General features: G+C 55.0%; 1 protein-coding gene across 1 annotated transcript; it reads right to left on the reverse strand.

Moving 5' to 3' along the window:
- Positions 1 to 27,012: 27,012 nt before the first annotated feature.
- Positions 27,013 to 60,578, reverse strand: ADAM33 (ADAM metallopeptidase domain 33). Its single transcript, XM_061992226.1, has 24 exons — positions 60,381 to 60,578; positions 57,448 to 57,530; positions 49,801 to 49,877; positions 46,831 to 46,906; positions 45,618 to 45,694; positions 44,996 to 45,182; positions 44,061 to 44,126; positions 43,878 to 43,949; positions 42,797 to 42,963; positions 42,356 to 42,440; positions 41,556 to 41,698; positions 39,411 to 39,588; positions 38,564 to 38,653; positions 37,881 to 38,076; positions 37,156 to 37,264; positions 36,485 to 36,689; positions 35,417 to 35,494; positions 33,064 to 33,172; positions 32,617 to 32,767; positions 32,007 to 32,097; positions 30,891 to 31,136; positions 29,076 to 29,239; positions 28,400 to 28,417; positions 27,013 to 27,224 (listed from the first exon to the last, which is right to left on the reverse strand). The coding sequence occupies exons 1-24, from the start codon at positions 60,511 to 60,513 to the stop codon at positions 27,176 to 27,178; spliced, it is 2,850 nt and encodes a 949-aa protein (XP_061848210.1). The 5' UTR covers positions 60,514 to 60,578; the 3' UTR covers positions 27,013 to 27,175.
- Positions 60,579 to 60,948: the final 370 nt, after the last annotated feature.

The raw sequence follows: 60,948 nt of genomic DNA on the forward strand, positions 1-60,948 counted from the left end.
GCCAGACTCAACGGCTCCAATCACCTATAGCCTGCTGTGTGTGTCTAAGTGTCAAGTTCCCCCTCGACATTGGAGTTAGAGAAGGTTCCCCATAGCAGGAGATCAAAGGAGAAGACAAATGATAGAGAAAATGATGTGGGGAATAGCCCATGCTCCCCTTTCCCATCCTGGATCTACCTGGGCTAGCTGTGTGGAAGGACCAGACATGCAAACTGCCCCAAGCACTGAGGCAGGGGATGCACTGTCACCTGGCTAGCCCATGAACATGACTCTATTTGCATTTAGATGAGAACAGTTATGAACTCAAATGGCCTTTTGTCACCACACAGCTGCTGCACACAGCTGCTCCCTGCTGCAATAAGGTCCCTGATGGTTGTTACACATCAGGGCTCTGCAGTCCTTTGGTATCTTATCTGAATAGAAGTGATGGGTGGAAATGCCAGAGAGAAGTGAGATCTCCCTGCAGAGTCCTCTCATCACTTTGTGTGTTGGAGGGAGAGGCTCTGCACACAGACTCAGACACTCAAGAGTTTCTGTGTGCTCTGGGTGCTTGATTTAAGTTACCTACAAGTAACATGACATGAAAAGTGCTGTAGGTTATCCATAGGGTCACCAGGCTACAAAGGTGCAAGTCTTCCACGGTCTACAATCTTCTTGCAACTGACCTCTTGGCTCTCAGACACTCCTGAACATCTCAAACACTACTAGACAGCTGTCTTGAAGAAGCCAGGTCCCTAATGAATATACACTTGAGCTTGGAGAGTGATTCAGTTGAGCCTCACAGGCAGCAGAACTCCTCTCCTAACTCCCTGGAGTTACTACTTCTACCAGATTAAAACATGAGGTCCCATGCCTTGCTCCTGGGAGTCATCCAGCTAAAGCCAGGGTGTGCAGCTGGAGGGCTTCTGGTATTAAAAAACCCAAATAATCAGAGATCAATGGTTTAAAAACATACCTTTTGTATGGTATAGCAACAGAAACAGTCTTTTCTGTTGTGCTCTGGGAAACTGGGGTGACACTGTGCAAAGAGAAAGCCCCACGAAGTGTAGATCTGAAGTCACTCCCTTGATGTCAGCAGCCATGATTTCACACTTGCCCACTGCAGTGTCCAGAGGTTTCCAACAAGCTCTGGCACTCAATAGAACTGCAGGATTATTGCCCTCACCAAAAAGGAAAGGAAGAACTGGTTCACTGCAATGTTTGGCTGGAACACAGTGGTTTGGGGGATGTCAATGACTCACAGGCACGTGGGACCTCACACTGTCCTCTCTTGGAGCTGGGATAAAAGCTAAGCATCACCACAGGACTCTATTAAGGCCAATGAACCCTGTGATTCTCCAGTGGCTGTACAAACACTAATCCTTCACCTTGTGAATGCAGGAGCTTTGCATTTCCAACTGGGAAGCAGTCAGGAGGTGAGCTAGGCTCGGTAGATCTGATATTCAAGGTGGCTGGACTTTGGGTGCTGAAAAGCAGGGGTTAGTTCCAAAACTGCAAGGAAGATCCCATCTGAATATGGAGGGTTTTAGCAGCTGAAATCCTTCTGAATCTGGATGCTTTTCCTTTCTGGAAACTCAGACATTTATAATGGAAGATTTCCCCCCTCTAGGAAGTAAACCCCTGTCCCTTGCAGACACACTGCCTGTTTGCCATCCTTCTTTGGAACAGCCCAGTTGTATTGAGGCAAGCAAACTCCTGCCTAGAGAATGATTGGGTATTGAGATGCTCAGATTTGCAGGAGAGAAATTGTGTTTCTTGGCTCCTCTGTCCTTTCATCATTAAGTAAAAGCTGGAAGAGATACCTGCCTTCCTAAGGAAGAAGGTAGTGACACCTAGATGGAAAGGACATACCTCCTGGAGGCTGACTCAACATTTGAGACCATCTCAGAACAGTTGGTTGCTTGTGTTAAGCCATGGCACTGGTGCAGCCATCAGAGCTGACCTTCCCTGACTCAGAGCCCACCAAAAGAGGCTGATTTGTGCCCCTCCAATCTAGTAAATTGTCATTAGAACTGGGATTGGGAGATGCCAGTCCTGGTTTAGCCACATGTCTGTAGTGTGACCACAAATCCTGGCCTCAACCTGTAGAGTCATGAACATGACACAGCAAATACACCAAGAAAGCAAATTAAGCTTCATGCAAAGGGCATTTACATCTCACATTTTATCCCCAGCTGCTTAGCACACCCACCAAAAACTCCACATGCATGAAGGAACAACTCACTGCTTCATCTCTCACATCCTTGGGTTCTCATGGGTGGAAGAAGGGATGATGCAGGCCAGCCCAGCCCTGTCACCTGCTAATGTGCTGTACACCATAGCTCCTGTTGTTTCTTGCTGTTTCTGGAGAGTGTGCAGCTCCCCTTGTCCCTGATGACACACCTGAGGACATATCCATGGAAGAAAACCCCATCAGGTAAACATCAAGGACACATTCTGGTGCAGAAGGCTCTTGAGCTACAGCCTGCTGGTGACTGGAGACTTACTGAAGCCTTTGGAGAAAGCATCACTGTGTGCTTCTGCTGTCCTTTACCTTTGACATCTGCCACCAACCACTCTCAGAGGAAAAGATATGCTGCCATGGACAGTCTTTCTTGTGCTGAGGTGCAAAGAAAGGAGGACTGGTTTGTCCTGAGTTGACAAGCATGAAGTGTTGCCTTCATCTGGAAGCAGAGCCAGCACAGATGAAGGAGAGGTCCAATCTCCCTCAAAGCCTCTTTGCCCCCACAAGAAAAATAGGCTGTTGTGCAAAGGTCTCACCAGTTGTCTTGGACTCAAAATACTTCCAAGAGCTGGATGGGGGCATTGCAGAAGCCCACAGACCCCCCTCAGTACATTGCAAACCACTTCAATGCACAGGCACTTCCATGGGGCTGGACAGGGGAGGATGGAAGGGTTGTTGCTCCTGTGGGTTGAGGTGGATCTGCTTGTTTCTCAAGCAGGTGGTAACAGAGTCACTGCCCATGGGCAAGATGGGGTAAAGCAAGGAAGGAACTGTGAGAAATCCCCTGTGAAGAAAACATCCAGCCTGAGGAGGGATCTGAAGGTCCCAGCAGAACCACAGCCTAGAGAAGACAATGAGATGAGGAGGTAGAAGTCCCCTGCCCAGTCTCTCTGTCACCACTGCCAGACCTGCAGGTTTTATTTCCCAAGCCAAAGCTGAGCTCATTGTGTCCCATATCCAGCACAGCTGCCCAAGCAAGCTCTGACCACAACCATAGCTGAGTTTGAGCACTGCTGAGCTTTAATAACCTGAGAAAGACATTGTGCTTGCCAAATCTATTTCTGCCTCAGAGCTGTCTTGCAGTTGGCTCCAGTGCTGAGCAGAGCTGAATCCACGCTGCCACATAACCCCTGTCTCTCTCAGGGCAGCAAGTTTGCCACAACTTGGATCTTCCCAGTGGCACTTTTGTCAATGCTTTCCAAATGGACAATGTGCTGTTTGAATGAAGGACTCCATATTCAACCAGTCACATCAGGAGTGTGGGAGAAGGATGATGCATTCAACCCTCTGAACACTTTGTCATTACATGCCTGAGGTCTCTCAGGACTTGCCAGCCCCATCCCTGGTCTAAAACACCACCAGCTATATGTCTTTGTAAAAATGAAACAGCCCAGAAAGCCCAGGGCAATCCCTAGAAATGCAAAGTCCCAAATGGGAGGAGATTGGGCAAATTCTGCCCACTCTGGAAGCAGAAAGGCAGGGAGTGATTGAAGAGCAGTTGGGGAGAAAGCAATCAAGAGAACAACAACAACAACTAAAACAGATGAGTAGATGTGATGGGGGGGGTAAAAAACCCCAACAAACCTTGGTGTGATGGGAACAGCAGTGGTTGAGCTGGAAAGAGACCCAGAGAGCAAACAGATGATGTCTGAGGGGAGGAGAGTGGAAGAAGCAGCATCAAAGAACAAAAATACAGCAAAGAGTCTGAGCTAAGGAGGGTGAGGGCTGCAAAACAGGCAGAGAGAACACAAAGCAGTCATTAATTAGAGGAGGAAAAAGAAATAATGTGCAACAAATTGCAGAGAGCCTTGGCAATTAGCACCAAGGAATCAAGGAATCCATTCCCTTCTGCACACAAAAGAGGCCAGGTAAGAACCTTTTGGGATGTTGTGCTCAAGCATTGCTGGAGGGGTCAGTAGCTGTAGCAGTGGGGGCTTTAGTGCTGGCACTGCCTCTGCAAAGGGAGGGCAGGTTGGCCAGGAGAGGGGGCAGCTGGCTGTGGGGAGGGAATGCAAAGACTTTGGGAAAGTGTGTGTGGCAAAGGGTTTGAGAGGAGCTTTTCCATTTGATAACACTCTGAAGTATGTGTTTAAAACCCAGCAACGTGGAGCACTTGGTTCCTCAATGGGGATTGTGCTTGGAGCTGATGCTACGTGTCCCTAAACCCGTCCTTGAGATGTACAGCAGGGACACTCACTGCCTGGGATGACTTGGGGCCATGCAGGGGCAGCAGCCTGTGTTCCCTCTGGCCTCAAGTGCTCCTTAAACAACTGAAGTGCTTTGTGCTGGAAAGTTCTACACAGGTTGAAAGAACCAATTCATCACTTCAATGGCTCTTGAACTAATCCAAGGTACTTTCCATGGATGCAGAGATCTGCCCAGGTCCATGACTCAGCTGAAACCACCCCAAATTAACATGTGCAGGATCAGTTACCATTGGGTGATAGCTCTTTAAAGCACAATAGCTCTATTGCTTTTGAGCATGTTGCAAGGGCTTGCATCTTGCTTCTGTTGCTTACCTTACAGATAAGACTCCCAGCTATGTTAGTCATCATGGCCTGAAATGAAGATGTCTTCAAGACCCACCTGGACACGTTCCTGTGTGACCTGATCTAGGTGAACCTGCTTCTGCAGGGGGGTTGGACTGGATGATCTCTAAAGGTCCCTTCCAACCCCACCATTCTGTGATTCTGTGAAAGGTGGAAATGATGGGGAGAATGTTTCTTGCCTTCCTGCCCAGCAAAGGGATTGCCAAGTTACAGCTCAGGATTCCAGTGTGGAGGATAAAGTGCAGCTCACCTCCCACTCACTGCAAGTGGGAATTCACTGAATCATAGAAAAGGCTTTTGGCAGGAGGGGACAAAGCACTTCCAAAGGCATAGAAATGGCTTCAGGAGCCTAAATGTCTTTGCAAAATGCATATATAGGCACCTATGATGGCTTTTCCTTCTGATTTTAGAGCCATGCCACAGCACAACCTTCAGCTCTTGCAGTGCTGAAGGAAAACAAACTGAACAAATAAAACAGCCCCTCTGAAACTCATTAGTTTGGGATGTAACTGATCAAAATCTCCATCCTCCAAATGAGGAGAGGAGGGAAATATGAACTGAAGCAAGGGGGAAAGGAGCAGACAAGAGATCTGGCTGTTTGGTAGAGCCAAAGATGATTTCAGATCCAAAGACATTGCTGTTTGAATGTCTCACTGGAGTTTTGTTCTCTAGTGAGAGGTCTCCTGTTTTGAGCACAGGAACAGGCTGCCCAGGGAGGGTGTGGAGGCTCCTTCCTTGGAGCTCTTCAAGACCCACCTGGACACGTTCCTGTGTGACCTGATCTAGGTGGGAGCTGCTTCTGCAGGGGGTAGGACTGGATGATCTCTAAAGGTCCCTTCCAACCTCACCATTCTGTGACTATATGGTTTCATCTTTTCTCAGCCTTATGCTAGGAATTAAGGAAGCATCCATGGTACTTTTGTATCAGTGTTACTCTGGGGAGTGTTTAGAAACCCCAGTTTGGCCAAGCAGTCCGTGCTACTGGGGAGTTATTCCTTCTGCACAGCTGGAGCAGCATCTGACACCGAGGAAATGTCCTACATGAGGTATTAGAACACGAAGCTCGTGCATGTGCTTGGTATCTGCTTACCATGCATCATTTGACCTCTTTTCAACTCCTCTATCAGAGATGCCATTCACTTCTCAGGTAAATATTTCATTCAGGTGCAAGGGAGTCTTTTTTTTTGGATGAGTGTCTGTCACTGCCTCCTGGCAGCAGTGATTAGAGTGGTATGATGCAGCTCTCAACGTCACAGGTGACGAGCAGTTCGTGGTTGTTGTTGATGGGTAACAAATTCTTTTGTGGAAGGAGCTGACAGTCACTGTACTGACAGAAACCACCAGCAGCTCCTGCATCTTCCCAGGACACAGAGAGAGAGCACTGGGACCAACATCATGCTGTCCCTGGGGTGCAGAGACTCATTTGCTGCAGCTGGAGACATTGATGCTGGAGCTGGCAATGCAACTGGGCTTACTAAGGTCACCCTCAGAGCACTCATTTACTGGGCTCAGCTTCCTTCACTTAGCACTGAGTCCAGACAAGCTCTGGTTTCCCTTGTTCAAAGGTCTTTTGACCTTCCAGATTCATCTCACTGACCTCCTACACTGGCTACCTCTTGCATCTCCATCCAACTCACCTCTGCCCAGGTTGCTTACCCCACCACTCTGGCTCTGTGTTGCTCAGATGTAAACAGTCATCTGGCACAGAATCTTAAGGGTTGGAAGGGACCTTGCTGTTCCTTGTAGAATGAACTCCTTGCAGAAGCCACTTTCCAGAAGAGAAGGTTGGCTATGACACCCAGCCATTTCACCACACCTCAGCTCACTTCTTCCCTCTGCCAGTCCCCAAAACACCCTGTGCCAGGGATTACCAAAAGGACAATTAAACCTCTAAAACTCCCAGCTTGCCAGTGGAAGGAAAACCTGGATGCAGCTCAGAAATGCTGGTAACTTGCTCCATCACTGATTGTTGTTTTCCCATCTCCTTCCTCCTGCAGCACCCAGGAATGGATAAACCTTATCATCATTTATATCCTACTCCTGTTTGCAGCACAGACCTGCCTTAGCTGTATCCTCAGGTCATGGTGAGGAGGTGGAGAGGCTCTGTCAAAGCATGGGAGACTCCATGAGGGGAGGAGACAATCCAAGGTCACCCTACAAACAGTGAGTGTTAAAGCACAGACAAGGAGATAGACTGGAAGGTTATTCCCCCCATTCCCTTCAGCCTGCACCATACATCCATACACCATCACATATACCACTCACCCTTCCACCCTCCAGACAGGCAGGCACAAGAATCACAGCACAACCTGCACGTGCACTCCTGCTCTCTGTCCCCAGCACTGGCAAAGACCCCAGCTCAAACACGAGCCAGAGCATGGAGGCCAAGCAAGCAGAGGTGGTGGTTCTCATTTTCCTTCCAGTTCAGTTCATCATCCTCAAGAAGCAAAGCCCCACACAGGCACTGATAGTGGATTTCACACCAAATCATCCGAACACAGGAGCATTCTCCCCAGTAAGCATCCTGGCAATAGCCTGGGAGATTGTTGACATTAATTGCATCTCTGTTGTTCTGGAGGAGTAGAGCAATGGTGTTGCTGTGTTCTGACTAAATAGATGAAGAGAGATGCTTTGTTGCTTCCTTCAGTGTGGACAGATTAAGCCCAGTTACACATTCACTCACACTGATGCCACCTTTGCTGCAATTGCAGAACTGCCCTGTGAGTGACTCAAGGTGGATGTTAACAGAGAGCAAGGAGCATCTGCATGAGACAAAGAGGGATGCCACCACCAAGGGGGTTACCATGATCTTGGAGGTTCACACCATGCCAGGAGGCCCCACAGTCCCAGAAAGGTTCAGCCTGCCAGTGTTAGCACATCCAGGCTGAGGGCAGCCTGGTAAAGTGAGCCCAAAGGCCTTGTTGCATCCCATTTGCACTGCTGGAGAAGAGAAGACAGCCTCTTGTCCCCAGGCTGCAGGAGCAACCCAAGCAGGGCCCTCAGGGCTCCATGAACCACCTCCCCACAAGATCACACTTGGAGCTACAGCACAGCTACATCTGGCAGCATCTCCAGAGAGGTCATGGCAAAAACAGGGGCAATACTGATCACCCAAAGACGAGCATCCATCACCAAATCTGCTGCCTTCCAGCCCAGAGTGAAGCACAATCCAGCACACCCCTTGCACAGACCAAAGTCCTCCTTCCAAAATGGCTGTGGGCTTTACAAAGCAGATCTCATCCTTCCTTCCCCCCTTTATTGCTCTGTGTGTGTGTCCTCAGACCACCCAGACCTCTGCAGTTCCCTTGCCAAGGAGGAAATTGCAATGTCACTTGGTCTGTCAGGCTTCTGGCTTGGCATCAGCAAACAGCCAGAGGAGGAGGAGGAGGAAGGGCAAGGGGAGCAGGGAGGGGAAGAAGGGGAAAGAGACAAAAGGTGTGTGGGATAAGGAGAGCAACAGCTGCTGCAGCAAAATATGAATGGCAAGAGGCCAGCAGGAAGGATGGATTTTGCTTTCTGGCCTTCTCTGGAGAGAAGAAGAAGAAGGTTGAGGGTGTGGAAGAGAAAATGAAAGTCCAGGTGGTGAGGCTGCCTGAAGGCAGCACACATTAACCAGGCAAAGGTGGCATCTGGCCTTCCCCACCTTCTGAAGGAAACTAGCCATCCTTTGCCATCTTTCAATCTGATTCTGGGGTTGCTGGGCAGGGAATCTACACCCAGCCTAAAGCTGAGGTTACAAGGGAGCAGGACAGATGGACTTAGTAGGATGATCCTGGGCTCAGGAAACTAATTACCAACCTGCAGGATACCTCTTCCCCTTTCCCTGCCCTTCCAGGTTGGGCATCTGTGAACAAACAGGTCATGATTCCAGCCAGCACTGCTCAAGAGCACAACCTTCCCATGCACACAGAAAACAAAGGCTGGTGCAAGTTGAGTTGATGACTCTTCACCTTACCTTTGCAAGGGCTGTGTGCCAATGCACAGAACCTCCCTCAATAGCCTCTTAATCCCCTGCTGATACTCTCCCCAAGGGCCTTTTAAGCTTCCCCTCACCAGCTGCACTTCCCCAGCCTGGGTGGATGGAGATTGCCCAACCCACAGTGTAAATAGCACTCACCTGCCCACACATCATGAATCTCTCTTGCTCTGAGCGAGGCAGAGCACAGTTTCACGTCTTCCCAGCCTTCCAGGTGATTTATCTCAGCTCCTGCCACCCCACTGGAAAAAAAAAAAGGCCTTTGCTGAAGCTTAATGCGTGGCAACAACTGCTCAGCTTTCCACATCTAGTCTTCTGCTTCCATGAATTGCCCTGCAAGGTTCTCTCCATCCCTCTCTTTGTGTCTTCCAGAGATTTCCTCTGCAGATTTCCCCAGACACCTGTGGTTTTTCTAGGGATGTGGTTGAGATGCTCATGAAGAGCAGCTTCCCTTTTTATTGTAGCTTGCTGGGGATTCACAAAGGCAAGGGTTGGAAACTGCAGGTGTAGACAATGTCTTGTTCCACATACCTCAAACAAGGCCAGGTTTTCAGTGAAGCCTTCTTCACTGCACCCATTCATCCCCAGAGAGGTTCACCTTGTCCTCATCCCTCAGGTATCAGCTCAGCTTTTCTCCCTTCTTCTGCCACTGAGGTAGGAGCTGGAAGGAAATTCATGTATATTCCCCACCATCCTTCTTCCAGAGCTTGGTCCTGTCTGACTTGCATCCCACCATTTTTCAAACACCCTGCAAAACAACAAGCAGCTCTGTTTTGTCTCAGGGTCAGAGCTGTCTTTATCTGCTGTGTCCACTCTTTGCTCCACGCTCACAAGTCAAAGAGAATCAAGGGTAGCTAATGGCTCTCTGGGCAGTGTGGCCACACGCTGCCAGGCTTACTTCATTTCTCACTCTCCACCCTGGAGGAACTGAGCTGTGACCAGTTAATGCTCCTTTCTCACATTCCCCCCAGTTTTAGAAAGGGCAGGAGCAGCTACTGTTAGTTTTGTTTGTCCTCTTCAAACAGAGAGTCTGTTAAACTCTCCCAATTGCAGCTACGTCCCCAGCTGAGGAATCGACCCAATTCCCCAACAAATGCAACAGGAAGATGCCTCAAAGTGCAACCAGGAGCTCGCTGTCACTTAGGAAGGAAGCACAGAGGCAAGGATCAGCTTTAGCTCCCCATTGTATCAGCTTCTTCTCAATAGAAGGATAAATAACACCAGGGTGATGTTTGTGGGATGGCTTCGAGTCCTCCAAGGACTTTGTCAAGCAAAGTGTTGCCATGAGGAGGAACACAGCACTAAATATGAAGCTGGTGTGGAACCTGGAAGTGTTGGTGATGACTTGATACAGTCCAGTTTGGGGATAAGGGTAAATAAATCCCTATGTTTCAATGGAACTGTTTGTGCTCCAGCTTTTGTCCATCACCCCTTGTCCTGTCACTGGATACAACAGAAAACAGTGATGCCCCAACCTCCTGACATAAATCCCCCCACAGCAAAGCCAGGAGAGGCTTTCACTGCCCTGTAATAACTCAGCCTGCAGGACAGAAGCACTTTAAAAACAGATGGGTGGTGAGAAATCCAGTTTGTCTGAGCAGGGAGCAAATGGGAATCACTGCAGGGATGGCTCTGGGGTGATGGCTTTGGCCATGGGGTGCAGCATCTGTAGGGTTAATAGCATCTGGAAGGTTTTTCCTCCCCCAGGGTAATCCCTGAAGAATATTGGCTGACTTCTGTAGACAAAACACCAGCCCTAAACAACCAGCACTGCATTTTCTGCTCCCACCACCTCCTCCCAGGAGTTGGGAAGGCTTTCAAACAGCCCATTTTCATCATTAGCCACCGAAACAGAAAGGTTAGTTGCTTCTCTCCCTGGGTTGCCTCTGCTCAAAGGCTGTGCACAGAGGCAGCAGGCACAAAGCCACCAGCAGCAGCAGCTGCTTTCAAGTGCCACCAAAGCTCAGAGCAAAATGGGGAATGAGACTCAGTAATGAGACAGATAACTTCAAGCCTCACCACAATCTTCCTTTGCCAGGATGCTGTTGTTGCTCTCCTCAGGCAAAGCTCACCCCAGGTGTAAGAGCCTGTGTCAGGTCTGTGCACAGTTTCCAGCTGAACTTGAAAACATAAGGAGCCCACCAGCCCCACACAGGTGTGGGTTTCCCTCTCTTACCTCCCAGTGCCCTTTCCACCTCAGCAGCACCTCTTGCCCAACCATTGCACCCCATCCAACATCCCAAGGGAGAGACAGGGATGTTGTTGAGTGTCCTCCTTCTCTGGGCTGGGAGTTTTGTGCTTGCAAATCTTAATCCTGCTAATACTTGGTTGTCACACTGTGTTCAGCACTTTGAGCTTCTCAGAGAGGAGCCCCATACATTCCACATGAGCAATGGGGAGTGATCCCAGCAGCAAGTCCAAAGCTAGGGTTGGGTCACACATGCTTACCTGTTTAGAATGGAATGGAATGGAATGGAATGGAATAGAATAGAATAGAATAGAATAGAATAGAATAGAATAGAATAGAATAGAATAGAATAGAATAGAATAGAATAGAATAGAATAGAATGGTGGGGTTGGAAGGGACCTTTAGAGCTCATCCAGTCCAACCCCCCTGCAGAAGCAGGGTCACCTAGATCAGGTCACACAGGAACATGTCCAGGTGAGTCTTGAAGAGCTCCAAGGAAGGAGCCTCCACACCCTCCCTGGGCAGCCTGTTCCACTAAGAAGAGTGTTTACAATGGTTTTCCAGCTCCAAATACTTGGTTTTGGAGGTGCATTTGGATTCATACTTGGTGAGTTTGGGTCTTCTCCTTTTTGAAGCATTTCTTATCAGTAGCAACAACATCAAGGAGAACAAGATCCTGTGGTCCCAGTGACCCAGCATGGCCAGATCCCAGCCTAATCAGTAACCTTGGCTGGTGTGACATCTCCTATGGGATGCAGCACAGATGTCTACCCAACCACCCACCTGCTGGGGAGGGTTACAGCCTTGCAACACCCTATGTTTTAGGCTACTGGCTTCACACAGTCACTGCTACATCTACTGGAAAACCAGAACAACCTTCACTACTTAAGTATCTGGACCATCCACATCTTCCCTGGGCAGTCTGGACTTCTGGAGTCATCACTGGTGATCTCTCATCATGGTTTACAGAATCATAGACTGGGGGGGGCTGGGAGGGATTTCTAAAGCTCCTCCAGCCCCAGCCCCTGCTCAAGCAGCTTCCCCTGGCTCAGGGGGCACAGGAACGTGTCCAGGTGGGGTTGGAAACCTCCTGAGAAGGAGCCTCCACACCCTCCCAGGGCTCCCTCCCCTCAGCACCAAAGGACTTTCTCCACTGGTGCCAGGGGCACTGCCTGTGTCCCAGCTTGTGCCCAGTACCCCTTGTCCTGGCACTGGCCACCACACACCAAACACTGGCCCCATGCTCTTAACATCTACCCTTTAGCATTGATAACAGCTACCTCAGCAACACTGATAAGGTTCCCTCTCAGGTTTCTCTTCTCCAGGCTGAACAGCCCCAGGTCCCACAGCCTTTCCTCATCAGGAAGATGCTCCCGTCCCCTCAGCATCTTGGTGTCCCTGCACTGGCCTCTCTCCAGCACTTCCCTGTCCCTCCTGAGCTGGAGAGCCCAGAACTGGACACAGGACTCCAGATGAGGCCTCAGCAGGGCAGAGAGAGAGGGAGGAACCCTCAATCTGCTGCCCACCCTCTTCTTAATGCAGTTTAGCTCATGCTTTGGTGGGCTCAAATGAAGCAAGCACAGACATTCCTGTTTCTCCTCATGATAAATGGGTTCATGACCTGCTGGAGACAGCAAAAGCAACTTCCCAGCCATGATCCTGGTGGAAGACATCCTAGAAGAAAGCCCTCTCCTTGCATCCCAGCTCATCTCTTCCTGGTGTCCAGAGAGACATGGCAATAGGAGAACCCACATGGCTTTAACCCCATCAGCTTGTGGCACCACCACATCTGTGCCCACCAGGCACATCTGTATCTCAGTGGGAACTAATGGGGTCTAGATGCATTAGGAAAACCTCATCCTTTCTCTTTCTATCCAAAGCTGGGAGCTTTACACAAGATTTCCTTCTAATTGGCTTTCAATATAACATCCTCCAAAATCCACGGGGCACCCTGGGAACAGGATCTTGAAAGGAGGAGCTTGTGGCAGAATTTCAGCACCAAGCAGTGTCCTCAGGGGACTGACCCTGCTCAGGTCTCCAAGACACAGGCTTAGTTAACCCCAAAAAGGATTAGAAAACCCTTCCCTGCTGGAACAGAGCTGAAGAGGCAACACTCCCACACAGCTCAGTGAGGGCAGGGATGGGGATTGTGGGTTCCCCTCTCCCTCATCCCAGGGGTGAGGAAAGCTCTATGATTAAGTGATTGAATGGAAGGAAAACATTGTTTTGGAGCCATCTGAAAGGTCCATTTCTCACTTTTTTCCACTGGCAAATCATTTGAGCACAACAAGCCCTTTTTGTTTACCTGGGAACCTGGTTTCCTCTACAATAAACACTCCCGTGCTTTAAGTTGAAGGGAAGGAAGTGAAATACTGACTCAAACAGAGATATCAAACTGTTTGGGGGGAGGGGGGAGGAAAAGAACCAAGTAAATGGAAGCTTTTCTGTTTCAAAACCATCTGGTTTGGTTATTTCAACCCAACCAACCAACCAGGATTGATATAAAGCCACAGCATGGGGCAGGTGGCTTGAAAGTGTCTCTTTCAGCCTAAAAAGTTCCAGGTGAAAATGTTTTCCTGGCTCCAGCAACAGCTGATTGATCAGCAGAATTAGGATTTCAAGCTTGGGCCAAGCAGTTTAATCCACTCCCCCTCCCCAAACCCAGTCAAATCCTCTTTGAACACCACCGAGGTGGAGGAGAAGGTGAGCGGCAGAGGAAAGTGAAGGGAAAGGCTCTGGTATCCACTTAACCTGCAAATGAGACAGAAGGCAGTGTGAGACTGGGACAATTAGATCCTGAGCAACACAGACCTTTCCAAAAATGAAAGCCAGCAGGGGGAATTAATGGGCATAAAATGCAACCCAGTAATTAATTGATAAATGGCAGTAGAGGGATTTCTAACGAGGATGACTCCAACGTGACTTATCTTCCCAAAGGCAGGGGACAAGTTGTCCCTCCTTTCACCTTGCAGATAAGGACAGACAAGGAGGATCTTTCCGTCTTGGAGCTTAAGAGGTTGAAGACAAGAATAGGAGAAAGCCCCACAGGGTAAGAGGGAACGACACAGGGTGCTGCTGTTACTGACTGAGCTGCCAAGGCCAGAGGAGAGCAGCCTGCAACTGTTCACCACCCAGCAATTGCAAAGGTGGGAGCAAAGGGAGTCCTGCCACAAAGGTGATGAGATTCCACCTTGTGAGGAAGAGGAGGAGCTAGGGGCTGGCCCACAGCTTTCTGCATCAACCCTTCCACCTTCCCCGTTAGGCAATGGGGCAGGTCTGCAGGGTGAGACTGCTTCTGTTTGCTGCAGCTTCAACATCCCAGCCAGTCCCCCAAGCATGTGCATTGCTCATCTTATGCAAGACAAAGCCCAGCTGTGAGCTCTCCATCTCCTCCCCTTGCTGCCCCAGTGCCAGCTGTAAAGTCTCATCTATGCTTCACTCCAGCCACGATGCTCGAGCCAACGCTCCCCAGAACTAAGCTGCAGGGTCCACCATCTCCCTGGACATTCTGACAGCAGCTCCATCACCTCAGTGCAGCAATGATTTATTCAAGGCTCAACAAGCCTAACAATTAAGACATTTCCTTCCTGCCCTGTCAGATACTTAGGATTAACAACCATATTGAATCCCTACATGAGATTAGCTGATAGATGGGAACACATCCATTTCAGTGGATAACTGTAGGTGTCTCTGCTCCTGTCATGAGCAGTGGAAGCCAAAGGCTCACTCCAGTTACCTGAAGCTGGGCAGCTTATGTCATCTGAGATGCCCAAAGGTATGGGAGACAGCTGCATCCTGCTGGAGCAGTACACAGAAGGCATAAAACCTCGACCAGGGCACCAACATCAGACCTAGATGACCCAGTTTCAGCACACACCAGCGTCTCAGTAGATAACAGACATCCCAGTTGTCTTTTTAATGTGTGCTGAGTAGTAATTCCTCTCCATGCCAACAAGATACGTGGACTCTGAGTTACTCAGCTTCTTTCAAAAGAGACATGCTCAGCTTGCTTTAAGAAGGCCAAATTTGGGCAGAGTAGCAGGAGAAAAAGAGTCACCCTTGCTCATGGTCAACCCAAACAGAGTGAAGAGGCACAGCTGTCTGCTGGGTTCAAAGAATCATGGCATTGGTTGGTTGGAAAAGACCTTTAACCTCATTGAGTCCAAGCCCTCCTTTCATCTTGCCAAGCCCAGCACTACCCCTGTCCCTCAGCACCTCAGCTCCACGGCTTTGGGATCCCTCCAGGGCTGGGCACTCCCCCAGCTCCCTGGGCAGCCTGGCACAGTGTCCTGGGGGTAGGAGTATGGTGAGACCAGGTCAGATGGCTCAGCAGGGATGGGACAAGAGCCAAATTCCCTTAAGCAGCTCTCCCATACCATGGTGCAGCTCTGTGGTCAGCACAAAAGCCCTTGATCCTCAGAAGCAGGCAGCTCTGCAGCAGTTCACAAGCCCACCCATTCACACTGCTCCTGGAGCAAAACCATTTGCTGTCACATTGTCACCCCAGGAGGGAACTCGGTCCAGTGATTTCAGCAGAGCAGCCAGGTGAGACCAAAGACTGGCAATTTCATAGTGGCCTCCAGAACTGGCTTCAGAACCACCTCCAAGCTACCACAGGCTCTGCCTCTATTTCCCATCCCCTTAAAAAACCCCTTAGCAGGAGATGGCGTGGAGGCAGGCACAAGCACAAGGGCTGCTGCGTGTCTGGAGGAGCTGTGTTGCTGGACCTACACCATTGAGGTGTCCAGCTGCCCCTAACTGGGATCCTCTTTTGCCATTCCTGCAGGCTGTACTCACACAGGGTTCCCCCTGAACAATGCAAGAGGCCTTGGAAAGCAAGGTAAGGCTGTGAAGTGGCACAATGCATGCCCAGGTCTCATTCCTACATAGACAGCAGGATCTAGCTGGGGCATCTTTGTGGTTCTGAGAACTAGGAAGACCTCGGCTTCCCCAACCCAGACACCATCTCTGGTCCTGTGAGCTGGTGATAGTGAAGATTAGGAAGAACTTTTTCCCTGAGAGGGTTGTTAAATACCCCTGTCCCAGGCTGCCCAGGGAGGTGGGGGAGTCCCCAGCCCTGGAGATATGGAACAGACACATAGCTGAGGTGCTGAGGGCCATGGTGGGCTTGGACTCCATGAGCTTAAAGGTCTTTTCCAGCTGAAATGATTCTGTGATTCTAAGGTCTATGGTTGGAAATGTATCAAGTATTTTGTCTGACAGCTTGACTCTTCCCACAGCAGCTCCTCCATCTCCAGTCCTGCTGGGCAGCAGGCACATAGAAGAGCTCAGCAGCTATTCATTCTCGTCATGAAAATAGGTGTAATCTCCAGCCAACACACCAGGCCAATTCAGCCAAAAACCTGCACAATTGCCCTGAGCTGAATCAATAGCCCCTCAGCTTCATTGCTGGCACAGGTCACCCTCTTATCAAGGGAGAGCTGAAATCACTCACGGGATGCTCGTGGTTCCACCGGCCCTGCGATGCCTTCCCTGAACTCTGTCCAAAAGCACAGGCATGCCATCGAGATTCTATTAAAACCAAAGTGCAAGGGAAGAGGGAAAAGAAGGAGGGAGCTGCCTGTCCTTGAGGTCATGTAAACTAACAAATCATGGAGAAGCCATTAGCAGCACGAAATGACAGGAGGCAAAACAGAGCAGAACGCTCCCGGATCGATCAGCTGCCCTCGTCCTCCTGAGCCTGTCTCAGTGCACTGTGTAATCATCCCGATTGATATGCTGCTGCAAACTGCTTGTCTCCTGCTCCACTCCAGGCTGGGTTTTGCTGGTCATTAGGGATCAAGGAGAAAGTAGAGAGTCCACCTTGCTGATATCAGCCCTTGCACGGAGGCTGCTGGGCATTCCTTGGTCAGCAGAGCAGGCAAACAGGCTCTGAACTGCCTGAAAGGGGGTTGGTCTCTGCTCCCAGGTGATGAACAAGGGGAATCAGCCTCAAGTTGCCCCAGGGGAGGTTGAGATTGGAGCTGAGGCAGAGCTTTTCCCCTGAGAGGGGTGTCACCCCTGTGCCAGGCTGCCCAGGGAGCTGGGGGAGTGCCCAGCCCTGGGGGGATCCCAAAGCTGAGGTGCTGAGGGCCATGGGGTAGTGCTGGGCTGGGCACTGTGAGGTTACTGGTTGGATTCAATGAACTTAAAGGTTTTTTCCAGCCAAAATGATTCTATGGCATGCAATAACTCCCATTGTGTGATTACAAGCAGGAGACATCACTGGGCCAGGGGCTTTCTCAGCCCTCAGGTCATGGAGGCTTCACACGTGATGTTAATTTGGAGGAGGATGGTGGCAAAGGTGGCAGTGTGCTGCATCTTCAAGGCCTCGTGGCTGGGTCAATGTTTGGCAGAGTGTGTGTGGTGTTTACAGGCCTGTGATGGCAATAAAAGCCAACCACCACCATCACAGCCAGAACAACCCAACCATAGGAGATGGTGGAGGGGCACTATCGAGGACTCAGGCCAAACGGGCCCCCAGCAGCCTCATAAGGAGGGACTGGCTGTTCCTCAGCATGGGGCTTGTCTCTCCAGCACAGACCAGGTTTTATAAGACTCTCTTATTGAAGGTGGCAGGGATGTTAGAACTGACCAGACACTGTGTGTCACGACCACCAGCCTTTTTCTGGAAGGAAGAGGAAAGGCTCTGAGCTGACCCTGCAGATGCCTGATGGAGGCTCTTCCCAACCAACCACCTCTGTGATTCTTGGGAATGGAGGAAGTTCACATTCTGCAAACCAACAGAGAGCTTTGTGACCCCCAGAGGGTCACAGGGCTTTGCAGCATCAGAGTTTGCTCAGGGATGGCTGCCAGCAACACCATGGTCATTCCCTGACTCCCAAGGAGAGACCAGCATTGCAAGCTCTACTTGAGAGACCATCAAGGACCTTTGCAGGGTGGCAGAGTCCAGGTAGCAGAGCTCAGACCAGGTGTGAAGCTACCAAGACTATTTCACAGAAAGAACAGTAGCAGCAGTTCTCAAAGCTCTTTTTACACCAAGCTTTTGTGGAAGAATTTGTTCCCTGTTGAGCTGAGGGAGCACTGGCCAGAGGGAGCACTGAGCTGAGGGAGCACAGCCCAGATGGGCTGTGGAGTCTCCGCTCTGGAGATTACTGACACTACACTGAACTGGAAAATTCCTGCTTGCTGAGGAACCCACACCTTCTCCTGGCATCTCAAAATGTAGCCTGATGGAGGGCTGGGCAGAGAGACATCCAATGACATTCAACAAGGGCAAGGGTAGAGTGTTGCCTCTGGGGAAGAACAACCCCATGGACCAGCACAGGCTGGGGAATGGACTGTTGGAGAGTAGGAGACAGGAAAGGGAGCTGGGGGTGCTGGTGGGCAGCAGGATGAGCCTGAGCCAGCAACATGCCCTCGTGGCCAAGAGGCCAATGGCAGCCTGGGGTGGATGAGAAGGGCTGTGGGCAGTAGGTCAGAGAGGTTCTGCTCCCCCTCTGCTCTGCCCTTGTGAGCTCACATCTGGAATATTGTGTCCAGTTCTGGGCCCCTCAGTTCCAGATGCACAGGGAGCTGCTGGAGAGAGTTCAGTGCAGGGATACAGAGATGCTGGAGTGGAGCATCTGCCTTGTGATGAAAGGCTGTGGGAGCTGGGACTCTGCAGCTTGGAGAAGAGGAGACTGAGGGCTGAGCTCATTCATGTTACAAATCCATCAAGGGTGGGTGTCAGGATGGAGCCAGGCTGTGCTCAGTGATGGCCAATGACAGGACAAGGGGCAATGGGGACAAGCTACAACAGAAGAGGTTCCAAAGCAACACAAGGACAAAGTTGTTCCCTGCTGAGGTGAGGGAGCACTGGCAGGGGCTGCCCAGATGGGCTGTGGAGGCTCCTTCTCTGGAGACATTCCAACCCAGCTGGATGAGTCCCTGTGTGCCCTGCTCTAGGTGGTGCTGCTCTGGCAGGGGGGTTGCACTGGATGAGCTTTGCAGCTCCCTTCCAGCCCTTCAGATTCTGTGGCTCTGTGAGTAGTGTTGGAGATCCAAAAAGCATCCAAAAGGCAGACATACCACTCTCACCTGTCCTCTTCCATCCTCAAACCCTGCCACAGGATATTCCCAGCATGCTGCAGGGCATCTGAAAGGGACAGCATGGTGTGGATGGAGTCCTGGGGAAGCCCACCATCTCTTGCTGAAGTTATAGCAGAACTCAGGGCTTGTTCTCTCACAAGTCAGAGCAGAACAGAAGAGCAGCTACTTCCCATCCCAGGGAAACAATGTGGGTTCCTTGAAGTTCAACAGAGAAAGTTCTCCAGCCAACTGTCTGGTTGGGTTTCCTTAAAGTATTGTGCATGTCACTCAGTGACAAGGATCTCAAAGTGTGTCATTGTTGATCTCCTTTTGTCATGAGCTGCCAGGTTTGAGGGGAGGTTCAGAGCTGAGCCAGAGGAAGATGGGATGCAGAGCTGACTTGATTAAGACACTGTTTTGAAACCTTTCTGCACCTTGTTACAGCCGATTTTTCTTCTGCTTCTGCTCTAAAAGGGAAAGAGGAGAAAAAAAACATACTCAACTTTCAAACAGAACAGCTCCCCCCAAGGGAACATCAAAGGGAACTTGAGCTGTTTTCACTGCTAGTGGAAAAACAAAAAGCATGCAAAGACCAAACTGCACAGCAGATGATAGTGAAGTGCCTGGGATCAGAGCCCTGCAGGGGCAAGGCACAGGGATGGACAAAAACACCTGGCTCAGCCCTGAGGCTCATGGAATCATAGAATTGGACATTGGTTGGAAGGGACATTTAGAGACCATCTAGTCCAACCCCTCTGCAGAAGCAGGTTCACCTCTTGCTATACAAAAGCTTCACATGTGTAAGACCTTCCTGGGATAGACACTGTTTGGGAGACTGTGTGGTGACAACAAAACCATGCCAGGAATAATTTGAAGCTCAAAGAATGACCAGATTCTGTCTTGCAGTCCTGGCTTTTCCTTCTGGAAAGGGCAAACGGGGAGAAAACCCAACAAAATGAAGCAGAAGGAAAAGAACAAGTGGATAAAGCCACTTTTATTTGCATTCCCAGGAGAAAATGAGGCTGTTTGTCCAAACTGTGACTCATTTTGCATTCACTAAGCAAAGCCAGCAGAATGGCTTGGCAGGCTGGACTCTGGCTCCTGGCCACCTCAAGTCCAATGGAGACCAGGTATGTCCTGTCACATCTTCCCTGGATAAAGGCTGTACCTCAGGTCCTGCCCCAACACACACATCTATGGCTGGAGACCTTTGCACAGCAGGAGCAGTAGTTGGAGCCACCACGGCTCAGGCTCTAGAGACCCTCTACTTCAGTCCTGCTGTGGTGGGTCCTGTCCTGGAGCCAGGAGCTTTGCCTTGCCTTTCCCCTTGGGCTTTCTGCCCTTCTTCATCTTAGCAGGATCCTGCTGTGAATCCAAAGCAGTTTATTCATGCCTTGGTAGCAAATTAGTCCAAAAGCTGTATCAGGTTGATCCAGTTGGCAATGGTGAGGTGATTGCAAGGGTCTGCTACCATTTTCTTGCTCCTCATGTACACCACTGAGCACAGCAGCAATAGGATTCTCACAGTGGAAGTGGATGTTGGCACCAGTGACTCCTCATCTAGATGTTCAGGGGCACCTCTTAGATCCATCCTTTTGCACCACGTTGTCTAAGATGACTTAAGGACTCTCCTGTCTTCACCTGTTCTCACCAACCACAGTCAGAAGCAGGAGGGCCAAACAAGGACCATCCTTGATTGAGGAGAACCACACAGAAGGGCAAAGAAGCTGGGGGAGGGAACTGTGGGTGCTCAGTCTGGAGAAAATGAGGTTCAGAGGAGACCTTCTCACTCTCTACAACTCCCTGACAGGAGGCTGTGGCCAGGGGAGGGGTGGCTGGAGGATGGGCTCTGCTCACAAGGTATGAGCAACAGGACAAGAAGAGCCTCAAGCTGCCCCAGGGGTGAGGCTGAGGTTGGAGCTGAGGCAGAACTGTTTCCCTGAGAGGGGTGTCAGCCCTGTGCCAGGCTGCCCAGGGAGCTGGGGCAGTGCCCAGCCCTGGAGGGACCCCAAAGCCCTGGGGCTGAGGTGCTGAGGGCTGTGGGTCAGTGCTGGGCTGGGCAGGGTGAGGTTGCTGCTTGAACTCAATGAGCTTCAAGGTGTTTTCCAACCAAAACAATGCCATGATTCTCTGATTCTCAGCCTAGTCCCCAAAAGCTGTGTCTGGAGCTTCTGGCCCTTCCTCACACACATTTGGGCTGAGCACAAAGCACTGTGTGTGATTCTTGCATGGGTCAGACCCTTCTGTGGCACGTGGCTGCTCCCAGCAGACACTTTGCTGATGGCCACTGTGTTTTGGAGAGCTGAATAACACAGATGAAGATTGCTCTGTGCCACTGGCCTCAGGACCCCCAAAACATTCCCATGCACATCTTCATCTACAAGCACAGACATGGCCAAAGCCCCTTGCTCTGCAAGCCTTGGGAGCACAGAGTGCATGTTGTCCCTCAGTCACAGGAGGCTGCTTTGGGCTGAAAACATCTGTTTTTATCTTCATGTGAACCCAGTAAATGCAAAATGATCTCTTTAGGACGAAAAAAACCTCCCACATCTACTTCTTTAAAGCACCTTTGTGTACAGAGAAGTAGCAGCAACAGCAAAAATCAGACCTCTGACTCTGAGTGAAGTGTCTCACCAGCTTTCCCTGCCCAAGCAGGGTGAGTCCAAGCTGCTGAGTGATATCCTGACCTTCAGCTCTTTGCTGCAGGCAAGCACAGGGGAGGTGTGGGCTGGGGGGTGATGGCAAACTCAGCCATTCTCCTGAGCACTCTCAGCCCCATCCAGCCCCTGGCTGGTCATGATTGTCCTCTGCAAACATCTCATGGCATATCACCAGTGGCCACTGTGTGAAGGAGACAGGGAAGAGCTTTGGGGTTTGTTTCTCTAGGCAGTAATTCAGTTTGTCTTTGCTAATTAGGCCAGAACAGCTCCTCCTTCATTTCTATATCTCATGTGCTGACCAGAGCTGGGCACTTGGGCCTCATGCAGAAGCTGCACTGTGGGCTTTCCACCCTCATTTCTACATCCTCCAGCTTCCTGAGTTTTACTTGTTTGGAGTGGTTTGGTTTGACTATCTCAGCTGAGCATCTGGGACCAGAACAGGCAGGCTGCTGTGTGACACACAGCTACAGCCCTGCCCTCACTCACCCTCATCCTTCAGACCACGGTGGATGGCAGCAGCAGTGTCTTTGTGCATCCAGAGGCCACATCACCATGAAGCCACGAGACAAAGCTTCTCCTCAGCTCCACGTGTTGTCCAGGCTTGGTTTCTTCATTTCTTTATCTGAGCAAGGATTTAAAGCAGAAAGGCAAGTCAGAGAGGGAGAGCTGCATCCTGCTTTGATGGTGCTGACACCAAAGTTCTCCATCTCCAAGCTGGCTTTGTACTTCATAGCACTGGGACTTGAAAGAGACTCACTGTAAGAAATGCTTGGGAAGGAGAGAGATAAGCCATCAGCTTTAGGCAACACTTCAGTGACAGCACTCAACAGGACTTCAGTCTTGAGCTTGTGTGTGTGTAACAAATGTATTTCTCCCCTCTCTGTGTATATAGCAGTGTCGATGCAGTGGATTAAAAATCAAGCTGTGCTTTAGACTTGCCTTTTTAATGGGACCATTCTTGGCTCCAAGGAGAGAGCTATCAGCAGGAATGGGTGGAGAGAGCAATCCTCTTCTGCCAAAGACAAATAAAGTGAAAAGGAACCAAAAGGCCCTGGAAGGTGATGAATGGTTCAACTTCCCCAGCTGCAGGAGCCTCTTTATTAACTGCTTCACTGCCTTTTTTTGTTCTTTTTGCCTTCTTTGATTTGTGTGGGGTTTTTTTCACCCTGGCTCTGTTCATGCTCCTGCCTGCAGCTCTCTATGCCCATGTGTTGCCTGCTTGATGCTGTCTGAGCCCAGTTCAGGTGTCCTTCCCTCCCACCCCAGGGTACAGCATCAAATGAGAAGGAAAGAAAATGGGTTTACATTTGCCAGCAGCAACATCACCTCATGTTTTACCCCAGGGGACGGGATCTGCCTGGTGCCAGGACACCCACAGCAAACTTGGTGCATCTCCAAACCCAGGAGCCACAGAGAACACTTCTTGTCCCAAGGTGACTTCCTCAGTGTGTCCTCAATTACTGGGGGTTCTTCCCTGTTCCCTTCATTGCTTGGTCCCTCTTCCACATCCCCCTTTATCCCTTAGAAGCTCTTGCAGAGCCTGAGCCCGTGGAGCTGCTGTGGGGCAGGATCTGGCCTCTTGCTGTGGTTCTTTGCATCCCCAGAGTGACTGGGAAGGACATGACAGGAGTGGGACAGATGAAGGGCTCCATTTTACAGGCTGAGGGGAACTGAGGCATGGAGACAGAGACAAAGACTTCCCTAAAGACAGGGAGATCTTGCCAGCTTCATGGCAAGCATGGTGGGAAACAGTGACCCCTTGAAATGGCCAAGGAGGTACAGTCCTGAGTCCCTCTGCAAGCTGAGCTTCCTTCTGCTCCATAAGGACAAGCAGCCCATCCCAATGAGCCCATCAATGTGCTGGGGCAGCTGTTTTAGGGCTGGACAACCACAGAGCCAGGATGAGCTGCCTCAGTCCTGCATTGCCTGCTGGCTTCAGGCTATGTCTGTCCTATCACCTGGATGTTTAATTCAGAGGAAGCCCCTGTGTTAAAAGGAAGCCTGGGAGATGCTAAAACACCCCCACACACACTCCTACAGCCCCTAATCATCCCCAGTAAGAGTGAAGCCCTCCAGAAAGCCCAGAGGCCCCTACCAATTTCATAGTAGGCTGGATCACAAGCTCTCAGCTCCATTATTTGCAAAGTGCCTGGTGTGAAGGGGCTTCAGAAGCCCTGGCAAGAACACTGACAGCCATGAGACACTGCAAGAGAACAGCAGCTGCATGGAGAAGGAGACACTGCTGAAGATGACTCACCCAAGTCACCCCAGCTTAACTTCTCCCCCATTTCACTTGCACAGGACCTGGAGCATCTGCAGGGCAGGAGGAAGATGGAGAACAGTGAGTTTTGTTTCTGTCAAGGGTAGGAAGGCACAGGAGGATGATCCCTGGAGTGGTGTGAGCTCTTCAGAGCTGGAGGGTTGAAGGATATAACAGCAGTTATACCAGGACAGAGCAAAGAACTGGCATCAGGCCCCATCAGGGATCAGGTTAAACTCTGAAAGGAGCTGGGCTTTGCTCCACTTGTCTTCTGAAACGTCTAGATGTGGTTGCTGTTGGAAATTGGACATGAGATGGACATCAGGAGATAGACCTGTCCCATCCTCCATGGTGTCACTGGGAATTAAAAGCAGGGATGCTCTCTCCAGCACAGTGTAAAGTTGTTTGATGGAGTTGTGTTCTCCTGAGCCAGCCAAGAGCATCCCAGAATGGTGGGGAGTTGGCCATCAACCCCTAGAACTCCCAGGTTTCTCCCTGCAGAGCTGGGAGCTTTTTGTCTTCCCCATTTGCACCTCACAGACTCTGCCACATGGATGAATGAGGAATGTGCACACAAAGGCATCACTCAAACCACCACTGAAGCACCATCCTGAGCCTCTGAGCCCTCACTCCAGAGCTTGCTGGAGGTGGACTTTCAGCACACACCTCCCAAAACACAGTCTCAGATTCTCCCTTACCTGACTGGAGAGGAAAGTGGAGGCCCAGCCTCTGAGCAGATGACCCCTTTCTCCTGAGAAAGCTCCACTTGAGTGAACTTCAAGCTCAAGGAGTTGTGAGAAGCACCCAGCTTCCACACCCAGCTCTCGTTGTTAATGAGCATGCAGGTGATGGGGTAGGGAGCAAAGAACAAGGAGGAAAGGTGCACTTCAGCATCTGGTCCCTGGAAACCTCAGCCCCAACTCAAGAGGTGCTGAGCAGAGGTTTTCATGGTCATCTGCTGCCATCTAGTGTCATCTGGACACTCAAAAGCCCTGCCTGGACTCAAGAATTCCCCTAACCAGCCTTCAAATCCTGCCCATCCCATGGACCACAGGCCACACCTGACCCTTGTAGGTGCATCAGGATGGACATCATCCACCCAACACCACCTGTGACCACCTCAGGTTAGGCTAAGTCAGCAAGCTGACCATCGTGCATCACCCCTAGATGACCACCTTCTCTCACCTCCTGCAGCTGAAGGGCAGAGGAGATGATTGGGTGGCCTGGCCACGTGGACTAATTCAGCCCCCAAATGCGTGTGGCCAAGCTCTGCACCGTTGGTGAAGTTTGGACAGCTGCAGAGGGTAAACTCCTCATCTCACCCCACTGGCAACAGGAGACAAAGGGGAGTGTCATGGACAGTCATGGGTAAGAATCCAAGCCCAGGGACATTGCATCAGCTTGATTCAGTTGCTGGTCTCACAGTGAGGTGGTATTTTCACGCCATTATACTAAAAGGTCCAATTCATTGCTGCAGAGACTCCTCCAAACCCTCTCCAACCCTCTGCTAACACCTGTACTGGACAGTAGAAGGACATTCACAGGCAGAGAGCTGGGTTTCCCTTTCCAGGACATCTGTGGGGCTCTTCCCCAAGCCTGCCCATGTCAGAAGTACCTGGGACATCACTGAGAGGAATGGGAAGGTTGAGGGAGCAGTTCTTTGTTGCTGTCCTCTGGAAGTCACCTGAGGCTAATCTCAAGATGCCCCTCTCAACCTAAATGACTCTGTGATGTTGTAACTTGCCATCAGGGCAAGAGGAGCTGCTGGATCCTACATCCCAGCTGGAAACCTCCCAGAAATGTGAAGGTATCAGAGATGCTTCAGGGAAGTCCCATGTGCACGTGGACTTTGAAACAAAGCCTGGCCAGAAGAGTCTAAGAGCAGCTTGGGTTAAGGTGGCCTTAACTACAACCTGCTGCTAGCAGCCCACAGTAGAACAGCTTCCTGAGGGTTGTCTCTGAGCCTACATCATGGACAACCTTTCCAGGGCTTGGACACACCTCCAGAAACGTGTCCAGGGCAGCTGACACGTCCCATGGAGCTGGGCTGAATGATCCAGGTTTAAGGCCTGACAGAAGATGTCTGTTTGCATCTGGTGTGGTGTAAGACCCAGAGCCTTCAGTGCCCAAAGGCTCAAGGAGCTTCTGAGCAAGAAAAGAGGCAGAGGAGCCAGGAGACTGTACAAAGCCTTTGTTCTCATTGGAGACCCTGCCAGAGCCGTGTGTCAAGTCACAGGAGAGTGGCAACAGCACCTTTCATCTGAGGATTGTAAAGCCCTTTTGAGACATCAGTTAAACCTCACAACACCCCTGTGAGGTAGGTATCACCCCCCCCTCCATCTTACAGACAGGGGGGAACTGAGGCACAGAGATATGCAATGGCTTGGCCAAGGCCTTTGGGCAAGCCAGTGACACAGGCAGGAGATCTTCCTGCTCTTGTTCCCAGCTTGTGGTTCCTTCTCCCTTTGGACAGCAGAGGATCAGCAGCTCCCAGAGCCACTGCTGGGCTTGCCCCGTGAGCAGGGAACGTGTAATGGTAACAGTGAGCTCCTGAGGCCCCTGAAAGCACCCTGGTAACCAGCTGCCACCAGCACTTCAGACATTAAACCCTTTCCCAGGCAACTTCTCCTTCCAGGTAAGGCCCCAGGATTGTCACTCTTTGCTCTTGTGCAATCAGGGCAGGAGGAGCCTGAGAACTTGCATCCTTGATGGAAATGTCCCAGCACTGGATGGCACAGTCCAAACTGGAAACCATTTTTCTCTCATGGCAAGTATCTCCCTGGAGACAATGCCCAGCATTGAGCTCTGGTGTCAGTGGGTGGTGGGGTGGTCTCCCCAGGCCTTGGAGGAGAAGGAGGAGGTAGCTAGAAGGATATTACACAGCTTTCCGCTGCCACTGTCGTCAGCATCTTCCATCAGAGTTGGATGTTCATTTACCCCAAGCCACTCCATCCCTTGCACACATGTGCAAGGGTCAAGGATAAACTAAAGCTGGAGGTAGGGGTATAGATTGGCAAAGAAGCCACGCCAGGAACTGTGGTGGTCTCCATCATGGTCTCCCCAACACCAGCCCACCCCAACCCTTGGTTATGTCATGATTTCCCCTCTCCTCCCTCCCCACCACGACAGTTTGTTGTGCTGAATACATATTCTGTCTTATAAAAATAGTCCTCTGGTATCAAAAGACAAAACAAAACAAGAGAGGAATAAAAGACCCCTGTGGCCAGCAGCAGTGCAAATCAGGAGAGCCAGCTCAGGAAGGATGGGCTGAAGGTGGCCTTGGTTTGTCACTTCTTCAAGAGGAAGCTTGGTTGGGTTTTGATGGCTGGGACTGGCCTAAAGTGAGAAGAGAGTGAGACAACTTGTTTGAGTGCAGAATCCACCACAACCAACCTTCCACAGCTCAGGGCAGAGGGGACCTGGGACTGTCGTGGTCACCCACGTCCTCTCTCAAAAACACACCTCACTTCGAGGTGTTGCCCTTGGTGTACCCTCAAAACACAGATGCAGAGACTACCAAAACACATGGTGGCACCAGGCAGTGGCCCAGAGGTGAGAACTGTGAGCTCAACAACTGTAGGAATCACGTCCCTAAAGGAGTTACTGCCCTCAGCTTCCCAAAAACAGCCACGGTGGTTCTTGCCACCTAAGAGATGTCACCATCAGCTCAATATGGATCCTACATATGGGACCATCCTGGGGTTAGGAAATCTCTCACCTCATCCATCCAAGGAAAGCAAACTGTTCCCTTACCATGTTGATGGTGTCAGGTAATCAATCCAGACCCAGGACACAGACATGTCTTGCTCCCTGGCACAAGTCTGGCCCTGCCAGCCTACCCTTCCTGACATGGGCACTGCTTCAAAAGATGGCCAGGGGCTGGTCTCAGTGGGCAGCAAGGACAAAACCACACTGTTTGGGGAAGGGAGCTGAGTTTGGCTGCCAGGCTGTGCCAAGCCTTTCTCTTTTGGGACTGCTTCACCTACTCCAAAAGATGAGTTACAGGCATTGAGCTCCACCAGAGAAATTTTGGGGCATATTCAGCCTCTTTGTGGTGGCAACTACAAAGGCATAAGAACCTAAAATAGTGTGAGAGGGTCAAAGTAGTAATCAGCAGAGCAGACTGTCTGGGGATGAGGGCCAACTTCAGTCAGGCATGGTGCCTTCCCTGTGGCTGATGCAGCCCACAAACTGAGGAGCAGGAGTGGATGGAATGATCCCTTGAAGCTCCACTGGCTCATGCCCAGAGGATTTAGCAGTACAGTAATAACTGAGAGCAGTGGTGATACTTTAAAGGACCTGGACTTCATGTCTCAGCTCCAAACTGAAAACCCTGCATGCCAGGGACACAAGTGCCCAAGCCCTGCTCTTGCTGGGGTACTAAGAGCCCAGCTAAGAGCCTCTGGGAAAGTGGATGTTAATCCCATCTCCTGGTTCCCATCCCAGTGATTAACCACAGCCCATCCCTCCTCAAGCAGTCCCCATGGTCCTGCATGGTGTCTGTGACTCACCTTTGAGGTGGCATCGGCCTGCAAGGAGGGAAGGTGAAAGACAACATCAGCATCCATCCTTTCACTCCATTGTCCCCCAGCAGAACACCAACAGCTGCCTCCATGCTCTGGGATGGGAGGCCACATGAACCCCAAAGGATGGAACCTCCCTTAACCCACTGGGACCTTACAAGACCCAAAGCCCCAACCTTGGTCACCATTGGCCAACCTTGGCCAGCCCCTGTGGGGTCCCCCAGACAGATCCCAGACACCCAAAGGTATCTTGCTGAGGCTTTTCTCCTGCACCATGCGGGAAGGAGCAGATCCCTGTCTAGAAAAACTCTCTGTCTGCTCCCCAGGTAGCAGAATTTGGGACATCTTCTGATTTCCTTCCTGTCTTTTGCTGCTGTCCCCAAACACAAGATCCACAATGCCCTACAGGCCAGTTCCACCAAAGCTGGTGAGCTTTGACCTGCACACCCCAGAGCACAGAGCCCTTCTCCTGCTCCTCATCAGCCTGCCCTGTACACACCAGCCACACTGGAGAGGAGGAGGAGAAACCCAGGTCACAGTGAAGCCATCACAAGGGGCAAAACAGAGCAAACCACAGTGACATTTGGGATGTCAGGACCTACAGAACCTCACACTGTGTCCACCAGCAGTGGGAGGAGGCAGCTCACCTCCTCTCTCGACTTACTTTAACGGCCTCGTGGCGTGGCTGACGGCGCTTGCACCCGATGCTTTGAAGTTGGTGGGAGGGACCATGACCAGCAGGGTCTGTCCATGTGCAGGAGGCAGCTCTTTGGCCAGAAGAGGACTTCCAGGCAGTGGCCGACGGGGGGGTTGGTGCTTTGGGGCAACCTGGGATCACAAAGTGTAAGAGGAGAGAGAACATGGCTCTTCTTAATGATGGGCAGTGATAGGACAAGGGGCAACGGGGACAAGCTGGAACAGAAGAGGTTCCAAAGAAACACAAGGACAAAGTTGTTCCCTGTTGAGGTGAGGGAGCACTGGCAGGGGCTGCCCAGATGGGCTGTGGAGGCTCCTTCTCTGCAGACATTCCAACCCAGCTGGATGAGTCCCTGTGTGCCCTGCTCTAGGTGGTGCTGCTCTGGCAGGGGGGTTGCCCTGGATGAGCTTCCCAGGTCCCTTCCAACCCTTAAGATGCTATGATTCTGTGAACATCCTTAGAGGAGCATCCAGAGACCTGCAAACCTCTCTCCCCTGCTGCAGAGCTGAGATACTTCAAAGCACATAATATCCCAATCCAAACTACCTTGAAGGATTCTCATTATCTAACCAGCTCTCCTCACCACTCCAGTGGGTTTGTGTGGGCAGGTTTTGGTATTGAGGGGCTACAGGGGTGGCTTCTGTGGAAAGCTGCTGGATACTTCCCCTGTATGTGACAGGGCCAGGGCCATCAGTTCTGAGATGGACCTGCTGCTGACCCATTAGGGATGGAGGGAGCAACTGGGATTGACACACTGGAGAAGGGGAAGGAGTTGCTGGGCAGGTGCTGAACTGCAGCAGCAACAGGGAGTGAGAATGTGACAATATCTCCACAGACACTGAGGTCAGTGGAGAAGGAGGGAGAGAAGGTGCCCAGGCACCCAGGCACTGGAGCAGAGATTCCTCTGCAGCCCATGGTGAGGCAGCTGTGCCCCTGCAGCCCAGGGAGGCCCCAGGGAGCAGAGACCCACTCACAGCCCATGCAGGAGCCCACGCTGGAGCGGGTGATGCCTGAAGGAGGCTGTGACTCTGTGGGAAGCTCAGCCTGGAGCAAGTTCCTGGCAGGACCTGGGAGCCCGTGGGGAGAGAGGAGCCCAGGCCAGAGCAGGTTTGCTGTCAGGGCTTGTGACCACATGGGGAACCCAACACTGGAGCAGTTCACTCCTGAGGGACTGTTTCCCCCACGCTGGGGCAGTGGGAAGGACCCAATTGGAGATGTTCATGGAGGACAGTCTCTCATGTAGCAGTGTAGCAGTGGGAAGTGTGAGGAGACCTCTCCCTGAGAAGCAGCAGCAGCAGCAAGGTCCATCTGTGATGAACTGACTGTAACCCTCATCCCCCATCCCTCTGTGCTGCTGGAGGGGAGGAGGTAGGGACTCGGGAAGAAGGGAGGGATGGGGGGAGGTGTTTTGAGGTTCAGGCTTTATTTCTCATTCCCCTACTCTGTTTTGATTGTTAACAAATCAAACCATTTCTCCCCAAGCTGAGCCTGTTTTGCCTGTGATGCTGATTGCTGAGTGATCTCCCTGCCCTCATCACTCATGAGCCCTTTGTTATGTTTCTCTCTCCCTTGTCCAGGTGAGGAGTGATGGAACAATTTAGTGGGCACCTGGTACCCAGCCAGAGCTAAACCATCACAAACACTGCAAGGATCCCTCTCTTAGGGTGGCATGAGAGCTCCTTGCTAGTGCCCAACCCCCCCAAAAAAAGAACCAGAGGCAGCCAAGACCCAGGGAAACTCTCTGAGTGTGGAAGGAAAGCAGAGCCAAGCAGCCAAGCTCACCAGCGGCGTCCTCACGGGGCTGCAGGGAAGAGGCTTCTTCGGAGGCGGCAGCTTGGCCTGGGACACGACCACTTTGGTGGGGACCACTGGGGACCTGGTGACTGGTGGAGGTGGCCTGGCAGGCTTGGGCTCCCTTGGCCTTGAAGGGATGGAGTTGAGGGCTGGACGAAGAGGATGGACAACGTTGACAGGTTGGGAGCCCGGGTGGTGGGCGCTGGCTTTGGGGGGTAAGGCAGTCCGAGGTGCCTGTGTGGAGGAAAACGTCAGGGAGTTTCCTAGCTGCTGAAAAGCACATGTCCCCTCAAGGTCTGGGTGTTAGGGAGCTGCAGGAGGAGCACTGGGTATTTATTCCACTTTCTGGGAGCGTCCCAGCCAAAAGCTGAGCAGGTTTGCTCCTCGCTAACCATCTGAGAGCATATGGGGTTGGGCAAAGGTGCTGGGCTCAGGGTGTCTGGAGCAGGGCCAGGTCTGGTGAATCCTCACAGATTCCCACCAGATGGGAGACAGGGACCATCCTGCTCACTCTCAGCCACTGTGGCCATGCTCAAATAAACCTAAAGGATTCCTAAATTTAGCTCCAACCTTCCCCACCCCAAGGTCACCAGAGCTGCCACAACCAGCAGCAGAGGCATTTTTACACTGACAGGGAGCTGGGGGAGTGCCCAGCCCTGGAGGGATCCCAAAGCCATGGAGCTGAGGTGCTGAGGGCCATGGGGTAGTGCTGGGCTGGGCAGGGTGAGAGCAGGGCTTGAACTCCAGGAGCTTCAAGGGCTTTTCCAACCAGAATGATCTTGTGATTCTATGATCTGCCTCCCAGGAGACACAGCACAAAGTCACCATGAGATTGCACAGCCTCTGCTAAGCTTTGCCATGGTGATGGGCAATTTCTCAGGGAGGCTCCTTGCTCTCACCAGGGTCTTCTTGAGCAGTCAGAGCTCACCAGACTCATTTTTAGGAGGGATGTGAACTACTGACCAAGGGCTCACAGGGTAAACACGATGCAAAACCAGCACAGAGCATCAGTGGCTTGCCCAGTTGCTAGAGTCAGATGTGATCACCCACAAGCATCAAGTCCCAGGGAGGGAAAGCAAACCTGGAAGGTGAGTTATTACTTACTTTAGCAGTGTGGCTGGAGGTGGAAATGTTCCTCAAGGTGAAAGCAGCTTTGGGATGGCCACTGGGTGACTTCCTACTGATGGGTTTGTTCCTGCCCGGGACCACAAAGGTAAATCATGGATGGAAAAACAAAAGCAGCCATTTTTGTGCCTTTAAGTGTGTGTCTGGCCCTCCAACTGTGTGTCTGTCCCTCTAAGTGTGTGTCTGTCCCTCTAAGTGTGTGCCTGTGCCTGTCCTAGGAGGGGAAATCATGACAACATCTAAATCCACTGCTCCTTTAGAGACCTTCCAGTTCCTGCAGCCTAGAAGCAGACAGCAAGAAAGCTTCTTAGTACCAGGCTACCTTCATCAGCAGTTTCTGAGATTGTCCTGTCCAGAAGACCACTCCCTGTGCTTTGCTCAGAGAAGAGCTGGGAGCCTCAGGTTTTCCCAGCAGAGAGCTCTCCATATCTCAAAGTGGGTCTCATCCCAGTTTGATGCAGACCCTGTGCACCACCAGCTCCCCCACAACCAATTCCTACCAGGCTGGAAGTTGCCAGTGGCAAAAAAACAAGGTTTCAGAGACTCACTGGGTCCTGAAGTGAGAAGGGATTTAGGACACATCACCCACCTGTATGTCTCCTGGCTCCTTCTCCTCATCTCCTTTATCCATTTATTCAGGAGCGAGTTCTCCCGCCGGTACCAAAAGTAGATGCTCATCATCAGAGCCGGGAGGAAGAGCAGGAAGATGAGCAGAAGGGTTACAAAGATGGCTTCATGATCTGGCAGGGAAAGCACAAAGATGACTGTGGGGCTGGGAAAGCAGCAGCTTCCATCTGATGGCAATGTCAGTCCCCTCTGCCCACTCCCTCCATCCTGGGTGGACACATCACACCCCTAAACGTGGAGCAGAACCATCCCCTGGCCTCTGACAGCAATGGGTGGCCACCAAGCAACCAGAGCAAGGTTGTGAGTCCAACCCAGCACATTCAGGAGCAGAGCTGTCAGTAGCTTTATCACCCTGTTTCCCCCTCTGATGGCAGCAGCCCCAGCAGTGTCACAGGGCTCTGAGACTCACTGTCTCGCTGCACAGGGCCACTGTCCACGCTGCCACCCAGACCCGGCTTCTCACAGGATGGGGGAGCCCAGCCAGCATCACAGTGGCAGTTCTTGTTGCTGTTGCACACCTGCAGAGAGAGAAAGGGTTGGAGACCACAAGAGATGTGTGGCTGGAAGGCTGCTGCAGGGAAAGAGGCTGGGAGGGTTGGTGCCAGCAGCTGAACAGGAGCCAGCAGCGTGCCCAGGGGGGCAAGAAGGCCAAGGGCAGCCTGGCTGGGATCAGCACTGGGGTGGCAGCAGGAGCAGGGCAGGGATTGTCCCCTGTGCTGGGCCCTGGGGAGGCTGCAGCTCCAGGGCTGTGTCAGTGCTGGGCCCCTCACTCACTGCCACAGGGACACTGAGGGGCTGCAGCGTGGCCAGAGCCGGGCACAGAGCTGGGGAAGGGGCTGGAGCACAAGGGGCTGGGGAGGGGCTGAGGGAATGGGGGTGTTGAGCCTGGAGAAGAGGAGCCTGAGGGGACACAGCAGCACTCTCTGACACTCCCTGACAGGAGGCTGCAGGGAGCTGGGGGTTGGTTCCTGTCTTCAGTAACGAGTGATGGGACAAGAGGAAACAGCCTCAAGCTGCCCCAGGGGAGGCTGAGGTTGGAGCTGAGGCAGAACTGTTTCCCTCAGAGGGGTGTCAGCCCTGTGCCAGGCTGCCCAGGGAGCTGGGGGAGTGCCCAGCCCTGCAGGGATCTCAGCCCTGGAGCTGAGGTGCTGAGGGCCGTGGGGTAGTGCTGGGCTGGGCAGGGCTGGGACTCAGTGAGCTTTGAAGTCATTTCCAGACAGAAGGATTCTCTGCTTCTCTGACACAATGGTCTGTAAGGTGGGGATGAGGGCAGGTGGCCAGTGGCAGGAGCCTGGGCAAAAGGAGCTCAACCCCTCCTGTTATTCACCCCTTGGACATCTCTCAGATTGTGCCTTTGTTGCCCACAAATCTCTAATCACAAAGCCCAGAGATATTTCCTTGCTGGTATGTTTATTTCCCTGATCTTTGCAGAAACCTTGAAGACAGGTATCTTCTGCCCTCACTGTCCACACCACCCTGATGCCCTTCACACTTTGCATTAGGCCACAAGTTTGTTCATCTCCTTGCCCCTGGGATCCTGCAGCACTAAACCACAACACATTGTTGTTGCTTTATGTGACACAGCCCTGAGTTCTGCAGAGCTCAAATCTTTGTAGCCTTTAAGCTCTGAACAAGGGTGGCTCTTTCCATGCACTGAACCATTGCCCTGCCTTTTTTTGCAGGGCCAGTTGTGTTTCTGACTCTTGTTTTGCTCTCTCAGAGGGAACAGGCACCTGCTCTGAGATCAAAACACTCTCCAGTTCCAATTGGACCCTGATCCAAACTTTGCAGGTGGCCTTTACATCATCAATGTTCTTCTGACTCTGACATGGGTGAGCAAAGGTCTCAGCTCAGTCTCACACAGAATCACAGACTCTCAAGGGCTGGAAGGGACCTGGAAAGCTCATCCAGTGCAACCCCCCTGCCAGAGCAGCACCACCTAGAGCAGGGCACACAGGGACTCATCCAGCTGGGTTGGAATGTCTCCAGAGAAGGAGCCTCCACAGCCCATCTGGGCAGCCCCTGCCAGTGCTCCCTCACCTCAACAGGGAACAACTTTGGCCTTGTGTTTCTTTGGAACCTCTTCTGTTGCAGCTTGTCCCCGTTGCCCCTTGTCCTGTCATTGGACATCACTGAGCACAGCCTGGCTCCAGCCTCCTCACACCCACCTTTGATGGATCTGTAACATGCATGAGCTCATCCCTCAGGCTCCTCCAAGCTGCAGAGCCCCAGCTCCCTCAGCCTTTCATCACAAGGCAGATGCTCCACTCCAGCATCTCTGTGTCCCTGCACTGAACTCTCTCCAGCAGCTCCCTGTCCTTCTGCAACTGAGGGGCCCAGAACTGGACACAATATCCCAGATGTGGGCTCAGCAGGGCAGAGCAGAGGGGCAGCAGAACCTCTCTGACCTACTGCCCACAGCCCTTCTCATCCAGCCCAGGATGCCATTGGCCTCTTGGCCACGAGGGCCCGTTGCTGGCTCATCTCATCCTGCTGCCCACCAGCACCCCCAGCTCCCTTTCCCCTGTGCTGCTCTCTAAGAGCTCATTCCCCAGCCTGTGCTGGTCCATGGGGTTGTTCTTCCCCAGATGCAACACTCTACCCTTGCCCTTGTGGTCTCATCCATAGCTGATGCATGAGAGAGTAATGAAAAGCAGATGCCCTCTGTGTTGCAATGCTCACCCCTGTGGGATGACACTTGCTTTTGCTTTAGGATCTGGTGATGTCAGGAGCCTTGCTGGAGGCCTCAGGCAGTAACTCACCCCGTGGCCGTGACACCGGGAAACGCACTTTTCCAGCTCAAAAAGGGAAGCGTTCTGGCAGCGGCGATCCTTGCACACCTGAGAGACAGCCAAGCAGCTGAGGTTAGAGCAAGATCCAACAGAGAGGGGGAGGGAACAGCAATCCTTTGTGTTTCAGGGACAGGAGTCCTCTGGAAGGATGCTGCCTGTTGGGAAATGCAGGTTGGTTAAATAAGGTTGTTTCAGGTCAAAGCATTTCACAGAATCACACAATCTCAGGGGTTGGAAGGGAGCTGGAAAGCTCATCCAGTGCAACCCCCCTGCCAGAGCAGCACCACCTAGAGCAGGGCACACAGGGACTCATTGAGCAAGTCCTGGAGCATGCATTTCTCATTGGGGTTGCTCCACTAGGCATTAGATGGAGAAGCGTGGAGGCCAGAGAGGAGAATTTGGTGGCCTGCACAAAGCTTCTGGTGATGTCTAGAAATGCCCCTTTTGAGAAGGCAGCAGGGCAACGTCTGCAAGTGTGGAGGGTACCACATCCCATGCAGGTGGTATGAAGCTGGGCAGGTGCATAGATCTGCTCAAGGGCAGGAAGGGTCTGCAATGAGCTCTGGCCAGGCTGGAGCCATGGGCTGGGGGCAATGGGATGAGAGTGAACAATGCAATGGCCAAGGTCCCTGCGCTACCCCAAGGCCAGGCAGCTCCAGGCTGGGGCAGAGGGGCTGAGGGACACTGCCACAGGGACACTTGAGGGGCTGCAGCATGGCCAGAGCTGGGCACAGAGCTGGGGAAGGGGCTGGAGCACAAGGGGCTGGGGAGGGGCTGAGGGAATGGGGGTGTTGAGCCTGGAGAAGAGGAGCCTGAGGGGACACAGAAGCACTCTACAACTCCCTAACAGGAGGCTGCAGGGAGCTGGGGGTCACTCTCTGCTCCCAAGTAACAAGTGACAGGACGAGAGGAAAGGGGCTGAAGTTGCCTCAGGGGAGGTTGAGATTGGGGCTGAGGCAGAACTGTTTCCCTGAGAGAGTTGTCCCTGAGAGAAATCTCCTGTAGGATCCCCCAGCCCTGGAGGGAAGAGGTACTCACCATCCCATCTCCACATTTTGTCCCTGTCATCACCAGCCCAGGGTCAGAGAGGTCCTCCTCATCATCCTTGGCACTGTACACGTAGGTCCCTCGGCACTTCACCTCCCGCCCGTTGAAGCGGATGGTGGTGTCGATGGACACGGTGTTGGTCCCCTGGGGCTTCTTGGCTGAGCTCTGGCACTGGATCTTGCCACACATGGCATCCCTGAGGAGTGAGACAGAGCCCAGGTGAGGGTGGGAGATGCAGGCACCAGCCACCTCACCCTTCACACCCAACCACCCACCATCCTGCTGCCTGGCCCTGCATTTATGGCCATGGGAGGCTGAGAGAAAGGACTTGGATAAATCACAGACACCACAGAGAAATGCTGGAGGGGACAAGCAGCAGCATTCCCTCTAACATCCCTGGCCTAACTGGGAATACTGGAGCACACAGGCTCCCTAAATAGCACCTCCTGCTGATGTTGGCTGTGGTGGGACAACCTCCCAGCAGCGATGGGCACTGAGCTCAGCAAGGACCTGGTGGCCTCCACAGGTCCAAACCAGGGCTGACCTGAGGTAGGATGGCAGGAGGCTGAGGTAAGGCCATGCCAGTCCCTTGGCAAGGGTGGTCAATGAGGGGCTGTGGGGGCAGGAGCAGGTGAGGGAGCACCCAAGGGTGCTGCACCCACCTCTTGTCGCACTTCACGTAGCGCCCTTGGCTGTCTTTGCCACAGTTGCCATAGGTGTTGCCAGCCATGTTCACGTCCTGGAAACAGGCATCTGGGGCTGGCCAGGCACCTGCAGGGAGGGAGGAAAGGTCCCATGTGGGGTGAGGACAGCAGTCAGCACGAGGAACACTGAAACTGGGAGCTGCAGCTGGATGCTCATGGAGAAAACACCATGGGAATGTGTCCCAGACATGCTGCTGCAGTTGCCAGGACACCAGCAGCCCCTCTGCTGCAGGGCTGAGCCCTGGGGGAAGATTCCCCCGGGGTGAGGGAACTGCCTGGAGAGGTGTGGATGGGTGTGAGAGGGGTGGAAGGAGTGGGGGTATGGGGACTGTAGTGCACACAGGGCAGAGTGCAGCACGGGAGGAACCCTGTGCAGCATGGGGTGATGCACAGCTGAGGGCAACACAGAGCAGATCCCAGAATGGTGGGGGCTGGGAGGGCCCTGCAGAGCTCCTGCAGCCCCAGCCCCTCCTAAAGCAGCCTCCCCTGGCTCAGGGGGCACATGAATGTGTCCAGGTAGGTTTGGGAATCTCCCAAGAAGGAGCCTCCACACCCTCCCTGGGCAGCCTGTGCACAGCCCCTCACCTCTCCCTCCACCATGCAGTCAGGGCCCTGAGCCTCACCATGGCTCCTGCTCCACAGAGAGCTGGCCCAGAGGCAGGGCCATGAGCAGGGACACTCACCAGGCCCCCAGAGCTGGACACACTGCTGGTGGTGGGTCATGCACATGCCATTGTTGCAATAAGCCTCCCCGTAGGCGCAGGAGGAGCCATCCAGCAGGTAGACATTGGGGGGACAGAAGGGTGAGGAGCCTGTGCAGTACTCAGGGAGGTCACAGGATCCTGCTGCTTCCCTGCACATCGTCCCAGCCACCTTCAGCTGTGGGGAGGAGAGGGAAAGATCAGCCCAGCACTACCCCATGGCCCTCAGCACCTCAGCTCCATGGCTTTGGGATCCTTCCAGGGCTGGGCACTCCCAACACATGAGGACCAGTGAACACAGCCCTGGAGCTGCAGCCTCCCCAGGGCCCAGCACAGGGGACAATCCCTGCCCTGCTCCTGCTGCCACCCCAGTGCTGATCCCAGCCAGGCTGCCCTTGGCCTTCTTGCCCCCCTGGACACACTGCTGGCTCCTGGCACCAACCCCCCCAGGCCCTTTCCCTGCAGCACTTTCCAGCTCCTCTGCCCCAGCCTGGAGCTGCCTGGCCTTGGGGAAGCCCAAGGGCCTTGGCCATTGCCTTGTTCAACCTCATCCCACTGCCCTCAGCCCATGGCTCCAGCCTGGCCAGGGCCCTCTGCAGCCCCTTCAATCTGAGGCCATCAAGGGACGGTGGGTGGGCACAGTGGGGTCTCAGTGTGGTGCTCACCTTGCAGCCCTGGCAGCAGTCACCATGGGCACACTCAGCCCCCATCTTCAGTGTGCAGTTGTGTGCATTGCAGCATGGGTTGGTGCATTCCTGCGTGGGGAGAGGAACAAGAAACCACCATGGTCAGTGATTCCATCCCCAGCCTGTTCTCCACCCATCACTGTATTGCTCTTCTCATTTTTCCATTGGGGAAGATGAGAATGACCTGAGTACTGTAGAGCAAAGGCAAGAAAAAAGCCAGGATGAGGTTAAATGGCTTTAGGAAGGTGGGGCTGGGAAGAGTCCTTGGGATGGAGTCTTTGTAGTGACCAGAAAACCATCTTGGCTACCAAGATGCAGAGGGGAATGGAGCCTCTGTGTGAGGAGGAAAGGCCCTGGGGCTGCTCAGCTTGGAGAAGAGAAGGCTGAGGCGGGCTTTATCAATGCTGATCAGTCCCTAAAGGGTGGGTGTCAGGAGGCTGGGGACAGTGTTGGTTGTGTGGTGGTCAGTGGCAGGACAAGGGGTAAAGGACACAGGCTGGAATACAAACCATTGAAACCCAAGGAGAAAGTCCTTTGGTGCTGAGGGGAGGGAGCCCTGGCCCAGGCTGCCCAGGGAGGGTGTGGAGGCTCCTTCTCAGGAGGTTTCCAAACCCACCTGGACACGTGCCTGTGCCCCTGAGCCAGGGGAACCTGCTGTATCAGGGGCTGGAGCAGCTCTGCAGGGTCCTTCCAGCCCCCACCATTCTATGATTCTATGAAACCTTTGGAAATAGCCCTCTGCACATGGTCCATGTCCTGCCTTTCAGCAGCTGAGCTGAGCTGTGAAAGCCTCTGTGGGAGCATGACACGGGTCCCAGCTCCTTACCTCCACCTCCCCGCAGTCACAGGCTTCTCCTTCCTCCAGAAAGCCATTGCCACATTTCCGTCCCACCACCAGCTCCTTGGTGTCAGGCAGGTTGAAGAGACACATGCCACCTCCCTTCTGGAAGTAGTTCTCCAGCTGCCTCCTGCTGCAGGAGCTGAACACACGAGGGAAGGGGTGTCTGGGGAGAGATGGGAAACCACGGTGATGGAGACCAGGAGAAGGTGGAAAACCACAGTCAGAGCTGGTAAATAAGGACATGGGCAAACTGGCACAAGCCCTTCCAAGAGAAGAAGCCATCACTGACCAGATGCATCAGGACTGCCAACATCTCCCACCCCAACTGAGCACCAGACTGACAGCCAGGGAACAGCACAGTGAGCCCAAATCTCTCCCAGAGTAGGATGAGGTGGACAAGTGGAACTGCCACATGTGGAGGCTCCTTCTCTGCAGACATTCCAACCCAGCTGGATGAGTCCCTGTGTGCCCTGCTCTAGGTGGTGCTGCTCTGGCAGGGGGGTTGCACTGGATGAGCTTTCCAGCTCCCTTCCAACCCTTGAGATTCTGTGATCTCCAGCAAGATACTGAAGGGCTGAACTTCAAAGGCCAAGGAGCATCCATGTCTGCAGGCTCTGATGCTGGTGTAGGTGTCACCTCTGAGCCTTGGTCTTCTGCACCCAGGACACCACAAACTCCCTAATCCTAAGTGCAAGGTGAGTCTCCACATCTGCAGTGACTGCTGAGGGTGTCTGCTAAAGATCCCCCTGCTCTACTGAAAGCTGATAGGGAAATGCCCATCTGGGGCTGTTGAGATGCCTCCAAAGCTGAGATGGAGGAAAACAACGTTCAAAAGCAAAGAAATATGGAAGAGAAAGACCAAAAAAAAAGCCTCTCTCCTGTTAAACCATTCAGGATTGAGCAGCAAAAAGGAAGGAAATCAGAGCCTACAAGGTGTAAGGTCGTTTCTCTAAGAGCCCAGCTGTCCTTTCCCTCAGGAGATGGAGACAAATGTGATTTTCTGCAGCTCTGAGTGTGGCTCTTCCATCACTTTGCACAAGTTTGTGGGGGCTTTGTGTGCTGTGCTGAAGAAGGAGGAAGCAGTGAGTAAGAGCTTGTGCACCTCCCCCTGCTTCAGTGCTGGTTTCACTTCCGCCTATTGCTGAACAGAAGTTTTATTTCATATTAGGACACCTTTTCTTCTCCTAAAAGTGATTTTGAAACGTGAGGGAAACCCCTTGAGCTGTAAGGAAAGCTCTAAGTCCATCCAAGTTACGGGAGGGTGAGCAGATGGATACACCCCATAAGCTGGGACATGAATGTGCAAATGAGGACAGGTTGATAACAGACAAAAATGTGTTTCCTGCTGATGGTTTGGGGGGTGGGGGTAAAAAATGAAGTTGCAGCAAAAATAAGAAGGAAGAAATGTCATGGGGTGATGTCAGCTTTGCCTGCAGGGTGAGCAGAGGCACAGCTGAGCTGCAGCATCTGCTGCTGCTTTGCACCAGTGCATCCAGTGCTGGGAGAAGGAGGGCAGGGTAATTAATGAGTAGGGTAACTAAATAAACAAGTGCACAAGTGCCTGGGTCCTGGAAAGCTGGTGCTTTTCCCCACCACAAGCCACCTAAGCAGGGACTAAACCCTGTGGGGTCTGGATCTTGAGAGCCACAGGAAAACAGCCTGGGCACAGCCTGACACCACATCCTGGGGTCTGACTGTTAGTTATTGACTTAGTGGGTTCAAGCAGTGGGGAATAACCAGCTGCTTGCCTGCAGTGCAGGGAAATCTGGGCTGAATGCATTGTCAGCAGCCAGACAACCCAACAGGAGAAGGACTTTGCTTTGCCCTCAGCTCACTGTTGACTCTTCCAGAGGACTCCCCTTGTCTGTTTCCCTAAGAGGGGTGTCAGCCCTGTGCCAGGCTGCCCAGGGAGCTGGGGGAGTGCCCAGCCCTGGAGGGATCCCAAAGCCGTGGGGCTGAGGTGCTGAGGGCCATGGGGTGGTGCTGGGCTGGACAGGGTGAGGGCAGGGCTGGGACTGCAGCAGCTCCAAGGTCTTTCCCAACCAAAATGATTCTGTGATTCTAGGATTCTGGCATTCTATGACCTGCTGAGGGGCTCAGAGGCCACATCCTGGCCCCTCCATCACTTACCCAGTGGCTGCTGCCATGACACAGCCTCCTTGCTCCGGGGTGGCCTCCAGGCAGCAGCCAGGGCTGTCGTGGCTCATGCCAAAGTTGTGGCCGATTTCATGGGCCATGGTGGCGGCGGCTCCGATGGGCTGCTCCGAGTGGTCCTGCACAGGGAGGGGAATGTGTGAGCACAGCAGCCAGGAGCGAGGCAGAGGGGGAGACCCCGCAGCAGGGAATGGGGTTGGGGTGATGGAAGGACCTGGGATTGCACCCCTGGGATTGCAACTGGGTCCTGTGGAAGGGACAGAGGAGGACTCATGGCACAAGTGGGATTTGGTCTCCTCAAGTCCCTCTTGGGAGTGTTGGGATGTTCTTTCAGTGCAGCCACTGCTAAGAACATTAGGGGCTTGAAAGGCACATCCCCAAACCCTGAAAACTTGGGGCCACACACCACCACCCTGCTTAGGGACCACAGGTCACCAGGGCCACCATCAGCCCATCGGGAGGAGATGTTATCTGGGGTGGGGATGACCCTAAGAAGCAGAGAGCACAAGCTGGGAACAAGCAGGGGCTATTCAATGAGGGGCAGGAGCCACACAGGGGCTGTACCTGGGGCAGGACACCTTCAAACCAGCCCTTCCCCACTCTCCTTGGCCAACATCTGGGAAGGGGCTACAAGCACCATTGTTACCTCTCAGGCTACATCCCAGCACCATCCCCCATGGCTGGTCCCCCAAGCCCATGAAGAACCCAGGTAAGATGGGTGCTGATGGGGTTCCCCAGCCCAGGAGGAGCAGTGGGGACCCCTGTGCCCCTCTTACCACGCTGACACCGCCGGAGTTATCGGCGCTGCACATGCCCTCCAGCGGGGCCATGCCGATGGTCGTGCCCCTGAACGTCTTCCCTCTGCCCCAGAAACAGAACAGAGGGGCAGTCAGAAGCAGAGAATCATACCAAAGACATTTAAGATCATCAAGTCCCAGCCCTGCCCAGCCCACCACTAAACCCTGGCCCTCAGCACCTCAGCTCCATGGCTTTGGGATCCCTCCAGGGCTGGGCACTGCCCCAGCTCCCTGGGCAGCCTGGCACAGGGGCTGACACCCCTCTCAGGGACACAGTTCTGTCCCAGCTCCAACCTCAACCTCCCCTGGGGCAGCTCCAGCCCCTTTCCTCTTGTCCTACCCCACTGGGGTGGTTTGGAGACCCTGGTCCAAGCTGGGAGCCCCCTGCCCTGATGCCCCCAGGCCCACCGAGGTGCTCACGTCAGCAGCTGGGCGTTGTCGTGCTTCCTGCGTGCCCTCAGCGCTTTCTTCCACTGCAGGAAAGCCCAGAGTGTGGCGTTGGCATCGCTGCTCACAGCACACTGGTCCCGCTCCGTCCACACCTCCAGGCCAATCAGGGCCACCTTGATATTCAGAGACCTGTAAAACTGCACAGAGGGGATAGGGATCAGAGAATGAGAATAATTCTGGTTGGGAAAGCCCGTTAAGATCACTGATTTCAAGCCCTGCCCTCACCCTGCTCAGCCCAGCACTAACCCAGGACCCTCAGCACCTCCATGGTTTTGGGGTCCCTCCAGGGCTGGGCACTCCCCCAGCTCCCTGGGCAGCCTAGCACAGGGCTGACACCCCTCTCAGGGAAACAGTTCTGCCTCAGCCCCAATCTAAACCTCCCCTGGGATAACTTGAGGTTGCTCCCTCATGTCCTGTCATTCATTACTGGGGAGCAGAGACTGACCCCCAGCTCTGTACAACCTCCTGTGAGAGATCTGCAGAGAGGGCTCCTGTCTGCCCTCAGGCTCCTCTTCTCCAGGCTCAACACCCCCATTCCCTCAGCCCCTCCCCAGCCCCTTGTGCTCCAGCCCCTTCCCCAGCTCTGTGCCTGGCTCTGGCCACGCTGCAGCCCCTCAGCAGAGGGCACAGGGGCTGGGATTCACTGTTCCTCCTCCATCCGTGCCACGGCACTTCAGCTGGTGAGTCTCCACACTTTCCCCTCAGCTGGGCGACCCTGAGACATCCTTGTCCCAAACCCACTTAGAAGCCTGAGCTCTACAGGCACCAGAGCCAGTCAGGGAGGCACAATGCCATCCAATGGTCCCTCCTTGTGCCAGAGGTGCCAGCACTGATCCCCCACAGCAGGGCAGGAGCCAGCACAGGCTCCACTGGCACAGCTCAACTGATGAGTTGCAGAGCATCTTCCACCTTATACTCACAGCTGCTATCTAAAGTCCCAGCAGCTGTGGTGACATGGGAACAGGCACCCAAATGGCCCCAGGCTCAGGTGGCCTCTGGGAACGGGGAAGGAGGTCACAGGGGCCAGCAGGTCCCTCCCTCCAGCCCTCACCTTGTCCACATAGTTTGCGATCTCCACGATGCGCTGCTTGGTGTGGCCCAGGTTGAGGTTCTGGTTCCTGTACTGCAGAGACAGGGATGGGGAAGGGTCACTGGAGGAAGAGCAGGGAGGGAGATAGAGAGGGGTCGTGGATTTTTGACAGAGGATCAGGTTTCTGCCCCCCACAGCCCTCACCAGTGTGTGATCAGCGACGATGAAGAGCTCCATGTACTTCATGGTCCTCCAGGCATCTCTCTTGGCCTGCAAGACAGACAGCAAGGCTCAGAGGAGGGAAGGGGTGGGCATCTTGGGCTTCTCAGACACCACAGAGCTGCTCAGGAAGGAGAGCTGAGAGGGGAGGCTGAGGCATGAGGCGACAAGGAAAACGCTGAGTGGCTCCAGTGCAATTCCCACCGTCACACCACATCTCACACTGTGATGCAGCACCAGCACTCAGCCCACACGTCCTCCCTTTGAGACCTCCTGCCCAAAGACAAACCAGGTAAGCTGCCCAAACAGAGCCCTCAAGCACAGCCATGCATAGCCATCTGCCTGTATAGCTCTGCTCAGATGCCAGGGTGATGGGCACCCCACCACAAGAGACAGGCATTTGGCAGGGCTGCAGCCAGCCCTGCTCCCAGCCCTCTGTCCCTCTGCAGGCAAAGAATCATACAACCATGGAACTGTTCTGGTTGTTAAAGCCCTTGAAGCTGCTGCAGTCCCAGCTCTGCCCTCACCCTGCCCAGCCCAGCACTACCCCACGGCCCTCAGCACCTCAGCCCCACGTCTTTGGGATCCCTCCAGGGCTGGGCACTCCCCCAGCTCCCTGGGCAGCCTGGCACAGGGGCTGACACCCCTCTCAGGGAAACAGTTCTGCCTCAGCTCCAACCTCAACCTCCTCTGAAGCAACTGCAGCCCCTTTCCTCTTGTCCTGTCACTCGGGAGCAGAGACTGACCTCCAGCTCCCTGCAGCCTCCTGTCAGGGAGTGTCAGAGAGTGCTGCTGTCTCCCCTCAGGCTCCTCTTCTCCAGGCTCAACACCCCCATTCCCTCAGCCCCTCCCCAGCACCCTTGTGCTCCAGCCTCTTCCCCAGCTCTGTGCCCACCTCAGAGGCCCTGGGGGGGATTTACCTGGTGGTGCACAGGCTGGAAGAGCTGAGCAATGTCAGCGATGCTGCCCCCGAGACCGTGGCCGTGGCCGCAGGTGCCGCCGTGGATGGGCTCGTGCTCTGCTCGGTGGATGATGTGGCTGCCCGGCCCAGGGCTCCCCAGGGGTTTCAGGTAGTAGCTGGTGTTACTGCTCAGCACAATCAGGCCCCTGGCAATGGACAGCAGCCTGTGTCTCCTGAGATGCTTTCACTCCAGCTCCCCCAGCCCCTCAGCTGAGGCCACACAGAGTCCCTGCACCTCATGTGTGCCCAGGGTGGAGGCACAACCCACAACCCAGAGCTAAAACCTCCAGGATGGCCAGACCACATGAACAAGGGATGGTTGCAATGGAGTGAAGCTCATTTCTGAGCTTCAAGGTGCAGGGTCCTGCCTCCCTCAGAGATTCATTCCCTTGAGGGCAGCTCGTGTTTGGCCTCTCCCAGCCGCCCACCCCTGGGAAGAAGCAGCCCCATGACACATTTAGAGCTGGGCTCATTTCAGTGCTGCCCCAGGGGATCCCCAGAGCAAGGCCCTGCAGGGAGGAAGGGGCAGCTGGGTGCATCCCCCCATCAGACCCACAAGCCCCCCTGCCCCTGCTCCATACCGTAATCCCGAGCAGGTGCTGAGGACGGCCCAGGAGCCGCTGTAGCCCCAGACGTGCCCGTGGTAGTGGCAGTGCTCCTGCAGAGGGGCAATGGAGACCTCTGTTAGAAACCACCAGGCAGGGCTGGGGAGCAAACCCCACGTGCTTGGGACAGAAAATCCCCCATGTTCCATTTCTCTGACAGATGAGAGGTGTCCTCAGCACCAGGGAATGGGGCAGGATCAGAGAATCACAGAACTGTGTTGGTTGGAAAAGGCTTTAAAGCTCGCTGAGTCCCAGCCCTGCCCTCACCCTGCCCAGCCCAGCACTACCCCATGGCCCTCAGCACCTCAGCCCCACGGCTTTGGGATCCCTCCAGAGCTGGGCACTACCCCAGCTCCCTGGGCAGCCTGGCACAGGGGTGACACCCCTCTCAGGGAAACAGTTCTGCCTCAGCTCCAACCTCAACCTCCCCTGGGGCAGCTTGAGGCTGTTTCCTCTTGTCCTGTCACTCATTATTTGGGAGAAAAGACCAATTCCCACATTAGGGAGTGTCAGAGAGTGCTGCTGTGTCCCCTCAGGCTCCTCTTCTCCAGGCTCAACACCCCCATTCCCTCAGCCCCTCCCCAGCCCCTTGTGCTCCAGCCCCTTCCCCAGCTCTGTGCCCGGCTCTGGCCACGCTGCAGCCCCTCAGTGTCCCTGTGGCAGTGAGTGAGGGGCCCAGCACTGACACAGCCCTGGAGCTGCAGCCTGCCCAGGGCCCAGCACAGGGGACAATCCCTGCCCTGCTCCTGCTGCCACCCCAGTGCTGATCCCAGCCAGGCTGCCACTGGCCTTCTTGCCCCCCCTGGGCACGCTGCTGGCTCCTGTTCAGCCGCTGGCACCAACGCCCCCAGGTCCTTTCCCTGCAGCACTTTCCAACCCTTTACTCTGCCCTGGAGCGGGGCCTGGGGGTGCTGTGGCTTGAGCACTGAGCTGTCCCCCACAGTTCAGCCCAGGACACAGCCAGCCCCAGGCACTGGGAGGGTGACATGGGAGGGCTGTTGGGGACAGGCAGAGATGCTGGGGACAGCCCGGCCGCCGGAGCCGGGCGCTGCCGCTGTTTGTTTGCCCGGCTGGGAGCCGCATTCCTGCCGGGTGCTGGGGCACGCTGCCAGCACCAACCCCAGCCTGGCACACGGGGCTTTGGCTGCAGCCCCAGGGCTGAGGCAGCCCGACATCGGGGGTCACCCACCGTGTGGTTGGGGGTCACGGTCACCGGCCGCCCGTCCCTGCCGTAGTGTGTCTCGGTGTATCCCGGAGCCAGCAGCCTGTGGACAGAGGAGAGGGGGGAGGATGGATGCTGCAGCTGCTCTGGGAGTCCTGGCACGAGGATGTGTTGAGTCTCTGTGCTCAGGACTGAGCTGTCTGCATGGCCTCCCCTTCAGAAAGCTTTGGGCAGTGTGGCCATCACCGCTGCCTCGGGGCTGGCCCCTTGAGTCTCAGTCCCTTCACATCTCAGCCCAAACTGGGAGAGGAGAGGAGAGGAGAGGAGAGGAGAGGAGAGGAGAGGAGAGGAGAGGAGAGGAGAGGAGAGAGAGAGAAGAGAAGAGAAGAGAAGAGAAGAGAAGAGAAGAGAAGAGAAGAGAAGAGAAGAGAAGAGAAGAGAAGAGAAGAGAAGAGAAGAGAAGAGAAGAGAAGAGAAGAGAAGAGAAGAGAAGAGAAGAGAAGAGAAGAGAAGAGAGAAGAGAATGGAGGTTTCCCAGATCTGCATGATCCTGCCCAGACCCCAGGGTGATGGGCATCTCACTGGAAGGACAGCAGGTCCCCCAGGGGACAGGGGTCTCAGCCATCCAGAGAGAAACACAAACAGGGACAGGGTTGCCGCTGCTGACAACTTGGCCCTCGATTCGTGGGGTTTGGCCTTGTCCCAAAGGTTTTATTCTGAATAACCCAAGCATCAGAATAAACCAAGCAGACAGCCCAGCCCAGCCCAGCACAGCCCTCCCGCCTCTGGGTTTCTATTTTGCAACCAGTTCGGCCTCAAAAATGTCCCTGTGGTCAGGTTCCTGCCTTCCCAGCCCACGGGCCAGAGGGTGCCTGGCACCAGGAACTCCAGTTATGGCAGAGAAAGGAGACAGGAGCTCAGCCCAGTTCCTGGAAAGGGCCCCGTGGGCAGCCTGGCAGTGCAAGTGCCCAGCCAGAGCGGGGGCAGGATGGGGACAGGGACAGGACAGGGACAGGGACGGGACAGGGACAGGTCAGCTGAGGACAGCAGCAAGTTCCCTGCTGGCACCAGACTGGGAGCACTGGCTGATTCCCCAGAGGCTGAGCTGCCAGTCAATGAGAGCTGGGCAGGGTGAGAGTTGGGCACAGAGGAACCTGCTGAGGTTCAACAAGGACAAGGGCAGAGTCCTGCAGCTGGGGAGGAACAACCCCCTGCACCAGCACAGGCTGGAGGTGACCTGCTGGAGAGCAGCTCCAGGAGAGGGACCTGGCAGTGCTGGGGGAGAATCAACTGCTCATGAGCAGCAACGTGGGCTCGTGGGCAAGAAGCCAATGGCAGCCTGGGGGCATTGAGCAGAGTGTGGGCAGCAGGGCCAGGGAGGTTGTGCTGCCCCTCTGCTCTGCCAGAGCTGCTGAGGCCTCATCTGGAGTCCTGTGTCCAGTTCTGGGCTCCCCAGCTCCAGAGGGACAGGGAAGTGCTGGAGAGAGGCCAGTGCAGGGACACCAAGATGCTGAGGGGCTGGAACACGTGTGTGAGGAGGAAAGGCTCATCCAGAGCTCAGCATCCTGCTGTGCCCCACAGTCCTCCCAGAGGCACCACCATGGATGCCTCACTCATGGCAACGTGGTACCAAGCTAGAATTAGGGTCATGAGAAGACATACAGACATCTCTAGGCTTGCTGCACCAGCTAGAAACAAGGCTGAGATTTGCACATGAGCTTTCCACCCCCGCTGCCTTCCCACTATTGACCACAGTCCTAAAACACAATGTGCATGGGAATCCTCTGTTGCCCTTCCCACACACCAAAAGCTCCTCTGCAGGTGCCTGGGGCCTGTTGCCCCAGGGAGTGGAGGGACACCGTGGTGGCTGCTTTTGTACCCAAAGAGCAGCAGGAAGAGAGTTCTGCCAGGCACCAGCCTCCCACAGCTGTTGGTGGGAAGCAGAAGTGGAAGCAGAAACAGATCTGTCCAACACGGGGCCACCTGGCACCAGGAGGGACCCAAAAGAGCAAAGGGACAAATACCACAAGGTCTTGGGGAGAGGGGTAAAGAGCAGGGCAGGAGATGATTTCTCTCCTTCATTTGTCCTTTCTCTCCCATGCACAGATGCTGCTGGCAACTGAATCCAAACCAAACCAAAGGAGCCCAGAAAGGGCTGAGTGAGGCTACAATGGCCAGGTCACAGGGTCAGAGAATCCCAGAATGGTTTGGGTTGGAAGGGACCTTCAAGCTCATCTGGTTCCAACCCCTTGCCATGGGCAGAGACACCTTCCACCAGCCCAGGCTGCTCCCAGCCCCATCCAACCTGCCCTTGGACACTGCCAGGGCTGGGGCAGCCACAGCCTCTCTGGGCAGCCTGTGCCAGGGCCTCAGCACCCTCACAGGGAACAACTTCTGCCTCCCATCTCATCTCAGTCTCCCCTCTCAGTCTGAAGCCATCACCCCTTGTCCTGTCACTCCAGGCCCTTGGACAAAGTCCCTCTCCAGCATTTTTATCGGCACCTTTAGGCTGCTCTAAGGTCCAGACCCTTCTCTTTTCCAGGCTGAATGGTGCCAGGTTGCCAACCCTGAGAATGGACCAGAAGAAGAGCAACAGAGGTTTCCAGCCCTCTGCCAGCAGTCAGAGACACCTCCAAAGACCTCAGAGGCTCAGCCCTACCCATGGCACAGCAGCCCAAGAGCTCCCCGTCGCTCTGAGCCTCATCCTGGCACATCTCCATCCCTAAAGCACCCCACACCCCCTTCACCTGTGCTGGGTCCTGCACTGTGGCACCGAGCCAAGGCTGATTCTTACACAACACGGGTGTGGGCAGTGGAAAAAGGGAGCATTTCAGCCCAAAGTGCCACATCAGCTGCAGCTGGAAGGAAGTGACACCAGGCTGTCCCTTCCCCTGCGGGCAGGAGCGCCCAGACAGGGCAGCCAGGACGCTGCTGCTCAGGTGGGATCGTGCCAGGGACATCCCACACCCCTTCCTCAGCCCCAACCCCAACGCTTACTTGTTCCTCTTCAGCACCAGGATGAGCTCTCTGCCCTCAGCCATCACGGCCACCTTGGCCCGGGCAGGCGCCAGCACCTTCAGAGGAGGGAAAGGAGGGATGGAGTTAAAAGAGACAGAGCCCAGGACACTGACAGCCCCCTGCCTGTCAATCCCACTGCCTCTGCTCACTGGGAGAGGAGATGCTGCTTTTCCAGTTGCAAAAATGCAGCAGGAGCAGCAAGAGAAAGCAGAGACTCATGGAATGCCTTCAGCTGGGAAAGCTTGAAGCTGCTGCAGTCCCAGCCCTGCCCTCACCCTGCCCAGCCCAGCACCACCCCTGGCCCTCAGCACCTCAGCTCCACGGCTTTGGGATCCCTCCAGGGCTGGGCACTCCCCCAGCTCCCTGGGCAGCCTGGCACAGGGGTGACACCCCTCTCAGGGAAACAGTTCTGCCTCAGCTCCAATCTCAACCTCCCCTGAGGCAACTTGAGGCTGTTTCCTCATGTCCTGTTACTTGGGAGCAGAGACCAACCCCCAGCTCCCTGCAGCCTCCTGTGAGGGAGTGTCAGAGAGTGCTGCTGTGTCCCCTCAGGCTCCTCTTCTCCAGGCTGAGCACCCCCATTCCCTCAGCCCCTCCCCAGCCCCTTGTGCTCCAGCCCCTTCCCCAGCTCTGTGCCCGGCTCTGGCCACGCTGCAGCCCCTCAGTGTCCCTGTGGCAGTGAGTGAGGGGCCCAGCACTGGCACAGCCCTGGAGCTGCAGCCTCCCCAGGGCCCAGCACAGGGGACAATCCCTGCCCTGCTCCTGCTGCCACCCCAGTGCCGATCCCAGCCAGGCTGCCCTTGGCCTTCTTGCCCCCCTGGGCATGCTGCTGGCTCCTGCTCAGCACCAACCCCCCCAGGCCCTTTCCCTGCAGCAGTTTCCAGCCCCTCTGCCCTGGAGCTGCCTGGCCTTGGGGTGCCCCAAGAGCATGACCCAGCCCTTGCCCTTGTTCAACCTCATCCAAGCAGCCATCAGCACCCTGAGCAGAGGCTCTGTGTGTTCCATCCCACCTGAGAGCCTGAGGCTGGGGCAGGGGCCTCATGCCCTGCAGGGGCTGTGCCCTGGGAGGCTGAGCAGAGGGGATGGCACGGGGGCAGCGGGTCCCTGTGTGACAGGCAGGAGGAGCCTGCCTCAGCTTCCCCGGGATGCTGGTGGGTTTACCCACTGCCTGGCCCTGGAGGGTGTTACTGGGACCCCCACACAGGGACCCACAGCAGCCTGTGGCAGATGACGTTGCCCCAGGGCAGGTTGAGGTTCGAGCAGAGGCAGAACTGTTTCCCTGAGAGGGGTGTCAGCCCTGTGCCAGGCTGCCCAGGGAGGGTGTGGAGGCTCCTGCTCAGGAGGTTTCCAACCCCAGCTGGACACATTCCTGTGCCCCCTGAGCCAGGGGAACCTGGAGGATCTCTGCAGAGTCCTTCCAACCAGCCCCCAGCACCCTGGCATTCTATGACAGAGGGACAGAGTCAGGCCCCTCCTCCATTTCCAACACTGTCCTCCCAGCTCCAAAAAAGGAGACCAGACACAGCACTTTCAAATAACCCCCAAAACCACAGCAGCAGAGCAAGCTGAGCCCGAGGCCTGGCTGCTCCGGAGCCCCTTCCCCGCGGCCGTGGCCAGGGGCCCCGTGTGGTGTGGGCAGGAGGAAGCTGAGGCCGAAGCCTCCCCTCGCTCAGCACTGGTGGGAACGGGCTGTATTTTTAGAACATGATCTTATACAAACATCACTCCCTGGCCAAACATGGTCTGTACATTTTTCTTGCCGTTTCCCTTCTTTCCCCCTCTCACCCTCCCTCTTTTCAAGCCCGTTTCTGCCCGTCTCTGATCTCTCTTAACACCCACAGCCCATCTCCTCCTCCCCAAGTCCCTGCCGGCTCCTTCCCGCCTCTGAATTCCCCAGCAATTACTCCTTGCCTCGACTTAAGGGCCTTTACTGGCAAAATGCTCTTTCCCAGCTGCTGTCTTAAAGGGACACATGTGTGTCCAGGCTCAGCCCAGCATCTGCAGCTCCCCACGTGAGCACTGTCCTGTCTTCCAGCCTGCCAAGGGCTGCAAAACAAACCACTGCTAATGGGATCAGTGTCTGACCCCTGTGAGGTGATGCACAGCAAGCTCTTCCCCCTCCCCATGCCTCAGTTTCCCCTGAGAGCACATGGAGAGGCAGCAGGGAGCAGAGGCCTGATGCTGGTTTTAACTGGGATGGGCTGAAACCAGCTCAACCCCTTGAGAAATAAACAGCAGGACAAGAGAAGAGGGGTGTGAGCACCACTCCTGCCAGGCAGGAGTCAAACAACCCAACTCAAGGCCAGGAGAGGTCGTGACATTAATTAAATACCGATCATTTTGCCTTGAGACTAACTGGCAGGCTGCTGGGCCCCCAAGAGCTGCCTCCTGAGATGTTGTGCACTGGGAATGAGCAGGGTTCAGCATCTTCCTGGGCTCCAGAACCTTCCCAGGCCCCAGCATCATCCTGGATTCCACATCTTCCTGGGATCCAGCATCATCCCAAGCTCCAGCATCACCCTGGGCTCCAGCATCATCCCAGGATCCAGCATCATCCCAAGCTCCAGCATCACCCTGGGCTCCAGCATCTTCCTGGACTCCAACATCACCCCAAGCTCCAGCACCATCCCACACTCCAGCACTTTCCAGGGCTTCAGCATCAGCACAGGCTCCAGCACTATCCTGGGCTCCAGCATCTTCCCAAGCTCCACCATCATTTTGGACTCCAGTATCACCCCAAACTCCAGTATCTTTCTGGACTCCAGCATTGTCCCAAGCTCCAGCACTTTCCTGGTCTCCAGTATCTTTCTGGACTCCAGCATCACTCCAAGCTCCAGAATAATTTTGGACTCCAGCATCACCCCAAGCTCCAGCACCTTGCTGGACTCCAGCATCTTCCTGGACTCCAGCATCACATAAAGCTCCAGCATCACCCCAAGCTCCAGCATCTTCCTGGACTCCTGTATCACATCAAGCTCCAGCATCACCCCAAGCTCCAGCATCTTCCTGAACTCCTGTATCACATCAAGCTCCAGCATCACCCCAAGCTCCAGCATCTTCCTGGACTCCAGCATCACCCCAAGCACCAACATCACCTTGGGCTCCAGCACCTTCCCAAGCTCCAGCACCTTCCTCCCCCACCCAAACACCACCACCTCCTTCCTCCAGCAGCCACAAAAAGCCCGGATTCACTGCTCCCTGCTCCAGGCTGCAGGAACCACCTTCTCTCAGCCCTGGCTGGATGGGGGAGGTGGTGGTCCTTCTCCAGGACACCACAGCAAAACCAGTCCCTGCTGGGACTGGGCTGGGAGAGACAAAGAGCAGCTGGGATGAGTGTGGCCTGGCTGGGCCCCAGCCTCTGAGCAGCCCAACAGACTCCCTGGGCCAAGCTTGAGTCTATTTGTCTTTTCCAACCCGCTGATCAGAAAAACCGCAGCGATGTTTGCAGAGGAGCTGAGGCCAAGGGGGTGGTGGTGCTCTTAAGAGGAAAGACAATCCCTGTTTCCTCAGGGCTCCTGGCCATCCTCCTCACCCAGCATCCCTCCTCCATCCTTGGAAAGCTCTCCCTGCCCTGCAGTACAGCAGCTCTCCTGGGAGAGGGCTCAGGGAGGGATGAGCTCCTTGGGAAATCACCAGTTCAGCCAAAATCCAACGTTCAAATGAGAGCCTGGCCATCTGCTCAAGCAGCTCCCAAAAGCCCCTGTTTCTGAAGCAAGCACAAGCAAGTCTGGATGGAAGGAGGGAGATGGGGATTGGAGTCACCAGGAGATGCTCCATGGAGGATTTGGTGATGGCTTTTGCAGCTGGAGCAGCGTGGCTGAGCCAGGTCCTTCCTCCCCAGGCAGCTGGGTCAGAGCAGCAGGGTTTGGGTTTGTAGAGCACAGCTTGGGGATTGCACTGGCTTGTCCTAAACACACACAGAGATGAGGGTCTGAGAGCTCAAGGATAAGCTTCTCACTCCAAGGGAGTCAGAACTGGAGAGAGCCAGGCTCTGGGGGCTGAGATGGGGTTTTACAACCACCAAATCCCAGAGTGGTGAGTGTTGGAATGGCCCTGCTGAGCTGCTGCAGCCCCAGCCCCAGCCCCTGCTCCAGCAGCTTCCCCTGGCTCAGGGGGCACAGGAACGTGTCCAGGTGGGGTTGGAAACCTCCTGAGAAGGAGCCTCCACACCCTCCCTGGGCAGCCTGGGCCAGGGCTCCCTCCCCTCAGCACCAAAGCACTTGCTCCTCCTGTGCCAGGGGCACTGCCTGTGTGCCAGCCTGTGTCCTTTACCCCTTTCCTTTCACTGGCCACCACACACAATAAAGTGCTGCCCCATCCTCTTGAAACCCACCCTGTAGGTGCTTAGAAGTGCTGCTGAGGTCCCCTCTCAGGCTGCTCTCTGAACAGCCCCAGGGCTCGTAATTTTGGTTGTTTCAAAGCAAGTTTGGCTCAGGAAGCACGTTCAGGGTTTGCTCAGCCCTGCCACACCTTGCAAAGGGAAAAGGGCTTCCCTGCAGGAAACAGATTGCAGGAGTGTGTGCCCTCAGCACCTGCAGCCCAGCCCAAACCACAGGCTCCTCTCCTCCCTCCTTCCTCCACAGCAGGACCCTGACTCCCCTGCTTGATGCCCCAAGCCCCATCCAACCTGCCCTTGACCACTTCCAGGCACTGGGCATAGCCACAACCTCTGTGGACAACCCGTGCCAGAGCCTCACCACCACACATTTCTTCTTCACATCCCATTGAGACCTGCCCTGCTTTCAGTTTACAACCACTGCAGCGAGAAACCAACATCTGGGGGAGAAGCAATTCCCAAGGAAAGAACCAAGGCAGGGAAGAGGCAGCAGGATGGGCTGGGGCAGCCCCAGGGAGGGCACACGGGGTACTGGTGGGACCCCCAGGCCAGAACGTTGGGCACAACCCTGCATTTCCAGCTCTGAGAGGCTGGAAGAGCCTGTGGGAAGCTCTGGCAGACTTTGCTCCGTGCCTGAGCTGGGGAGGAGGAGGAGGAGGATGCTGGGGGCGGGAGGAAGGTGGAGGAGGAGGATGCCGGCAGCACTGGGACAGGATCCCACTCCAGCAGCCACGAGGGACCGGCTTGCAATCAGGATCCCCACGGCCTCTCCCAAATCGCTTCCATGTGTGCCAGGAGCCCTGGAGCCCGCGGGGAGTTCAGCCCCGAACAATGGCAGAGCGGAGGGTGTAGGGGAGGGAGCAGGCAGGGTCCGGCCCGCCCAGCGCAGTGCCAGCCCGCACACGACGCCACCGCGGGGCCACCCGCTCCTCCTCATCCTCATCCTGCTGCCCTGACCTCGCTCCTCTTGGAGGAAGGACAGCAGACAGTCGTGTCCCCCAGGGACCGTGGCACAGGCCACCCCGCAGCATCAAACCCGCTGCCAGGGGAGCAGCCCCCGGGGAGGGATGGAGCAGCTCCGGGGAGGGATGGAGGAGACCGGGGAGGGGATGGAGCAGCTCCGGGGGAGGGATGGAGCACAACCCAGGGAAAGGATGGAGGAGATCGGGGAAAGGATGGAGAAGCCTCGGGGAAGGGATGAAGAAGCTTCGGAGAAGGGATGGAGCAGCACCCGGGGAAGGGACGGAGAAGCCTCGGGGAAGGGATGGAGCATCACTCGGGGGAGGGATGGAGCAGCCCTCGGGGAAGGGATGGAAGAGACCCGGGGAAAGGATGGAGAAGCCCCCGGGGAAGGGATGGAGCAGCACCCGGGGGAGGAATGGAAGAGACCTCGGGAAGGGATGGAGAAGCCCCCGGGGAAGGGATGGAGCAGCACCCGGGGGAGGGATGGAGCAGCCCCCGGGGGAGGGATGGAAGAGACCTCGGGAAGGGATGGAGAAGCCTCGGAGAAGGGATGGAGCAGCCCCTGGGGAAGGGATGGAAGAGACCGGGGGAAGGGATGGAGCAGCCCCTGGGAAGGGATAGAGGAGACCTCGGGAAAGGGATGGAGCAGCACCCGGGGAAAGGATGGAGAAACCTCGGGGAAGGGATGGAGGAGACCCGGGGAAGGGATGGAGAAGCCTCGGAGAAGGGATGGAGCAGCCCCTGGGGAGGGATAGAGGAGACCTCGGGAAGGGATGGAGCAGCCTGGGGGTGTCCCCATACTGGAACCCACCACCTCCCGTGCTCAGCCTCTGCCTCCTTGCAGCCTCTGCCTGGACAGACAGGGCACGTGTCACCAACCCCACAGCCACCTTTATTTCCAGGATCTTTGCTGGAGAGCAGGAGGAGACAGGGCAGGGATGGGGGTGGGACTATATCCATCCTAAAAATACACACATCAGCAGGACCAGGGCAAAAAAGGGGCCAGTTTGGGGTTTGTGTCCCAAGCCCATCCTTGGCCTGGTTGCCACCGTCCCTCCCCAACAAAGCCTCCCTGCCCCAGGCTGTGACCACCCTCCCTCTCCCACCTCTGAGGAACAAGAGGCTCCTTGTTTTGGCTGCCTGGGGCAGATGCCAGGAACCACTCTGGGACCTGCCTGTCCACTCTGTCCTGGGCCAGTGGCCATCCCAGCCCCACAGCCCCCTGGTGACTCCCAAACCACCCCCCCAGGGCCCTGTGATTTGCACAGCTTTGGGCAGTGGGGTGTCAGCAGGAGTATAAATAACCCTCCCACTGCTACACATTCCCCATCTCAAGTGCCCTCCAACCTAAATATAGCAGGAGGAGGGCTGCTGGGAAGGGAGGGCTGAGCACAGCATCCCCAGTGCCACGGGCTATTTTGGCTGCAGGGGAAGCACAATTCCCAGTGCTCCTCATTCCCCTGGGGAAAGGCATCCTCCAGCCCTTCAGAGGAGGCAGGCCAGTGCAAAACCCCTCTGCTTGGGCTGCCAGGAAGAGAGGCTGACTCCTTCCCTCAGTACCTGCTGTCTGGAGCAAAGAGGTTTCATGTGGAGGCATCTCAGCTGATTTCAAAGCTGCATCCTCAGCCCCTGCTCTGGGGAGAGGGTCACATCCCAGCACTGAGGTTCCTCAGCAGTGAATGTGCTCAGCCCAACAGGAGGGGTTCCCACAACCATCCCAGCTGGTGCTCAGTGTGCTGGGAAGGGATGTGATGTGCTCTGAAGGAGGGCACAGCCCTCCCCCAACCCCTCCTGGGTACAAGCACCAGCTGCCACGGCTGATGGGCAGCTGTGGGGCTGGGTAACCCCAGAGCCAGGCAAGGTGCCAAAGGCAAGCAAAGGTCACCACAGGCATCTCACAGAAGGGATTTGGAGACAGTGGGGGTGGTAGGGAGGGTGTGACAGAGCTGTCCTGAGGTGAGATGTCCTCTCCTCCCTGCAGCCTGGGCTCGACTTCTCAAGGACATCACACTTAAACCCTGCTGCACCTCACACCGTTCCACCCTGGCCAAGCCATCAGCCTGGGGAACAACCTCCATCTCCTCCCCACAGGCTGCCCAGCTCCTCTTTGCTCACCCTACAGCTCTTGGCCACCCTTCTTACTGCCCAACAGTTAAAACCACAATTAACTCCCTGTTGCATCCCCTGCTTGCCCTGTCCATCACCTGACCAGGCTGCTGGGTCCTAGAAACAAAACACCCTGCTGATGGGACCTGCAGCCTCAACCTCTCCCTCTGAGTGCCACCACCAAGAGCTCTGGGGTGTCCAGGGACCTTCTGTGCTCTCACCTTGTCATCCAGGCTGACGGCTCGTCGGGCACGGCCCCCCAGCAGCCAGCGTGGGGTGACCCGCTCACCGGGCAGCGGGGGCCCTGGGAAAGACAAGAGCTGGTCAGTGTGTAAGACCTCAGCAGTGGGAGCTCCTCTGCAGCCACATTGAGAGAGAAAAGGGGAGAAGGGACAGAGTTGATTATAACATCCAGGGCCAGCCCTGAAGTGTTTCTGGGGGGTGGACACCAGCATGAAGCCAAAGCATCGTCAGCACCATCATCACCAGCCCAGGAAGCCTCTGAGGAGCATCACTGCCCACTGATGGCTTCAGATCCCTGAAACCCACTCTGGAGAAGCAGATCATAGAATCCCAGAGTGCTGGGGGCTGGAAGGGCCCTGCAGAGCTGCTGCAGCCCCTGCTAAAGCAGCTTCCCCTGGCTCAGGGGGCACAGGAATGTGTCCAGGTGGGGTTGGAAACCTCCTGAGAGGAGCCTCCACACCCTCCCTGGGCAGCCTGGGCCAGGGCTCCCTCCCCTCAGCACCAAAGGACTTGCTCCCCCTGTGCCAGGGGCACTGCCTGTGTGCCAGGACCTTTACCCCTTGTGCTGCCACTGGCCACCACACACAGCAAACACTGGCCCCAGCCTCCTGACACTCACCCTGTAGGGACTGAGCAGCATTGCTGAGGTGCCCCTGAGCCCCAGGGCTGCAGCCTTTCCTCCTCACACACATGTTCCATCCCCTGATCATCTTGGTGGCCCTGCACTGGCCTCTCTGCAGCACTTCCCTGTCCCTCTGGAGCTGGGGAGCCCAGCACTGGACACAGGACTCCAGATGACACAGGGGTGACACCATCCTGACCCCACTCCCATCACCAACCAGCCCCTACAGACCTCACCCCCTTCCTCCATCCCTCCTGAACCAGCTTTTTTCCTTTTGCTTTTTATCTTTCTGGCTTTGTACTTTCTCACTCTTGCTCACCCTCATTTCTGGGGTGAGGATGCATGGTCCCATCACCCAGAGACTAAGGCAGCATCTTTCCAGCCAGAGCTGGACTCAAGCAGTGAGCAGAGGAGCTAAAATAGCTGCAGCACATTCTGGGTTCCTCTGAGCCATCCCAGCTCCTCAGGACAGAGCAGCACAAGCAGTTTCTTGGCTCAATCAGAGCCAGGCTGACTTTCTAAGTGATCCTCTTTCCTCCCCTAAGCAGTGTGGCTGGATTTGGTTGCAGCAGAGCGAGCAGCTCCCTGTGACTTCAGCCTGGACACCAGCAGAAATCAAAGCTGAAGGTGCTGTGGAGAAGGGGATGAGGCCTGGCACAAATGTCAAGGGCCAGCCCACCTTGCCAAGCCAAATGTTGTCAGTGCAAGCTCAGATCTAACAACATTCCCCCAGCAAAGGGCAAAGCTATTGACTAAGGGAGTGGAATAACAGAGCTTATGGCTTTCTGATTGCATATGCTGGGTTTGGTTCCCTGTGCAATGGTCTGGGAGGGGGCTTGAGGAAAGATGGGTGTTATTGGAAAGTCCAGGGGACAGCTGGGACTTAGGGGTTGGGAGAGTTGGAGGTGATGGAGGTTCTGAGCTTCTGTGCCCCCAGCCCTACCACACAGCCAGCACTTCATCAGCTTTCCCTCTCTAGAGCATGGAATCAGATTCCAGGAATAACTGCAGATAAGGTGGTGGCACCATCCCAGTTCCCTTCTCGTCAGGGAGGCCCTCCAACCCCTCACCCATAGATAAGCCTTGTCTGGGGAGGGAGGGAGGAGAAACTGAGGCACAGCTTCCAGCCTGGCAGGGCAGCAGCTCTGCTGGGGTTTGCTGCTTTCCATTGCAGGGAACAAAGGGGGTGGAAAAACCACCCTGTTTTCCTCCTCACTGGCTGCTGCAGAGGGAGAAGGGCAGGGAGATGCTGCCTGTCTCTGCTGTGGGCAGAGGGGAGGTGAGGGGCAGCCCTTCTGCTGGCATTACTGGGCTGAGCTTTGGGCCACAACATCAAAAACCCCTCGGGGTTATTCTCTGCAGCTTCTCACTGTGGCTACAGAGCTTGCTGGGAATCAGAGCATGAGACAACAGCCTGGAAAAGCCAAGTCAAAGCTCCCAGGGGGTTTCCCACCACCATCACCTTCCTCCCCACCACCAAAACCAAACCCCACACTCCTTTTCTGGGGCTGTTTGCCCTTTTGCCACGGGGTGCCCAGGCTCCAGCAGCTTTTCCCATCTTCTCCTTCCCTCCTCTTGAATCCAACCCGAGGTTTCTGGCTCCCACCAACCCTGCCCGTCCCTCTCCCAGCACGAGTCTCTCTCTCTCTCTCTCTTGGAGTTGCTGGAAAACTTCTTTAGAGCAGCTGCAGAAAACCCAGCAAAGCTCAGGGGGGGGAGGGAAAAGAAAGGTCCTAAAGACTGGGCTTTGCAGAGAGAAACATCAGCCCCAGGTTGTTGGTGGGGTTGGGAGAGGGAGTAAGGATGGAGAAGAGAGAGCAGAGGGGACTGAACCCAACCCGGCAACCTCCCCCCCTCGGTTTGAGAAGCGAGAGGAGAATAAAGCACTTCCTCAAGCAACGGAAAAAGGCGAGTTTCAGCCCCAAAAAACATGCGTGGGCAGCACAAGGCACGGCCGGGGCTCGGGCTGGCACCCAAAGCTGGCACGGGACGGGGAGCGCAGGGGTGGCTGCGCCCATGGCGGGCTGCTGGGGGCGAGGAGCCGGATCCATCCCCGCTCCCTCCCCTCCCAGCCACACCATATAGAGTCACAGCGGCGAGCCCGGCCGGGGCGTTTGGGAGCTGGGGCAGGGGGCACATCCCCGGCGGGGCCACGGACGCAGCAGGGATGCAGCAGGGATGCAGCAACAGGGATGCAACAGGGATGCAACAGGGATGCAGCGTTGCCCACAGCCTCCCCCCGGCATCCCTGCGCCTCCAAACCGCGGGGTACCCCCGTCTCCCCCTTACCTGGCCGTCCGGCAGCTTCTCCCCGCCCGGGGAACAGCAGCAACAGCCCCAAGAAGAAGATGCGGCTGCGGCGAGGGGCCGCGGAGCCTCCGCGGGGCTGGGGCAGGGGCTGGGGGGGATCCCGGCCGGCCATGCCGCCGGCTCCCCGCGCCTGTCACCGCCTCTGCTCGCCGTCTGCCCTGCCCTCCCCTCTTACGCTCTCGGCTTCCCTCCCCTCCGCCCGTTTTCCCCTCACCAGCCCCATTCACTCGCCCCGAGCTGCCCCGTTCGCCGGAGCCCCCTTTTCCCAGGCGCCCGGCTGCATCCCGGGCCGGGGGAGGGATGGAGGGAGGGATGGAGGGAGGGATGGAGGGAGGGATGGAGGGAGGGAGAGGGAGGAGCGGGGAGCCGGCATTGTTCGCCTTTATTTATTGCTGTGTTTCTTGGCCCAACCCGGCCGCTTAATGAAAACCAGACCGGAGGAGAAGGCAGCTCCCAGGCTCCGGCAGACACCCCTTCCCAGCCCCTGCACCCCCTCCCTGGGGGGAGATGCTGGAGGGGGAGGGATGGACACACGGACACACAGGCT

This window comes from Colius striatus, chromosome 3, assembly GCF_028858725.1.
Source record: "Colius striatus isolate bColStr4 chromosome 3, bColStr4.1.hap1, whole genome shotgun sequence".
Lineage (NCBI taxonomy): Eukaryota > Metazoa > Chordata > Aves > Coliiformes > Coliidae > Colius > Colius striatus.

What these genes read in the sequence shown, in the direction of transcription:
- ADAM33 (XM_061992226.1), bottom strand. Translation starts at nt 60,513, where the DNA reads ATGGCCGGCCGGGATCCCCCCCAGCCCCTGCCCCAGCCCCGCGGAGGC. An exon ending in CAAAATGTGGAGATGGGATG is followed by an intron (nt 35,495 to 36,484) that starts GTGAGTACCTCT and finishes GCTGTCTCTCAG; the next exon opens with GTGTGCAAGGATCGCCGCTG. An exon ending in AGGAGCCAGGAGACATACAG is followed by an intron (nt 32,098 to 32,616) that starts GTGGGTGATGTG and finishes GGTCCCGGGCAG; the next exon opens with GAACAAACCCATCAGTAGGA.